Below are 59763 nucleotides of genomic sequence, written 5' to 3'. Positions count from 1 at the left end.
AATCTGCAGTCCAGACAAAAGGCGCATTCTTCTGAGTCATCTGGGTAATAGGCTTGGCAATAGACGAGAAACCCTCGATGAAACGACGGTAATAACCAGCTAAACCCATGAAGCTTCGGATCTCCGGCACTGAAGTAGGTCTAGGACAATTCATAACCGCTTCAATCTTGCTGGGATCGACAGAAATCCCATCTCCAGAAATGATATGACCGAGAAAGACAACTCGATCTAACCAGAATTCACACTTAGACAGCTTGGCAAACAACTGCTCAACTCGCAAAATCTGCAGTACGGTCCTCAAGTGCTCTGCATGGTCAGTACGATTCTTCGAGTAGATAAGAATATCATCGATAAAGATAATGAAGAATTCATCGAAATAACGCTGAAAGATACGGTTCATCAAACCCATAAAAACCGTTGGAGCATTAGTCAAACCGAACGGCATGACTATAAACTCAAAATGACCATACCTCGTTCTGAATGCGGTCTTAGGAACGTCTTCCTCTCGCACTCTCAACTGATGATAACCTGACCTCAGATCAATCTTAGAGTAGACAGAAGAACCCTGCAGTTGATCAAACAAGTCATCTATTCGGGGTAAAGGATACCTGTTCTTAACTGTAGCCTGATTCAATTGACGGTAGTTGATACAGAGCCGCATAGAACCATCCTTCTTCCGAACGAATAGAACAGGAGCACCCCAAGGCGATACACTAGGTCTGATGTATCCCTTGGCAATCAAATCCTCAAGCTGCTCCTTCAACTCTCTCAATTCAACAAGTGCCATACGATAAGGAGCTTTTGAAATAGGTTGAGTACCTGGCACTAAGTCAATGCTGAATTCAACCTCTCGAATGGGTGGCAATCCAGGAACATCTTCCGGAAACACATCAGCAAAATCTCTAACCACTGGTAAGTCAACCAAAGCTGGGCTAGATTTCAGTACATCAAACGCATAAACCAAAAATCCTTCTGCACCTCTCTGTAACAAACGAGTCATAGATAACACTGAAATCAAAGGAATTCTAGATCTAGAACCCTTACCAAAGAATTTCCACTCGTCTGCCATTTCAGGTCTGAACCTGACAACTTTCAGAAAACAATCAACTGTTGCCCTGTACTTGGTCAAAGAATCTATACCGACAATACAATCAAAATTTGACAACCCAAGCACAATACAGTCGAATTCTAACAAATTCCCCTCGAAACAAAGTTCACAGTTCCTGACTAGTCGGACAGAAACAATTCCTCCACCCAAAGGTGAAGTAACAGCTACTACTGTAGGCAACAATTCAGTTGGAAAAGCATGCAATAACACATATTTCTCAGAGATAAAGGAATGGGAAGCACCTGTATCTATCAAGACATGAGCAGAATGACCGAAAATCGAACAGTTACCTGCTATGACATCGTCAGGTGCTGCCTGAGCCTGATCCTCTGTCAATGCAAAGACTCGTGCTTGCTGTCTCGGAGGCTGATTTGCACTAGAGCTACCTCCCTGTCTGTTCTGCTGTTGCTGGGGTTGAAAAGAGTGCACTGCAGACGACTGCCTCTCCGGCTGAGCTGCAGGACTGGACGAACTCCCACTCTGAGCTCTATCTCTATTACGTTGAGGGCACACTTTAGAGAAGTGTCCCGGTTGCTGACATGTGTTACAATTGCCGAAGACTCCCACACACTGATCCGGTGAGTGTCTTCCTCCACACTTGCTGCAGCACAAGGATGATGACCCAGAACTCGGTCCTGAACCGAATTGCTTCGAACCACTGGAACTGGACGAACTGTTCCCCTGTCTCTTGAACTGTTTACCTCTTGCCTTGTACTGATCCTTTATGTTTCCCCCACTGTTTCCACCTTCATACCTCTGCTGCTGGTTCTGATGTTGAGGTGGCTGATTCTGGTACTGAGATGGTTGGTTCTGATACTGCCTCTGTTGCTGAGGTGCCCCCTGATTACCTCTTTGCCTCCACAAGCCTGCTTCTGCTCCCTTTGCGTAATTCATGGAATCCGCAAAGTTTCTAGGCCTGTTGGTGTTAACCAACGTGAAGACATCGGGGTTCAACCCGTTGATGAACTGATCTGCCTTAGCTTCTTCATCTCCGGCAATTAGCGGTGCAAAACGCAACAGACTATCGAACTTAGCCACGTACTCTTCAATGTTCAGATTCCCTTGCCTCAGATTTGCAAACTCTGCTCCCTTATCCTTACGATATGAGATAGGGAAAAACCACTTATAAAACTCAGATTTAAAAAGAGTCCAAGTAACCTCTGTACCTCTACTCTCAAATGCTTTCTTTGTCATGATCCACCAGCTCTTAGCACCACCACGCAGCTGATGAATTACTAACCTGATTCGGCGGTCATCTGTGTAGTCAATGAAATCAAACAACTGATCCATATCATCCAACCAACTCTCACAGTCAACTGGATTTTCTGAACCCATCAACAATGGCGGATTGAACGACTGAAACCTCTTCAGCAAGGTTTCCATAAGAGTCGCTGAAGCATCCAACTGATAAACCTCAGTGCTAGCTTGCTCAGTCGTAGGGATAACTGGTGGTGTGTTTCTGTTTATCACTCGACGAGGACCCATCTGATAATCAAAGGTTAGCACACGATTTATCTCAATCGCTACAATCAGTGCCCTTACAACCGCTTGGAATACCGGATACCAGTCGGTAACAGAAACAGTTATATATCAAGTAGATCATGCTTTATAAATTAAATCACATAACCATGTAATTCAATAATTCTCAATAATAAAGCATGCTCGCATGAAATTAAGTACATAGTTAAAATAATTCAAACACATGCGAGGAGCCAATACACGCAGACTCGATCTACCCGCTCACTCTAGTTCGACCAAGAATCTTAACTCTCTGATACCACTTAATGTGAGACCTCGTTTCTAAACAACTAATATCAGACAACAAGCGATAAGTAATCAAGAACCCAATATATATATATATATATTTTCTTAAAGGAGGCTCGCGCGCCCGCGCTGACATCAACGCGCCCGCGCCTACGCCCCGCAAAACCCAGCACGCCCGCGCCAAAGGAAGCGCGCCCGCGCTCTTACCTCGCAAAGAGGCCGTGCGCCCGAGCCAAAGGAAGCGCGCCCGCGCCGTCCCCTCGCCCAGAAAGGTTAAGGCACTGTAATATACTCAATCAAAACCTAAACACTTGCATTAAGAGTATTTGACATTTCAATAACAATACAAGAAAGGTTTAGGGAAGAGCAACTTTCAATTCAATAGCACCTACATCGTTTCTTGCTTACAAAACATATACGAGAAGTTCGAATGACTAAACATGATCGCAAAACATAACTAGGTTGACATGCTGATTCGACTTCTAAATGAGTCTCACTTCTATCTCTTGCTCTGGACGCTAACCAGGTCTATGTTGACTTGATCCTGCCCTTCCTATTGCCAAGTACACATACAAAACAAAGCAACAGCCGGATAACCGGTGAGAAAGATAATCCCAGTAAAAGCAACATATCAAGTAATGAATATACAACATGCTATCAAACCACATATTCAAGTCGAAGTTAATGATATGCATGTCTTTAAAACCAGGATATCGATTCTGATAAACACGGGAGTATTGCTCTGCTTTTGGGATCCCGAGGATGAGATCACGTAACGACTCACCGACTCTCCCAGTCGAGGTGGTGCCACGTATCCCACTCCTCTAGACTTTGAGCAACCATAATGAGTATGCTAGCACTAGGCGAAATACTACAACCTAGGCCACTCAATCATAGTTCCCAAACGTCTAACAAAAAGGGAGGTTCTGCCCGCTGAAATCAAAGTAGGCTCAAGATGAATGCATAACAGAAACATAAACATAAGACACATAACAAAAAACTCAATCAATCAACAATTACAAGTTCCACGTGCTAGAACAAGTATCAATGCAATATGTGATTTAAAAAAGGGGAAACTCGAGAACCAACAGTCCCGAGTATGCTATCCCGCTACGATGACTGCTTTTACCTTTCAATGCAGTAGTTCCAACTCTGGATAAGCTACAACAAAAGGTTTAATCAACAACTAAACAATCCAACAACAAAGGCAACGGTTCAAGGTAATCTCTTTACCATTCTTCATCCAATTCTCGACGACCAAATGCTGCTAACACAGGGCTTGACAACTCCAAAAGAATGATATAACGGAGCTCTCGCTGCAGTGATCGCTAAACTGCCTTCAGAAATAAATTCCAACGGCCGGATCGTTCTCGGACTGGAATCCCAAAGCTTGGAAAAGCTTGGAGGCGTGAGAATGGAGAGAGACGGCTTGGAGGGGATGAAGAAGACTTTGTCAACCAATTTCTAAGAGTAGATAATATATAAAATCCACAATTTGCGTTTTAGTCCCTGAAAAATCCAATTTTTGCAAAAAGGACCCTGATCAAAATCGAGTCGGCTCGTGAACTCTGTAATCTCCGATTAACTCAAATAAACTCATTTAAGATAAAAAAGGGGCGTTACAATTCTCCCCCACTAAGAAGAGATTTCGTCCTCGAAATTAACAAGAACCACAACTCATAAGCTAGAATAAAGAACTAAAGACAGTAAGAAGAACTCACGTCAACTGAATAACTCTGGAAAACGCTGTTTCATGTCAGATTCTGTCTCCCAAGTCGCTTCCTCAACTCCGTGACGGCTCCACTGCACTTTCACTAACGGGATCGACTTGGTTCTGAGTTGTTTCTCCTTCCGATCAAGGATCTGAATCGGTCGCTCAAAGTAGCTCAGAGTCTCGTCTAACTCGGCTTCGTCAGGCTAAAGGATATGAGAAATATCTGGTTGATACTTTCGCAGCATAGAGACGTGAAAAACGTCGTGAATACCAGATAAAGACGGAGGAAGTGCAAGTCTGTAGGCAAGATTTCCTATCTTCTCGAGAATCTCGTACGACCCGATGAATCTCGGAGATAACTTCCCTCTCTTACCGAATCTGACAGTGCCTCTGAAAGGTGAAATCTTCAGAAAGACTCGATCTCCCTGATCAAAACTCAGAGGTCTACGCCTGACATTCGCATACTTTGCCTGTCTATCTTGAGCTGTCTTCATTCTAGTCTGAATGATCTTAACCTGCTCTGCCATATCTCTAAGCATCTCCGGTCCCAAATCTGGTGACTCGGATAAATCATCCCAAAACAACGGAGATCGGCACTTCTTACCATACAAAGCCTCAAAAGGCGCCATACCGATACTCGCTTGGAAGCTGTTGTTGTAAGAAAACTCGACAAGAGGCAAAGAATCCTGCCAACTAGTGCCAAAGTCTAGCACTACCGCTCGCAGCATATCCTCTAACGTCTGGATAGTCCGCTCTGACTATCCATCGGTCTGAGGATGATAAGATGTACTCAGGTGCAATCGAGTACCAAGTGCCCCCTGAAGACTGTGCCAGAAGTGAGAAGTGAATCTAGGATCTCTATCTGAAACGATCGACTTCGGCACACCATGCAGTCTCACAACATTGCTAACATACAACTCAGCCATCTGATCATGACGATACATCATCCTGTACGGAATAAAACACGCAGACTTCGTCAATCGTTCGATCACTACCCAAATGGCATCGCATCCTCGAACGGATCGTGGTAGCTTCGTGACAAAATCCATGGAAATGTGATCCCACTTCCATTCAGGAACAGATAGACTGTGCAACAGACCTCCTGGTCGCTTCCGTTCTGCTTTCACCTGCTGACAATTCAAACACCGAGATACAAACCTCGCTACGTCGCTCTTCATTCTCTTCCACCAAAACTGAATCTTCAGATCGTTGTACATCTTACGACCTCCAGGATGAATACTAAACCGACTGCAATGAGCCTCTCGAAGAATACGCTGCCTCAAATCCGAAATATCAGGCACAACAATACGGTTAATCACATACAGTACATCATCTCTAACCTGGAATTCAGACTGATGCCCAGATCTGACTTTCTCTACTGAAACCTGAATGCTCGGCTCAGACTTCTGTGTTTCTCTGATTGCAACAAACAACTCCGGTTCGGCTTGAATAGCAAACACTCTGATAGTCTCCATATCTGTTTCAAACTCTAAACCAGAAGTGCAACAATCATCGATCAACTGAGAAACACCAATAGTAGTAAGAGATAAAGAACATAGCTTTCGGCTCAAGGCATCTGCAACTGCATTCGACTTCCCCGGATAATACTTGATTTCACAATCGAAATCCTTCAACAGATCTAACCATCTTCTCTGTCTCATATTCAGCTCTGCCTGAGAAAACAAGTACTTAAGACTCTTATGATCAGAAAAGATCTCGAAGGACTCACCATAAAGATAGTGACGCCAGATCTTCAGAGCAAAGACGATCGCAGCTAGTTCAAGATCATGAACCGGATAACGAGTCTCGTGCGGTTTCAGCTGCCTCGATGCATACGCTATCACATGCTTATGCTGCATCAGAACACAACCCAAGACTCGGTTAGAAGCATCACAATAGACTGTGAAACCTCCAGTACCCTTCGGAATAGAAAGAATTGGAGCACTGTTCAGTCTCCTCTTCAGATCAACAAAGCTAGCCTCACAATCTGCAGTCCAGACAAAAGGCGCATTCTTCTGAGTCAGCTGGGTAATAGGCTTGGCAATAGACGAGAAACCCTCGATGAAACGACGGTAATAACCAGCTAAACCCATGAAGCTTTGGATCTCCGGCACTGAAGTAGGTCTAGGCCAATTCATAACCGCTTCAATCTTGCTGGGATCGACAGAAATCCCATCTCCAGAAATGATATGACCGAGAAAGACAACTCGATCTAACCAGAATTCACACTTAGACAGCTTGGCAAACAACTGCTCAACTCGCAAAATCTGCAATACGGTCCTCAAGTGCTCTGCATGGTCAGTACGGTTCTTCAAGTAGATAAGAATATCATTGATAAAGATAATGAAGAATTCATCGAAATAACGCTGAAAGATACGGTTCATCAAACCCATAAAAACCGCTGGAGCGTTAGTCAAACCGAACGGCATGACTATAAACTCAAAATGACCATACCTCGTTCTGAATGCGGTCTTAGGAACGTCTTCCTCTCGCACTCTCAACTGATGATAACCTGACCTCAGATCAATCTTAGAGTAGACAGAAGAACCCTGCAGTTGATCAAACAAGTCATCTATTCGGGGTAAAGGATACCTGTTCTTAACTGTAGCCTGATTCAATTGATGGTAGTTGATACAGAGCCGCATAGAACCATCCTTCTTCCGAACGAATAGAACAGGAGCACCCCAAGGCGATACACTAGGTCTGATGTATCCCTTGGCAATCAAATCCTCAAGCTGCTCCTTCAACTCTCTCAATTCAACAAGTGCCATACGATAAGGAGCTTTTGAAATAGGTTGAGTACCTGGCACTAAGTCAATGCTGAATTCAACCTCTCGAATGGGTGGCAATCCAGGAACATCTTCCGGAAACACATCAGCAAAATCTCTAACCACTGGTAAGTCAACCAAAGCTGGGCTAGATTTCAGTACATCAACGCATAAACCAAAAATCCTTCTGCACCTCTCTGTAACAAACGAGTCATAGATAACACTGAAATCAAAGGAATTCTAGGTCTAGAACCCTTACCAAAGAATTTCCACTCGTCTGCCATTTCAGGTCTGAACCTGACAACTTTCAGAAAACAATCAACTGTTGCCCTGTACTTGGTCAAAGAATCTATACCGACAATACAATCAAAATTTGACAAGCCAAGCACAATACAGTCGAATTCTAACAAATTCCCCTCAAAACAAAGTTCACAGTTCCTGACTAGTCGGACAGAAACAATTCCTCCACCCAAAGGTGAAGTAACAGCTACTACTGTAGGCAACAATTCAGTTGGCAAAGAATGAAATAACACATATTTCTCAGAGATAAAGGAATGGGAAGCACCTGTATCTATCAAGACATGAGCAGAATGACCGAAAATCGAACAGTTACCTGCTATGACATCGTCAGGTGCTGCCTGAGCCCGATCCTCTGTCAATGCAAAGACTCGTGCTTGCTGTCTCGGAGGCTGATTTGCACTAGATCTACCTCTCTGTCTGTTCTGCTGTTGCTGGGGTTGGAAAGAGTGCACTGCAGACGACTGCCTCTCCGGCTGAGCTGCAGGTCTAGACGAACTCCCACTCTGAGCTCTATTTCTATTACGTTGAGGGCACACTTTAGAGAAGTGTCCCGGTTGCTGACATGTGTTACAATTGCCGAAGACTCCCACACACTGATCCGGTGAGTGTCTTCCTCCACACTTGCTGCAGTACAAGGATGATGACCCAGAACTCAGTCCTGAACCGAATTGCTTCGAACCACTGGAACTGGACGAACTGTTCCCCTGTCTCTTGAAATGTTTACCTCTTGCCTTGTACTGATCCTTTCTGTTTCCCCCACTGTTTCCACCTTCATACCTCTGCTGCTGGTTCTGATGTTGAGGTGGCTGATTCTGGTACTGAGATGGTTGGTTCTGATACTGCCTCTGTTGCTGAGGTGCCCCCTGATTACCTCTTTGCCTCCACAAGCCTGCTTCTGCTCCCTTTGCGTAATTCATGGCATCCGCAAAGTTGCTAGGCCTGTTGGTGTTAACCAACGTGAAGACATCGGGGTTCAACCCGTTGATGAACTGATCTGCCTTAGCTTCTTCATCTTGGGCAATTAGTGGTGCAAAACGCAACAGACTATCGAACTTAGCCACATACTCTTCAATGTTCAGATTCCCTTGCCTCAGATTTGCAAACTCTGCTCCCTTATCCTTACGATATGAGATAGGGAAAAAGCTCTTATAAAACTCAGATTTAAAAAGAGTCCAAGTAACCTCTGTACCTCTACTCTCAAATGCTTTCTTTGTCATGATCCACCAGCTCTTAGCACCACCACGCAGCTGATGAATTACTAACCTGATTCGGCGGTCATCTGTGTAGTCAATGGAATCAAACAACTGATCCATATCATCCAACCAACTCTCACAGTCAACTGGATTTTCTGAACCCATCAACAATGGCGGATTGAACGACTGAAACCTCTTCCGCAAGGTTTCCATAGGAGTCGCTGAAGCATCCAACTGATCAACCTCAGTGCTAGCTTGCTCAGTCGCAGGGATAACTGGTGGTGTGTTTCTGTTTATCACTCGACGAGGACCCATCTGATAATCAAAGGTTAGCACACGAGATATCTCAATCGCTACAATCAGTGCCCTTACAACCGCTTGGAATACCGGATACCAGTCGGTAACAGAAACAGTTATATCTCAAGTAGATCATGCTTTATAAATTAAATCACATAACCATGTAATTCAATAATTCTCAATAATAAAGCATGCTCGCATGGAATTAAGTACATAGTTAAAATAATTCAAACACATGCGAGGAGCCAGTACACGCAGACTCGATCTACCCGCTCACTCTAGTTCGACCAAGAATCTTAACTCTCTGATACCACTTAATGTGAGACCTCGTTTCTAAACAACTAATATCAGACAACAAGCGATAAGTAATCAAGAACCCAATATATATATATATATTTTTTTAAAGGAGGCTCGCGCACCCGCGCTGACATCAGCGCGCCCGCGCCTACGCCCCGCAAAACCCATTGCGCCCGCGCCAAAGGAAGCACGCCCGCGCTCATACCTTGCAAAGAGGCCGTGCGCCCGCGCCAAAGGAAGCGCGCCCGCGCCGTCCCCTCGCCCAGAAAGGTTAAGGCACTGTAATAAATTCAATCAAAACCTAAACACTTGCATTAAGAGTATTTGACATTCCAATAACAATACAAGAAAGGTTTTGGGAAGAGCAACATTCAATTCAATAGCACCTACATCGTTTCTTGCTTACAAAACATATACGAGAAGTTCGAATGACTAAACATGATCGCAAAACATAACTAGGTTGACATGCTGATTCGACTTCTAAACGAGTCTCACTTCTATCTCTTGCTCTGGACGCTAACCAGGTCTATGCTGACTTGATCCTGCCCTTCCTGTTGCCAAGTACACATACAAAACAAAGCAACAGCCGGATAACCGGTGAGAATGATAATCCCATTAAAAGCAACATATCAAGTAATGAATATACAACATGCTATCAAACCACATATTCAAGTCGAAGTTAATGATATGCATGTCTTTAAAACCAGGATATCGATTCTGATAAACACGGGAGTATTGCTCTGCTTTTGGGATCCCGAGGATGAGATCACGTAATGACTCACCGACTCTCCCAATCGAGGTGGTGCCACGTATCCCACTCCTCTAGACTTTGAGCAACCATAATGAGTATGCTAGCACTAGGCGAAATACTACAACCTAGGCCACTCAATCATAGTTCCCAAACGTCTAACAAAAAGGGCGGTTCTGCCCGCTGAAATCAAAGTAGGCTCAAGATGAATGCATAACAGAAACATAAACATAAGCCACATAACAAAAAACTCAATCAATAAACAATTACAAGTTCCACGTGCTAGAACAAGTATCAATGCAATATGTGATTTAAAAAAGGGGAAACTCGAGAACCAACAGTCCCGAGTATGCTATCCCGCTACGATGACTGCTTTTACCTTTCAATGCAGTAGTTCCAACTCTGGATAAGCTACAACAAAAGGTTTAATCAACAACTAAACAATCCAACAACAAAGGCAACGGTTCAAGGTAATCTCTTTACCGTTCTTCGTCCAATTCTCGACGACCAAATGATGCTAACACAGGGCTTGAAAACTCCAAACGAATGATATAACGGAGCTCTCGCTGCAGTGATCGCTAAACTGCCTTCAGAAATAAATTCCAACGGCCGGATCGTGCTCGGACTGGAATCCCAAAGCTTGGAAAAGCTTGGAGGCGTGAGAATGGAGGGAGACGGCTTGGAGGGGATGAAGAAAACTTTGTCAACCAATTTCTAAGAGTAGATAATATATAAAATCCACAATTTGCGTTTTAGTCCCTGAAAAATCCAATTATTGCAAAAAGGACCCTGATCAAAATCGAGTCGGCTCGTGAACTCTGTAATCTCCGATTAACTCAAATAAACTCATTTAAGATAAAAATGGGGCGTTACAATAATGAATGTTTGTTGTATTTATAATACAATTACAAAATAATAAAAGATATCGCGAAATAATTCAAAATATATCTAAAGACAAAAATGATATCTCCTAAAAGTTTCCTAATATAATTAAAAGAATCAAAATAGGAAAAATAAAGCCAAAATATCAAAAAGTTTCGCACACACACAAACATGCCGAACTGTGTGAAAAACGTAAAGGCGCGGGCGCGCAAGGATGATGCGCGGGCGCGCATGGCTCTCCGAAATCCTATCCTCAAAATTACTCAAACGGCGCGGGCGCTCGAAGTATATGGCGCGGGCTCTCATGGGCGTCTGTCTAACAACTTCAAAATTCACTCGGATGCGCGGGGGCTTGTTGGAAAAGGCAGGCGCGCGGGCTTCTCGGGCCATGTCACTTATTTTTGTGTCTGCTTTGATATTTTTCCCACTTTTTTGACTTCTTTGAACTTCAATAATATTGTAACATTCCCCAAAGTGATCTTCAAGCATTCCAACGCCTTCTTGACAATTTATCATCAACGATTGAAGTGCTTCTTTGAACTTTTTAGCTCGGACTCTAGTAACTGGTCCTCTTGGTATCTCCAACAGATCCTTAGCTACTTGATCAGCATGTGAGTCATCCATGATCGCATCATCCTCCCCTTATTGAAAATGATTTGTCCTCAAATCTTGATCTTCACCTACATCAAACGGAGACAAATCAGAAACATTGAAAGTAGCACTGAAATTATACTCACCTGGCAAGTCTAATTTGTAGGCATTGTCATATATCTGCTCCAAGAATTGGAAAGGTCCATCGCCTCTAGGTAACAACTTAGAATGCCGCTTCTCCGGAAAACGTTCCTTTCTCAAATGCAACCACACCCAACCACCCGGTTCAAATAAAACCTTTTTTTTTTTTGCTTTTATTTGATTGCTTTGTGTATTGCAAGTTCTTCTTTTCAATATTCGCCTTAACATTTTCATGCAAAGTTCGCACAAACTCCGCCTTTTTTCTTACGATCCATGTTAACCTGTTCACTCATAGGCAAAGACATCAAATCCAATGGGGTTAAAGGATTAAAACCATACACAATTTCAAATGGCAAAAAATTCGTAGTAGAATGAACACTACGATTATATGCAAACTCAAGAAATGGTACTTTTCAAGTTCTTTTTTATTATAGCACGCAACAAAGTCCCTAACGTTCTATTAACAACTTCAGTTTAGTACCAAGTTTGCACCATAATGTTTTTCAAAACTAGCTAAAGAAACGAGTATCTCTATCAGACACAATACTCCTATGCATGTCATGCAATCTCACAATTTCATTAAAGAATAAATCTGCAACATGAGAAGCATCATCAGATTTATGACAAGCAATAAAATGAGTCATCTTAAAAATCTATCAACCACCACAAACACAGAATCCCTCCCCTTCTTAGACCTTGGTAATCCCAAAACAAAATCCATAGAAATGTCTACCCATGGTTCACTAGGAACGGGAAGTGGAGTATACAATCCATGTGGTTGTGTCTTATTCTTAGCTTTCCTACAAGTCACACACCCCTCACAAATATTTTCAACATCATGCTTCATATGTGTCCAATAAAAATGTTCATGCAAAGTGTCATAAGTTTTTTCCATACCAAAATGTCCCATCAAACCACCCCATGTGATTTCCTAACAAGTAACTCACGAATGAACGATTTAGGCACACACAACTTATATTTCTTAAACAAATATCTATCATGCATGAAAAATTTATCCTTTGGACCATGCAAACATGACGCATAAACCTCACCAAAATCAAGATCATTGGCATACAACTCTTTCACATACTCAAATCCCAAAAACTTAGAATCTAGAGTAGATAGAAGCACATACCTTCGTGATAGAGCATCCGCTACAACGTTTTTCCTTCCCTTGCTTGTACTTGATAATGTAGGAAAAAGTCTCTACAAATTCCACCCACTTGGCATGTCTCTTGTTTAGATTTTGTTGTCCCTTGAGATGCTCTAAAGACTCTTGATCTGTATGGATCAAGAATTCTTTTGGCCTCAAATAATGCTGTCACGTTTCAAGCACTCAAACCAATGCTTAGAATTCCTTATCGTAAGTAGGTTAATTCAACGCTGCTCCACTTAGCTTCTCACTGAAGTTTGCAATTGGTCATTTACTTTGCATCAAAACACCGTCAATTCCCACACCTGACGCATCACATTCAATTTCAAAAGTATTAAAAATATCAGGTAATACAAGTAAAGGAGCATTAATAAATTTTTGCTTAATAATATCAAAAAACTTCTCTTGCTCCTCGCCCCAATGGAATGGAACGTTCTTCTTGATCCGCAGTCATAGGAGCCGCCAAAGTGCTTAAATCTTTAACAAATCTCCTATAAAAACTTGCAAGACCATGAAAACTTCGAACTTGACCAATAGAAGTAGGCGTTGGCCAATCTCGAATTGCACTTACCTTGTCTTCATCAACTCAAAACCAAGAAACACAAGCTCGTTTCTACAAAACACACACTTTTTCAAGTAAGCATACAAGTGTTCAGCTTTTAGTGTGATTAGCACAATTCTCAAATGTTCAACATGCTCATTCAAATTCTTACTATACACCAAAATATCATCAAAATATACCCCAACAAATTTTCCAATATAAGCACGCAAAACATGATTCATCAACCTCATAAAAGTACTAGGTGCATTTGTTAACCCAAATGGCGTAACCAACCACTCATACAACCCATACTTGGTTTTGAAAGCAGTTTTCCATTCATCACATTCTCTCATTCTAATTTGATGGTAACCACTTTTAAGATCAATTTTACTAAAAATGCTAGAACCATGCAATTCATCTAACATATCATCTAGTCTTGGAATAGGATGCCTATACTTGATGGTAATGTTATTAATGGCTCTACAATCCACACACATTCTCCATGAACCATCTTTCTTAGGAACCAACAAAACAGGTACAACACAAAGAGACATAGACTCACACACAAATCCCTTATCAAGAAGTTCACTTACGTGCCTTTGTAGCTCTTTTGTTTCCTCTTGGTTACTTCAATAAACTGGACGATTCGACAATGCACTTCCGGGCACAAGATAAATTTGATGCTCAATTCTCCTCAAAGGTGGTAATCCTTGAGGTAAATCCTCCGGAAATAATTCTTCAAATTTCTGCAAGAGAGAAATAACACTGCTTGGAAGATTTCCGGCTATATCACATGTGTTAAGGAGTATCTCCTTATAGAAAATCAACAAAAGTAGAGTATGCATATGAAAAAGCTCTCGCAACTCACTCGTTTGGGCCATAAATATTTTTTTTCGGCCTCTTTTCTTTCATTTTCTTCAAATTTTTCCCTTTCATTCTTTTTTCTAAGGCCACCTCAATTTTTTGTTCGCTCTTTTTTCGGCCTCTTCTCTCTTTTTTTTTTCAAATGGTCCTCCAACACTTTCTTTGGAGTCATATGTAACAATACAATAGGCTCCTTTTTTAAGATAAAATAATAATGATTTTTAAAACCATCATGAATCGCCCTCCTATCAAATTGCCACGGCCTACCCAACAAGATATGACAAACTTGCATAGGCACCACATCACACAATACTTCATCTACGTACTTACCAATGGAAAACGGTACCACCAATCGCTTATGCGCTCTCACCTCCGAACTATCATTAAGACATTGCAATTTATATGGTTGAAGATGCTTTATAGTAGGCAAACTCAACTTCTCCACAAGCTCATAACTCGCTACATTAGTGCAACTACCAGCATCAATAATAACACTACACACTTTATTATTCACAAAGCATCCAGTATGGAATAAATTTTCCCTTTGATTTTCTTCCTCCTCCTTTTGCTGCACATTTAACACTCTTCTAGTCACCAACAACTAACCAACCACCGCATCATATCCCTCATCATCAGGATCCTCCAACATAGGAATACCATCATAATTTTCCTCCTCACTCTCCAACTCAATCTCACCACCAGCATTCAAAATCATAATTTTTTTATTAGGACACTGACTATTAATATGACCAACACCTTGACATCTAAAGCATTTGATATCTCTAGAACGATTAATAGGAGTTTCAGATTTACCTTGCACTCCTTGCTTTGGTGTTTCTTGCTTGGTGTCGAAATTTGGTTTGGACGCAAAGGAGTAGAAGAACCTCCAATCATAGGATTTCGTCCCTTACCTCTCCTCTTGAGTTGTTATTCCACTTTCATGGCCAATTGCACCATCTCCTAAAGATCTACACAATGTAGAAGTTCAACTTGGTCTTGAATCTCCCTATTCAAACCGCATAAGAATCGAGCCACTGTTGCCTCACGATCCTCCTCAATATTATCTCGAATCATAGTAACTTCCAAATCCTTGAAATAGTCCTCGACACTCCTCGAACCTTGCTTCAAATTCTTCAATCTCCTGAACATATCACGATAATAATAATTAGGCACAAATATTTTTCTCATGATTTTTTTAATCAAATCCCACGTCTCAATAGGCCTCTCTCGATTCCTCCTCCTAGAGTTAACAAGTTGATCCCACCAAATAAGAGCGTAATCCACAAACTCAACTACCGCCAATTTTATTTTTTTTAAATCATTGTAATTGTGGCAATCAAACACAGACTCTACTCTCATATCCCACTCCAAATAAGCCTCCGGATCAGATTTCCTATGGAATGAAGGAATTTTCATTTTAATCCCACTAATATTTCCATCCTCCCGACCCCCCTTCAATGTATCTTCCACGCCTCGCTTCTCTTCTATTTCTTCCACCCTCTTGATCTCGCCTATTTCTACCACAATTCTCACCAAAACTCTCATCATCCTCACTAAAACCAACTTCAATTTTACTTATTCTCTCATGAACTGTCTCCAATTCGGCCCTCATTGCTTCACTCATCATCTTAGACAAATCATCTATTTGGGTCTTGAAAAACCCTTGGATAGAACTATCCTCTCCTTCTTTATTTGAACTCATTGTACCTGCAAGAAACGGTTAGTAATAAAATTATCTCACACAAATTCTCACAAATTACTCCAAAGAAAATTCACTCAATCACTCTTTTCTTTCCACTCAAAATTTATGGAGTAGGGCTTTTTGCTTTATGATTTTGAATATCAAATCCACAAGTTCAAAACTTGTAAACATTTGTCAATTGACTCACGTTGATTTCACAAAAACAAGAAATTGACTTTATGAATATTGAAATAACTTTTTACCCAAAACTCACAAGACACAAGAACTTTGCCACATGTTATTTTGATTTTCATTTTTTGAAACTTTTTCGGTCCTTAATTATTTTTTCTCTCTTTTGACCAATTTTTTTTTTAAATTTATAACTTGTAGCACAAGACACGAGACTTGGATAACAAGTTTGAAAGAAAGACACATAAGTTTGATATGAGATAGATGAAGAACGAAGAACAAGGAACGATGAACGAAGAACGGTTAAGAAGTACGAAAAATAGATAAGAAGAACAAATAAAAAGATACGACGACTTACTTGAATCAATGTAATCTCAAGCTTTGATACCAACTGATATGAATTCTTATGAATGAAAGGCAAGCACGATTATAGCGAATAGCACCCTCAATTCAAAAACAAAAGAAATCAAATATTTTGTCCCGAATTTTGAAACAAGTAACAGATTTGGATCTCCACCTCTAGTTGAACCCGTAAATAGAAACAAAGAATCACGATAGAAAACAATCAATAATTCAATTAGACCTTTAAATGAACCTCTCTTTGACAACCCAAGTGAAAATCGATTGAAAAACGCTATAAAGTTTTTACACTTTGGTAAGTTTGATTTGAATTAAAGATAAAAGTCTTAAGCAAAATTCTAGAGAAAATTTTATGTATTGAATAATCAATAATCTGAAATTTTAATTGTTATTAATAATGAATGTTTTTTGTATTTATATTACAACTACAAAATAATAAAATATATCGCAAAATAATTCAAAATATATCTAAAAATATCAAAGATATATCCTAAAAGTTTCCTAGTATAATTAATAGACTCAAAATAGGAAAAATAATGCCAAAATACCAAAAAGTCTCGCACACACACAAACACAACGAATTGTGTGAAAAACGTAAAGGCGTGGGTGCGCAGGGATGATGCGCGGGCACACATGGCTCTCGGAAATCCTATCTTCAAAATTCCTCAGACGGCGCCGATGCTCGATGTATATGGCGCGGGCGCGCATGGGCATCTGTCTAACAACTTCAAAATTCACTTGGATGCACGGGCGCTCGTTGGAGAAGGCGCGGGCGCACGGGCTTCTCGGGCCATGTCACTTATTTTTGTGTTTGTTTTTATATTTTCTCAACTTTCTTGACTTCTTTGAACTTCAATAATATTGTAACATTCCCTAAAGTGATCTTCACGCATTCCAATGCCTTCTTGAAAATTTATCATCAACGATTGAAGTGCTTCCTTGAACTTTTTAGCTCGGCCTCTCGTAACCAGTCCTCTTGGTATCACCAATGGATCCTTAGCCACTTGATCAGCATGCAAGCCATCCATGATCGCATCACACTCAAAAATGATCACCGTAACGTGAGTCTTAATAATCATGACATCTCCCGGTGTGAAACAGTAGAACAAGAATGTAGGGCTGAGCGACTCTACTCAAATGGCTATCTCGAAGGAGATTCAGCTCAACATGCATTTGAGGATGCAACAATATATATATAAAGCAGTAAAACATGGATCATGACACATAAAATGCAACATATAAGCATGCATACTCGCTGGCAATCTCAGTCTGTACTTACAATACTAGTCTAGAGTCCAAGCCTACAAGACAACAATTATCATATCACTAAAACTGGTCTAAAATCCTTAACTAAGCCAATAGATAATCTCTATTGCTAATAGGGATCTCGAACTATACATGCATCCATCGTCAGCCCTTTACTGTTGAAGACCCAAACTTCTGAGCATCGTTCTGCAGCTCCTCCGGTAGTGCCTCGCTACTTCCCGACCCTAGATCAAATAGTAGGAAACGCCCAAAAGAACTCAAGAAAAGAGAAGAAAGAAGTGTGAATGAGCATGAAATCTGATTCTAGGGTGCCCTATTTATAGACAAAGATCGGAAGCTCCAATCTCTGTATGCCTACCACATTTCCGAATTGATCTAATCGAAAGCTCCAATCCCATGCATGAATTTGCGTGTCCAAACATTGGTGACACACCACTAGTGCACATGACCTAACCTTTGGAAGCTTCGATCACTTGTTTGGAAGGTCCGAACGCTCTCTTTGCTTCCGATCTTCAGATGCTAGGAATCGATCGGAGGTTTCGAAGCCCTGATTCCACATTTCTGATCCGGTTAATCACTTGATTAAATTAGATTAGAATCCCTTAATCTTGTTTTATCATTTAATATTGTAAAATGAGGTACGGGTTACTACATATAGAGACAAATTAGTATCATTGTGAATTTTTCAACCCGCAAAATAACCTTTTCCTAGCATGAAAAATTTATTTCATTTTTAAAATAATTACGGAAATAATTATTAAAAATCAGTAAATTCTTAATTTTAAAATTTTAATATCTAATTTTTTTAAAAACATGATTACTAAAAAAATATGTTCTAAAAATAATTGGCAGGCAGCCTGTAGTATCCCAACTACTAATTTAACTAATCCATTTCCTAAAATATGATTAAGAAGTTCTTAAATGAGTTAAGGAGTGGAAAATCGGATTCAGGACGTTCGAAAATGGTCCAGGAAAGTTTCAAGTGTTCAGGAGTTTGGACGTTCCGAACTAAGCTACGTTAAGGGATCGGACAATCCGAATCGTTCAGAAGCTAGATTGGGAGTTCGGAAGTCCAAGAAGATCGGATGATCTAATCACGTTCAGATAAGAGGTATGGACTTTGATTTGACACGACCAGGATATCGGATGATTGGATCAGGTGTCAGCAGTTGTCAGGACATATGTTCAGAGGGGGTTGATTGGAAAGGATCGGACCATCCGATCACTGCCTATATATAGGGGCCGAGAGCTGCCATTTCATTTGCACTATTTCCTTTCCTCTCTTTTGTTTCTAGCTAGATTTAGGGTATTTTGGGCATCCTATTTGAGGGTCAGGAGGCGACAGAGCATTGTCGGCTTTGTAGCAGAGTTGTGTCTAAGTTTTGGAGCTATCGTCATCAGTGGGCTAACGACGGACGCATGTATACTACTAGACTCGGTTTAGCTTAAGTGAGTTTCTATTAATATAGTTAAGACTTTTAGAGGATATATAGTAATACAGTGATTGTCTGCTTATAGGCTTAGACTAGAGGACTTGTATATCTAGGTTGTTGCTTTGAGGTACAGACATACTATCTGAGATACCCTGGTTGAGTATGCTTGTTTCATGTTTGCATGTTTTATGTGGCATTTTGTGTATTTGCATGAATTATGTCTGGGATATTATGTTTCATGCATTATACGTTTATTTTTGTTATTACTAGTAGAGGGGTCGCTCAGCCCTGTTATATTTGTGGATGGATGCCATGGTTTTAGATCCGGATATCTCCAAGGTTTATGGTATGTGATGATATTGTGGACAGCTCGCATGCGGATTGTGTTGTGGGGAAGGCTCGAGATCCGTTGGAGTTTCCAATAGGACCAGTGACGAGGAGTCGAGCTAAAAAGTTAAAGGATGCACTTCAAAAGTTGATGCTAAGTTACCAAGTGGGTGTTGGAACAGTTGAAGATCATTATAGAGGAAGTCTATGCGTCATTGAAGAGTTAAAAAGAGATGGGAAGGAATAATTAAAAATTCAGACAGAACACTTCTCGCCTGAGCAGTCAAATATCCCACTCGAGCGAGCAAAGTATGAAAGTTTGGGCCAGAAAGTTTCTCGCCCGAGCGACCAATTTGTACCGCTTGAGCGAGACCAAATTAATTTTTTGGGCAGAGTGTTTTTTCGCTCGAGTGGACAATTCCTACCACTCGAGCGAGCTTGATTTTTCGAGAAAAACAAACACTTCGGCGTGTTTGTGTGTGTGCGTGGTTTAAGTATTATTGTTGATATTTTTGCCTATTGTAAGTGTTTTAGACCTTCTAGGAAACTTTCTAGTTGATATCTTTGATATCTTTAGGCAATAGTTTTTGCTATATCTTTTATTTTTGATTGTAAACTATAAATACATTGTTTATTTCATTAATAATAGTTCAGTTTTTCAGTTTTATGCATATTTTTGCTTGAAATTCTCTCATGAATTTTATTGAAGTTTTGGCATTGTTCAAAATCAAACTTATCAAAGTTCTAAACTTTTTGGCGTTTATCAATTGATATTCATTGAAGATTTTCAGATACAAGTTATCTGAAGGTCTCCTTGAATTCGATTGTTTCGTAATTTTTGTTGTTAATCGTTTAACGATTAAAGGTGAAAATTTAATTTTATCTTTTGTTAATTTTTTCGAAAGTTTACACTTGTCTTAAAAAGATCGTAAACATCAATTGAGTCTTGTTTTAATTGATCCGAGGGCACGAATTGGATTATTTTCGTGTTTGCTTTTCATTAATCAACTAGATTCATATAATTTAGTATCAGATAACAGTTTTCTTATCTGTTCTTTGTTCTTCATCTTCGTTTTTCGTTCTTCATCTAAAATCTATTCTTCATCTAGTCTTTGTTATTTTCTATCTTGTTGCGCAAGTTTCATGTCTTGTGCTACAAGTTATTATATTTGAAAATTTTAATAAAAGAGGAAATTCCATCGGTCAAAAAAATTAAAAAAAAAATAAAAGGCCGAAAATTTTGATTAAAAAAATTTATAAGGAAGCAATAACTTGTGGAAATTTTTCCAGTCTTGTATCTTAATTCATCCTTGGGTACCAGTTAATCGATTATCCATAGAATTTTGTTCACTTGTGACTGTTCGATCTTTCGTGAATTCAATGTTCCGCCGTCTACAAGTTTTTAACTTGAGAGTTTGATCTATTCCACAAAGCAAAGCCTACCACATATTTTGATTGAAAAAAAGGAGTGTTGAGTGATTCGTTTGGAGTGACTTTTGAGAATTTGTTTGAGGATATTTTATTAATAACCTATTCTTGCAGTTACAACGAACCCTAATAAATAAGTAGGGGATAATTCGAGCCAAGGAATTTCCAAAGTTCAAATGAAGGCGTTGTTGGGTCATATGACTAGGATGATGAGGTCGGAGTTGGAGCTACTACATGAACGAATGATTAAGTTGGAGGAGGGAAGTAGTAGTGTGGTAGAGAGTAAAAATAAACATCGGATGGATGATTTTGATGGTGAGGGTGATGAGAGTCATGATGATGATTGGGAAAGGGAGAGACAAGAGCGTGGGGTTGGTAGAAATAGGCGGGAGGCGGTGCGAGGAAGACATACTGAAGGGGGTAGAGAAGATGGGAATATTAGCAGTATCAAAATGAGAATTCCGTTGTTTAATGGGAAGTCTGATCTTGAGGCATATTTAGTGTGAGAAACACAGGTAGAGTTTGTGTTTGACTGTCATCGCTATTCTGATCTTAAGAAAGTGAAGTTGGCAGTGGTGGAATTTGTGGATTACACATTAATCTGGTGGGATCAACTTAGTACCACTAGGAGGCGAAGTGGTGAAAAACCTATTGAGACATAGGATGAAATGAAGCAAGTCATGAGGAAGCGATTTGTGTCTGCTCACTATTATCGTGAGATGTTTAGGCAACTGCAGACTTTGAAGCAAGGGTCTAGGAGTGTGGAGGATTACTTCAAATAGTTGGATACCACAATGATCCGGACTAATATTGAGGAGCACAGTGAGGCTACAATGGCACGTTTCTTGTGTGGGTTGAATAGGGAGATCCAAGATCAAGAGGAGCTTCGTCATTGCTTTGATCTGGATGAGATGGTACAAATGGACATGAAAGTGGAGCAACAGCTCAAGCGGCGGGGAGCTGGTCGAGTTACATCCGGTGGAGGGTCGTCGACTTCTTGGCGTCCAAATGTTGCAAAACGGGAGGATATCAAACCGGTGTCCTAACCAAAATGTGACACCAAACCAGAGGCGCCAAAGCAAGGTAAATTTGAAAACTTCTTCTAATCGTACTATAGATATCAAGTGTTTTAGATGTCAAGGTCTTGGTCACATTGGTAGCCAATGCCCAAATAAAAATTTAATGATTATTAATGCTTGTGGTGATATTGAATCTGAGAGAGAGACAGAACAGGATATTGAAAATTATGATGATATGGCTACCTTGAAGGATCCCGATGATGAAGGATCTGGTGCGGTGATTGGTGAACTGTTGGTGACTAGGAGATTTTTAAATGCCCAACCTAAGGAGGAGGAAGAGAGTCAGCAAGAAAATATTTTTCAAACTCGTTGTTTTGTGAATGGCAAAATGTGCAGTCTCATTATTGATGGTGGGAGTTGTACAAATGTAGCTAGTTGTGAGTTGGTGGAGAAAATTGGGGTTGCCTACTTTAAAGAATCCTCAACCATATCGTTTGCAGTAGTTTAATGACTGTGCAGAGGTGAAGGTTACCAAACAATTAGCGGTTCCATTTTCTATTGTTAAGTATGTTGATGAGGTAGTGTGATGTGGTACCTATGCATTCTTGTTATATCTTGTTGGGTAGACCGTAACATTTTGATAGGAGGGTAATACATGATGGGTTTAAAAATAAGCATTCTTTTACTATGAAAAAAGAGTCCATTGTATTATTACCCGTGTCTCCAAATTAAGTGTTGGAGGATCAAAGAAAAAGAAAAAGAAAGATGAGGCCGAAAAAAGAGTGATAAAAAAGTGAGATGGTCTTAGAAAAGAAAAGTGAGACAAAAAAAGAAGAAAATAATGGTGAAATAAAAGAGGTTGAAAAAAATATGTACATAGCCCAAACGAGTGAGTTAAGAGATGTTTTGCATTCTCATATTCCACTTGTGTTGATATTTTATAAGGAGTTTCACCTAAACACAAGTGATATAACCAGATATCTTCCGAGCGTTGTTACATCTCTTTTGCAGGAGTTCAAGGAGTTGTTTCCACAAGAGTTACCTCAAGGGTTACAACCTTTGAGAGAGATTGAGCATCAAATAGACTTCGTACCCGGGAGTGCGTTGCCGAACCGTCCAGCTTATAGGAGCAATCCAGAGGAGACAAAGGAACTGCAAAAACAGGTAAGCGAACTTCTAGATAAAGGTTTTGTGCATAAGTCGATGTCACCATGTGCGGTGCTTGTATTGTTAGTCCCTAAGAAATATGGATCTTGACGCATGTGTGTGGATTGTAGGGCTATAAATAACATTAGTATCAAGTATAGGCATCCCATTCCTAGACTAGATTATATTTTAGATGATTTGCATGGCTCTAGAAATTTTAGCAAGATTGATCTTAAGAGTGGTTATCATCAAATTAGTATAAGAGATGGAGATGAGTGGAAAACTGCGTTCAAAATGAAGTATGGGTTGTATGAATGGATGGTTATGACTTTTGGTTTGACTAATGCAACTAGTACTTTTATGCGTCTAATGAATCATGTTTTGCGTGCATATATTAGGAAATTCGTGGTTGTCTACTTTAATGACATTTTGTTGTATAGCAAGAACTTACTTGATCATGTGGAACATTTGAGGTTTGTACTAATCACTTTGAAAGTTGAACATTTATATGCTAATCTGAAAAAGTGTGTGTTTTGTACAAAAGAACTCGTGTTTTTTGGGTTTGTTGGGAGTGCACAAGGTGTAAGATTTGATGAAGAAAAGGTGAGTGCCATTAGAGATTGGCCGACTCCTACGTCTATTGGACAATTTCGAAGTTTCATGGGCTTGCAGGATTCTACAGGAGGTTTGTGAAAGACTTTAGCACGTTGGAAGCATCTATGACTGCAGTGATAAAGAAAAATGTCCCGTTTCATTGGGGAGATGAACATGAGAAGTCTTTCAATTTAATCAAGAAAAAATTAACTAATGCTCCTTTATTGGTTTTGCCTGATTTTTCAAACACCTTTGAAATTGAATGTGATGCTTAAGGTGTAAGAAATGGAGGAGTGTTGATGAAAGGAGGGAAGCTAGTGGCATATTTCAGTGAAAAGTTGAATGGGGCAGCGTTGAATTATCCAACGTATGATAAAGAGTTTTATGCTTTAGTGCGAGTGCTCGAGACATGGTAGCATTATTTGAGGCCAAAGGAGATCATGATTCATAGGGATCATGAATCATTGAAACATCTCAAAGGACAACAAAAGTTGAAAAAGATACATGCAAAGTGGGTAGCATTTTTGGAAACTCTTCCTTACGACATCAAGTACAAGCAAGACAAGGAAAACGTGGTAGCGGATGCGTTGTCACAAATGTACGTTCTCTTAACTACTTTAGATGCTAATTTTTTGGATTTTGAGCATGTGAAAGAATTGTATGCTAGTGATAGTGAATTTGGTGAAGTGTATAAGTCATGTATGCATAGTCCTCAAGGGAAATTTTATTTGCATGATGGCTATGTGTATAAGGAAAATAGATTTTGTATTCCTAGAACTTCAATTAGGGAGTTTCTTGTTAGGGAATCACATGATGGTGGTTTAATGGGTCATTTTTGTGTGGATAAAAAATATCAAGTTTTGCATGAGCATTTTTATTGGCCACAAATGAAGCATGATGTAGAGAAAGTTTGTGAGCGGTGTGAGACATGTAAGAGGGCAAAGTCTAGGTCACAACTGCATGATTTGTATACGGTATACCCCACTTCCAGTACCTAGTGAACCTTGGGTGGACATTTCTATGGATTGTTTTCTTGGGTTACCGAGGTCTAAGAAGGGGAGGGATTCTATTTATGTTGTGGTAGATAGATTTTCTAAAATGTTACATTTTATTGCTTGTAAAAAATCAGACGATGCTTCTCATGTTGCAGATTTGTTCTTTAATGAGATTGTTAGATTGCATGGCATGCCTAGGAGTATTGTTTTATCTTATTTTGTTTCTTTTCTTTTCGTCTAGTACTTCTCTGGTCGTTCATGTCCGCAGGAGAATCTTCTGAAGAAGAATTTCCTTACGATTCTGAGATTGATAGAACTTTTCACCGACGACAAAGAGAAGTTCGAAGGAGATTAGAAGAGGACGAACATCAAACTGAAAATCCTGAGGAAGAGATGACTGCCAACGCAAATCTTAGCCTCAGACAACTTGGCACTCCTGATCTCAACCATCAGCCTTTATGCATTACTTTTACTACTCTAGAAGATAATGCTATGTTTGAGTTAAAATCCGAACTAATTCACTTATTGCCTTCTTTTCATGGTCTCCCAGGTGAGGATCCTCACAAGCACTTGCTGGAATTCTATGTGGTATGAACGAGTATGAAACCACATGGAGTAACAAAGGAGAAAATCCAACTAAGAGCCTTTCCTTTTTCTTTGAAGAATGCTGCCAAGGATTGGTTGTACTATTTACCTCTTGGATCCATCACAACCTGGACTGAAATGAAGAGAATCTTTCTGGAGAAATATTTCCCTGCTTCTAGAGCAGCGATATCAGGAAGAAAATTTACGGCATCAAGCAATATACGGGGGATTTACTTCATGAATACTGGGAGCGATTCAAAAAGCTTTGTGCTAGCTGTCCTCAACATTAGATAAGTGAGAACCTTTTAATTCAATATTGCTATGAAGGTTTGTTACCTCATGACATGAGCATGGTAGGTGCAGCCAGTGGAGGAGTTTTTTTGGACAAAACTCCACGAGAGGCAAGGAACTTAATCGAGAATATGACTGCCAATTCTCAGCAATTTGGCACCAACAGAAGTGATCATGCACCCAAAAAGAATAATGAGGTAAATGTGTCTTATCTTGAGCAAAAATTGATTGAACTGACATCTCTTGTGCGTCAAATGGCTGTAGGAAATGTACAGACTGCAAAGATAAGTGGAATTTGCGTTGCAGTAGGACATGTGACTGATATGTGTCCCGCACTTCAAGAGGAATCGGTCGAAAAAGTGAATGCCACTGGAGGATTTCTTGGGCCACCACAGCGGAAGTATGATCCATACTCCAACACTTATAATCCAGGTTGGAAGGATCATCCAAGTCATAGATACGGAAACCCGTCGGTGAATCAACATGGACCTCAGGCACAATCGCATAATCAAACTTACAGGCCACCATATCGTCCACAAAAGCAGCGTCCTCAAAATCCAGCTCCAGGTGAGTTTGTTGAAAATATTGTTAAGGATCTTGCAACTAATACTCTGAATTCCCAACAGGAAACTCGAGCAAGTATCCAAAACCTGAATACCCAGATGGGACAGCTCGCCACTGCAATCAACAAGCTGGAAGCTCAACATTCCAACACTCTACCATCTCAAACGGTCCCTAACCCAAGGGAGAATGCTAGTGCGATCACTCTCAGTAATGGGAAGGAGTTAAATGTCAAGGAGAAGGTAGTAGATGTTTCATCCAAGAAGGAACAAAGTGAAGAGCTGAAGATGGATGATAAAAAAGCAACTCAAGGAGAAGCGCAAAAAGGTAAGTTCCCTCATCTCTCTGAGTATAAACCCGTATCCCCTTTCCCTTAGCACTTAAGGAATCTATTGTTGGAACACGGTCTCGGATTTGTCAAATCTGATGCCCAAAGCAACGAAAGTTTTAAAAAAAAATTTAGATCTAGAACGATTCCAGATCATTGGGTATCAAATCCGTACGATTAAAATTATTGCGTAAAATAAAACAAAGTTAAATTTTACCTCTCAAGCCTCGGCTTGAGGTTATGGACACCAACAGATAAATCTGCTCTTCTTGTATATCCCAGGAACCGATGCCTCGATCAACTCCTGAATCAAGTCCACGAAGAGAATCCCAATCCCTCTGATAGACTGCACTAAAATTCTATCAGAAGTTTATACGAAGAGATTAATAGATTTTATCCATTAAACCAGACTGCAATTTCGATAATTGCAGCCTGGAATTTTCGAGAATGGGAGAGGTGATTTTTGGCGAACCCTAGAGATGAGCTCTCTAGGTTTTGGAAAATTATGAAGTGTTGTGTGTAATTTCTGTACTGAAAGAACTTATTTATAACATGGGCTGCTAACAGCTTAGGGCCCGTTAGTCATAAGTTCAAGTTTGACAAGCAAAGCCCATATGTTCAGAAATTAATATAAAATTCATCGTGACTCCAATTGATAAGTCAATTTCACCAATGTGTACAGAAACCTTTTCTGCATACATTAAAGTCAAGATAAATTTTCTGAATCCGAATTAAGTGGTTTCCAAAAATAGCATCTCCTTGTCACTCGAAATAACATTTTTCGACTATCCCATCGAATCATGGTATGAGCGCCTAGCAACATCGCCCCATGATTCCCTAGGTATCACTGATAGTGCCTGCAAGAATCAGTGGGTTTCGGTTAGCGTACAGTACGGTCCCTTCATCCATATATCTCAATCAAATCAACAATCATTGGTATATCGAGAGTCGTTCGAGATTCGATAACTATGCAATACATCTTGAAGATCAAATAGTGACATCGCATGTGCAACAAGGAAACCATGTAACCTAAAACACATCATGTACTCTGGCCAGAGATTTGTCACACTAATATCTCCTCAGATCGCATAGGATATCCACGCCTGCAAGCGTGTGGTGAATTCTTGACAACAAAACATTGTCTCCTATATGTTTCGTAACTGTACCCAATCTTGACACATGATGAACCTCATGGAGCCGGTAAACGAGTCAAAGTACAGTACTAGCATATAGAGTCTCCATGATGTTTCAAGTAGTAAGGACTAATGGCGTACAACCAAAACCACGGACTCATCCACTCGACAAGTGAGAACCACTTGGAAAGTCCGAATAGGGTAATTCGATCATCCATCCAATGAATATCCATTTGCATGCTTTTAACATCTCCATGTTCCATACCAATGAAACGTGTTAATCAGCATCGAAAATGCTATTCTCAATCTTGAGCGATCTTTATCCTCATTATAGACGGCTCAATTGACTAGAAACAATTTGGAATATACAGTGATTATAAGATGTGTTTCATGATAGTCATCCATATCCACTATCACATCTTACACGCACTCTAGTATATTCAAGGTCTTTATCTAAACTTCGTATAGTATGTCACAACATAGAAATATGAGAAAAGATAAAGTAAATGTCAATAAAGAGTGTTAATTATATTTAACAAAGATTGTTTACAATAAAAGTCATCAAAGCCCTCAGCCATAAGTTGGCTTAGCAGGGCACCCACTCTTTCAATCTCCCACTTTCCCTAAAGCCAACTAGTCATACTACGTAGTCCCATTGCTTCATGATGTTTGTAAAACAAGGGTCCTGGCAAGGGATTAGTAAGTGGATCAGCGATATTGTCTGCAGAGGCCACTCTCTGGACAGTGATGTCTCCACTTTCCATGATCTCCCGGATGATGTGGTATTTCCTCAGTATGTTTGGATATTTGATGAGATCTTGGTTCCTTTGCCTTAGTAATGGCACCAGTGTTGTCACAGTAAACCGGGACTGGACCAACAGCTTCAGGAATGACACCCAACTCTTGGACGAAATTCTTCATCCAAACGGCATCTTTAGCAGCAGCTGATGCTACAATGTATTCTGCCTCAGCGGTGGAATCCATTGTGGTGTCCTGCTTGGAACACTTCCAAGATACAGCACCGCCATTGAGCATGAATACAAATCCAGAGGTTGATTTCGAGTCACCCACATCGTTTTGGAAGCTAGTGTCGGTATAGCCTTCCAATTTCAATTCTCCTCCCCCATAAACTATGAATATATTCTTAGTCCTTCTCAAGTACTAAAGAATATCCTTCACAGCTTTCCAATGCATTTGTCCGGGGTTAGCCTGATATCTGCTCGTGACACTCAGAGCATATGCTACATCAGGCCCGGTAGATATCATCCCATACATGATACTACCTATAGCTGACGCATATGGTACGTGTGTCATTTTCTCTATCTCTTCGTCATTCTTGGGAGACATAGACTTGGATAGAGAAACCCCATGACACATAGGTAGATGTCCTATCTTGGACTCATCCATAGAGAATCTCTTCAATATAGTATCGATGTAGGTTGCTTGAGTGAGTCCTATCATTCTCTTAGACCTATCTCTATAGATCTGTATTCCAAGAATATAGGATGCCTCACTCATGTTCATCGAAAATGTAGTGACCCTTACTCGGATCACCTACTAAACAGAACTTAGGCATGCAATTAACTTAATAAAACAAATATCTGAATAAACTGGCAGAAACCATAAATAAATACAATCCAAAGGAAAGGAATCTGTAATTTATCCAAATATTATACAACCAAATCGAATAGCTGTATCAACCCAAAACAACAGAAATAAAACCTAGACGAAGCTCCAGCTGGCCAACCACTGCCTAGCCCCTCTTTGATCTACCCGCCTCGTCCAATCGCAAACATGCCCCATGAAATAGGGTGTCCAGAAACACAGAGTACGAGACGTGAGCATAAAACGCTCAGTACGAGAGTATGAGTATGCATGCATGCAAAGTGAACTCCCTATAAACTCGAGGTCAAGGATCAGATAACAGAGACAGACCGGGCCCTGCTATGTAGCACGCTGTGCCGTCGCTTCAGGAGGTGGCTCCCATACCATAATACCAGTGGATATGCCGGACCCAAATCGATGGAAGTCCAACCACTAACAGGATAGGGAAAAACCCTACTAACAGACATCTCGAAGGAGATAGCTCAGTATGCAAATGAATGCAGCATAAATCAATGACATATAAATCATGCAGTCACATAATACATGCATACTCAGTCATGATATCTCGAACATTACTTTCATACCTCAAATACTAGGCAAGTGCTATCAGCCCCAGATCCACGCCTATAATCTGCTCTACACTGCCAAATGATACTACTATCATTATAGCGCTCTAAAATCCTTAACTAAGCTAAAGCATACTCCTAAATATTTTTAGGAAGCAAAAGCTATACCTTCGTCCGTCGTTAGCCCTTTGCTGTCGAGTGCCTCAAAACTAGGTCACAGCTCCGCTACGACGCCTGGATTGCTATGCCACTACCGGATTCCCGATGGGATGCCTGGAATTCTCTAGATTGGAGTTAGAAGGCTAAGGAATCGAGAGAGAAGAGGTGATTGGTGCGTATAAATCTGAATCTCGGCCCTCCTATTTATAGACGGAGTTCGGATCGTCCGAACTAGACTTCGGGTCGTCCGAACACGTTCGGGTCCTCCGAACTGAGCTTCGGGTCGTCCGAACCCGATATTACGTCATTGCTTACGTCAGCATGATGACATCATCCATGACGACTATCGACAGGACGTTCGGAGCGTCCAAACCAGTCTTCGGATCGTCCGAACCCTGACTTCGGACCGTCCGAACCTTGACTTCGGAGCCTCCGAACTCGATGACCCTCAAACCATTTTCAAGTGTTCTGAATCCAATTCCGGACTCCGTTAACCCATTAAGAGTTCCCTTAATCATGTTTACTCTTAATTAGTAGGATTAATGAATTGATTAACCCTTAATCACTAATTTCGGGTACGGGCTACTACATTCTCCCCCACTTAAGATGTTTCATCCTCGAAAACAGATCTTAAGTACTGAATGTAAAACAGAAATCAGAAACATTCTTTATTCAAATCAAACGTTTACAGATTTTTCAACTGAAAAAAACTAAAAGAATGAAATCAAAACAACTCAGGATGGTCTTCACGCATCCTGTCTTCAAGCTCCCAAGTAGCTTCCTCAGTGCCTCGGCGCTGCCACTGAACTAAAACCAAAGGAATGACTTTTTTCCGCAAAACCTTATCCTTATAATCCAGGATATGAATAGGTTTCTCAACATAGGTCAAATCCTTGTTCACCTGAACCTCAGACCGCTGCAGAATATGAGATTCATCCTCCACATACCGTCGCAATAGAAATACGTGGAACACATCATGAATACTGGATAGATGTGGTGGCAAAGCTAGTCGATAAGCCAAATCGCCGAAGCTCTCCAAGATCTCAAACGGACTGATAAATCTGGGAGACAACTTGCCCTTAAGGCCAAATCTGAGAATCTTACGGAAAGGTGACACTCTCAGAAACACTTTCTCCCCGACATCGAACTGTAAAGGCCTATTCTTGGTATTAGCATAGCTGGCCTGACGATCCTATGCAGTCTTAATCCGTTTCTTGATCTGATCAACAATGTCTATTGCCTGCTGGATAAACTCTGGTCCCTCAGCCTGTCTCTCCCCCACTTCTTCCCAGAAGAGTGGAGTACGACAACGTCGCCCGTACAACGCCTCAAAAGGTGCCATCCCAATACTAGTATGATAGCTGTTGTTATACGCGAACTCGATCAATGGCAAATGATCCTGCCAGGCTGAACCAAAATCCATGACGCACGCTCTAAGCATATCCTCCAAAGTACGGATAGTGTACTCTGACTGACCATCAGTCTCCGGATGATAGGCAGTACTCAAACTGAGAGTAGTACCCATCGCACGATGAACACTCCCTCAGAATCTAGAAGTGAACCTGGGGTCATGATCACTGACAATGCTCACAGGCACTCCATGAAGTCGAACAATCTCCTGAAATTACAACCGAGCCATACGATCCACATTGTACTCCCACCTATAGGCAATGAAATGCGCTGAATTGGTGAGTCGGTCCACCACAACCCAGATAGCATCACAGTTCCTCGGGGATAACGGCAAATGAGTCACAAAGTCCATTATGATAAACTCCCATTTCCATTCAGGAATAGGCAGACTGTGAAACAATCCTCCAGGTCGTCGGTGCTCTGCCTTGACCTGTTGACACACCAAACATCTCGAAACAAACAGATAAACACTGCGTTTCATTCCCTTCCACCAGAAACGAGTACATAGATCCTTGTACATCTTGTTTCTCCCAGGATGAATACTCAACTTAGTGCGATGTGCCTGAGACAAAATCTCCTCTTGCAACTCTTCATCCTGCGGAATCACAAGCCTACCAGACAAACACAGAAAGCCATCTGACTGATAATGAAATCCAGACGAGCTACCCTCGTTAGCTAGATGAGCTAAATGCTGGGTCTTCGAATCAGACATCTGAGCATCTCGAATCCGCGAATACAAAGTTGGCTCAGATAATATCGCAAACATCTGGATACTCTGCATACCTTTCTTATGCTTGATGGTATAACCTGAAGTACAACAGTCACTGATCGCACTAGACATCGAACAAGTTTGAAGTGCGGATAGTCGCACCTTGTGACTCAAAGCATCAACAGTGAGATTAGCAGCTTCCAGATGGTACTTAATCTCGCAATAATAGACCTTAAGCAAGTCCATCCAACGTCTCTACCTCATGTTCAACTCCGCCTGAGTGAAAAAATACTTGAGACTCTTATGGTCGGTAAAGATCTCAAATTTCTTGCCATACAGATAATGACGCCAGATCTTCAAAGCGAACACAATGGCTGCTAACTCCAAATCATGGACTGGGTAGTTGTCCTCGTGAAGCTTCAACTGTCTAGAAGCGTATGCGATCACATGCCCATTCTGAGTCAGGACACAACCTAACCCTTGAAGAGAAGCATCAGTGTACACCACATATCCTCCAGATCCTGAAGATAATGCCAACACCGGCGCAGAAGTCAACCGTCGTCGAAGCTCACAGAAATTCTCCTCACACTCGGAGGACCACTCGAAATCCACACCCTTGCGGGTAAGCTGCGTCAAAGGTCGAGCTAACTGAGAGAAGTTCAGAATGAAGCGACGATAATAACCTGCTAGACCCAGAAAACTACGGATCTCAGCAACTGTCGTCGGACGCGACCAATTAAGCACCGCCTCAATCTTGCTTGGATCAACAGAAATCCCCTCCCTAGATATGATATGGCCAAGAAATACCACTCGATCCATCCAGAACTCACACTTGCTCAGCTTGGCGTACAACTGCTCATCTCGAAGAGTCTGTAGTACCAACCGCAAGTGAGAAATATGCTCTTCCGTATTACGCGAATACACCAAGATGTTGTCAATGAAGACCACGACAAACTTGTCCAAATACTCCCTGAAGACACGGTTCATCAGATCCATGAACATAGCCGGCGCATTAGTCAAACCAAATGGCATCACTAGGAACTCGTAATGCCCATAGCGAGTACGGAATGCATTCTTGGCTACGTCCTGATCACGGACTCTCAACTGATGATACCCAGATCTCAAGTCAATCTTGGAGTGAACTGACGTGCCCTGCAGCTGATCAAACAAGTCATCAATACGAGGCAACAGATACTTGTTCTTCACAGTGACTCGATTTAGCTGCTGATAGTCAATGCACAGCCGCATCGACCCATCCTTCTTCTTTACAAAAAGAACAGGAGCTCCCCAAGGAGATACACTAGGATGAATGTACCCCTTGTGCAAAAGATCATGTAGTTGATTCTTCAATTCACGCATCTCTGACGGAGCCAGACGATACGGTGCTCGAGAAATAGGTGAAGTACCCGGCATCAACTCTATGCCAAACTCGACTTCCCTAGCAGGAGGAAAACCCGGAATCTCATCAGGAAATACATCTGGGAATTCATCCACAACAGGAATGCTCTCTATCCCAATACTCTCAGTGGACAAATCAACTGCATAGATAAGGTAGCCTTCCCCGCCAGACTCTAGAGCTCGACAGGCTCTCAAAGCTGATACCAAAGGCATCGGGGGTCGCGCTCCCTCACCATAGAAAAACCAGCTCTCACTCCCTTTCGGATGAAAGCGTACTAATCTCAAATAGCAGTCCACTGAAGCTCGATAGGTAGTCAACATATCTATTCCCAGAATGCAATCAAAGTCGTCCATCGCCAGGACCATGAGATTCGCTAACAGAATGTTCCCTTCGAACTCTAAAGGGCAACCCATCACTAGACGCTTAGCCAAAGCAGATTGGCCCGTCGGAGTAGAAATAGACATCACTACGTCTAGTTCAATGCATGGTAACTTATGCCTCTTAACAAAACGTGCAGAAATGAAGGAATGAGATGCACCAGTGTCAATAAGTACAAGAGCAGGTATACCATAAAGCAGAATTGTACCTGCGATGAATTTCTCATTCTCCTCCACTGCCTGATCATGTCTCAGGGCAAACACCTGGCCAAAAGCTCGTGGCCTCAAATGAGAACTCCCAGCAGGCTGTCCCTGCGACCTCCGCTGAACGGTGGCCTGAGAACTAGATCCTGAGCTAGAACCAAAACTGCCTCCCCCAGATAGTGGACAATCCCTCCGGATATGACCAGTCTCTCCACAACGGAAACAAGCTCCAGAAGCTCTACGGCACTTGTCGGATGGATGGTTCTTCCCACAATGATCACAATTGTCCTTCTTACCGAAACGGACAACACCAGCAGAGCCAGAGGAAGAAGAAGTAGATCCAGACTTCATGAAAGATTGGGCACGGGGACCCAAAGAACTAACAGGTCTCGACTGAGAGAAAGACCTGTTCCGCCGAATGCTGTCCTCCGCCTGGTGACAACGGCTCACCAAACCCTCATAGGACATGTCGTCGCCAACCGCCACACGGTCATGGATCTCAGGGTTAAGGCCCTGAAGGAACATATTATACTTTATCTTGGAGCTGTCGGCAATCTCGGGGCAATAGGATAGCATATCAAAGAACTTCTGCTGATACTCATCGATAGACATAGCTCCCTGTCGTAGACTCAGTAGCTCGCCTGCCTTCGACTGACGGAGTGCAGGAGGAAAATACAGCTTCTGAAAAGCTGTGCGGAACTCGGCCCAGGTGGCCACTCCTCTCGCCGCAACAAAAGGTGCAGAAGTAAACCTCCACCACCTGCGCGCACGTCCATCCAGAAGATAACCTAGGGTCTCCATCTTCTGCTCCTCGGTGCAGTGGAAAGTCTGAAAAGTCATCTCCATGCGGTCTAACAAGTTCTCCGCATCCTACGGAGACTTACCTCCAACTAAGGTCTTAGGACTCGTAGCTAAGAATAGACGCACAGTGAAATGCTCGTCGTCATGATGACGATGACGCCGTTCTCGACGACGCTCTCGGTCGGCATCACCCCAACGACCGCCTCCACTTCCGTGGCTACTCTCATCATCGTAGTTTGCCATCTACAAAAATACCTCATGATGAGACTAAATTCCAGGAATACTTTTGCATGCTCTGGTACCATAAATGTAGTGACCCTTACTCGGATCACCTACTAAACAGAACTTAGGCATGCAATTAACTTAATAAAACATATATCAGAATAAACTGGCGGAAACCATAAATAAATACAATCCCAAGGAAAGGAATCTGTAATTTATCCAAATATTATACAACCAAATCGAATAGTTGTATCAACCCAAAACAACAGAAATAAAACCTAGACGAAGCTCCAGCTGGCCAACCACTGCCTAGCCCCTCTTGGATCCACCCGCCTCGTCCAATCGCAAACCTGCCCCATGGCATAGGGTGTCCAGAAACACAGAATACGAGACATGAGCATAAAACGCTCAGTATGAGAGTATGAGTATACATGCATGCAAAGTGAACTCCCTATAAACTTGAGGTCAAGGATCAGATAACAGAGACAGACCAGTCTCTGGTATGTAGCACGCTGTGCCATGACTCAGGAGGTGGCTCCCATACCATAATACCAGTGGATATGCCGGACCCAAATCGATGGAAGTCCAACCACTAACAGGATAGGAAAAAACCCTACTAACAGACATCTCGAAGGAGATAGCTCAGTATGCAAATGAATGCAGCATAAATCAATGACATATAAATCATGCAGTCACATAATACATGCATACTCAGTCAGGATATCTCGAATAGTACTTTCATACCTCAAATACTAGGCAAGTGCTATCAGCCCTAGATCCACGCCTATAATCTGCTCTACACTGCCAAATGATACTACTATCATTATAGCGCTCTAAAAGCCTTAACTAAGCTAAAGCATACTCCTAAATATTTTTAGGAAGCAAAAGCTATACCTTCGTCCGTCGTTAGCCCTTTGCTGTCGAGTGCCTCAAAACTAGGTCACAGCTCCGCTACGACGCCTGGATCGCTATGCCACTACCGGATTCCCGATGGGACGCCTGGAATTCCCTAGATCGGAGTTAGAAGGCTAAGGAATCGAGAGAGAAGTGGTGATTGGTGCGTCTAAATCTGAATCTTGTCCCTTCTATTTATAGACGGAGTTCGGATTTTCCGAACTGGACTTTGGGTCGTCTGAACACGTTCGGGTCGTTCGAACTAAGCTTTGGGTCGTCCGAACCCGATATTACGTCATTTCTTACGTCAGCATGATGACATCATCCATGACGACTGTCGGCAGGACGTTCGGAGCGTCCGAACCACTCTTTGGATCGTCCTAACCCTGACTTCGGACCGTCCGAACCTTGACTTCGGAGCCTCCGAACTCGATGACCCTCAAACCATTTTCAAGTGTTCTGAATCTAATTCCGGACTCCGTTAACCAATTAAGAGTCCCCTTAATCACGTTTACTCTTAATTAGTAGGATTAATGAATTGATTAACACTTAATCACTGATTTCGGGTACGGGCTACTACAAAAAATCTACCTGATAACCATATCTTTGTTGACTGCAGCATCCCTACATCAATCACAATGAGTAGGATGTTGTCAACATAAAGTACTAAGAATGTCACTGCATCCTTAACTACTTTCTTGTACATGCACGGTTCCTTCGGGTTCTTGATGAAACCAAAGTCTTTTATTTTTTCATCTAATTTATGGTTCCAACTTCTTGACGCATGTTTGAGACCATAGATCAATATCTGAATCTTGCATACCTTATGCTCGCTTTCCATGGATGTGAATCCTTCGGGCTGCATCATATAGATCTCTTCCTTAATGTTTCCATTAAGGAATGCCGTTTTCACATCCATTTGCTATATCTCATAGTCATACCAAGCTGCTATGGCAATTAGGATTCTTATAGACTTGAACATTGTGACTGGTGAAAAAGTTTCATCATAGTCAACACCTTGTCTTTGAGTATAACGTTTTGCGACCAATCGTGCCTTGTAAGTTAGTACCTTACCGTCAGGCCCAAGTTTTCTCTTGTAGATCTATTTACACCCTATAGGAATAATTCCTTCGGGAGGATCTATCAAAGACCAAACTTGGTTTGCATGCATGTAGTCTATTTCAAACTGCATGGATTCAAGCCATAAATTCGAATTGGCATCAGAAATTGCCTCCTTGAAGTTTCTTGGATCACATCCAATGTCAGGCTCATTTTGATCCCTTTCAAGGAGGAGACCATATTGAATAGGAGGTCTAGAAGCCCTTTCGGACTTTCTAGGATGTGACGTGTCTTTTATTGGTTCCTGAGGTGTGGGATCGTCATTTTGTATCTCAAGTTCTTCTCGAACTTCTTTGAGTTCCATCATCTTGCCTTTTCTATCAAGTAAGAACTCCTTCTCTAGGAAGGTGGCATTCCTAGAAACAAACACTTTTGTTTCAGTAGGATGATAGAAGTAATATTCGATTGAATTCTTCAGATACTTTACAAAATAACATAAGGTGGATCGACTATCCAACTTATCTTCCACTGTCTGCTTCACGTAAGTAGGACATCCCCAAATCCTAAAGTATGAATACTTAGTAGCTTTGCCAGTCCATAGCTCGTATGGAGTTTTATTCACTGCTTTAGTGTGGACATTGTTTAACAACAATACCGCCGTTTCAAAGGCATAGCCCCAAAACGAAGGTAGGAGCTCAGTGAAGCTCATCATAGATCAAACCATGTCCAACTGAGTTCGATTACGATGCTCTGCTACACCATTAAGCTGAGGTGTGGCAGGAGGAGTCCACTGAGAAAGAATTCCATTTTTTTTAGATAGTCCAAAAACTCGGTACTCAAGTATTCACCACCTCCATCAGATCAAAGCTCTTTAATACTTTTACCTAGCTGTTTTTCTACTTCAGTCTTGAATTCTTTGAACTTTTCAAATGATTCAGACTTATATTTCATTAAATATAAATACCCATACCTAGAATAATCATCAGTAAAGGTAATAAAGTAGGTATGAACAAATTTTGTACCAATACTAAATGGGCCACAAATATCTGTATGGATCAGATCCAACAGATTTTGACTACGCTCAGGCTTTCCCTTAAAAGGTGTTTTAGTAATTTTTCCTTTCAGGAAAGACTCACAAGTAAGTAGAGAGTTTATATCTTACATATCAAACATACCCTCTCCCACTAACTTGTTCATCATCCGTGAGAAAATATGACCTAGCCTAGCGTGCCAAAGGTTTGCCGGGTTTTCACTATCGTTTTTCCTTTTTATTGATGTTGCCGGTTTACCAACATAATTAACTAGAACATCTTTCAATTTTAAGTTATACATATCATTTTCAAGTTGTCCACATCCAATCAAATATTCAATCTTGTAAATATTGCAAATCTCATTCACAAAATTGCAAGAAAAATCATCTCTATCAATCATAGAAACAGAAATAATGTTTTTAAACAAATATGGCACAAATAAAACGTCTCTCAAAAATAACTTAAAATTGATCTGCAAAATTAAACAAACATCCCCCACAACTTTTGCTTTAACTCTGGAACCATTCCCGAGCCTCAACTGGGTCTCACCCATCCTCAGCCTATGACTTCTTGACATCACATGCAAATCATTCCAAATGTGAGATCCACATCCGGTATCCAATACCCAAGAATTAGTATTAAGTGAAACATTTATTTTAATATAAAACATACCCTTTACAGTTCATAACTGCTCGAGATATTCCTTGCAGTTATGCTTCCAGTGACCGGGTTTCTTGCAGTGATGGCAAACATCTTCAGACTTGTCCATGTTTGAAGCTTTGGTATTGTGCTAATTTTTGGGCCCAGTTTTCTTGGGTGGGGCAGAATGCTTCTTACCCTTTGTATTTGGCCCCTTCTTAGTAGAAGAAGAGGAGCCCACCAATAAAACCGGTTTATCCTTCTTAATTGTGGCCTCATAATTGACAAGCATATTGACCATCTCTTCAAGGGTGGCCTCTAGCTTGTTCATATTGAAGTTCACCACAAAACCTTCAAACGATGAAGGAAGAAAAAGAAGCAGTAAGTCCACACATAGTTCGTGCTCCAACACTAACTTGAGGGTCACCAATTTTTCAACGAGCCAAATCATGTGTACCCCATGCTCACGGACCAAAGTCCCCTCTCGCATACGGCACGTCATCAATTTTTGACAGTGGAGTACCTCTCAGCTCTTGATTGAGCCCCAAAAAGTTTCTTGAGGTGCATGTGTATGTAAGCAGCATTCACGGCATCCTCAAATCGCCTATGGAGTTCATCAGACATCGAAGCTTTCATGTAGCATTTGGTCTTGATATCATGGTCCCACCATTTATCAAGTTTGGCCAACTCATCTGGACTCACATCAGCCGGTGCTTCCTTCGGAGGAGACTTTTCTAGCACGCAGAAAATATTCTCCGAGCACAGGACAATATTCAACCTACGGAACCATTCCATATAGTTTGCGCCAGCCAGTTTGTTTTGTTCGAGAATAGAAAATAGTGGATTACGCGAGCTCGTCATAATGATATACTGAAATGATAACAAACAATAATCAGTGATTGTTTAATTAATTTACTAAGACATAAAATAAGGCGAGTTTAATTTTATGAATTGCACTCCCAATATTTTAACGATTTCACTACCCTCTAGTGAAAACGAGAAAACCATTTTCGTTAGCGGAAACATGGAGCCCAATTTACAAATTATAGTCCCGAATAATATCAGCCAATTATAATTTTCAAAAGGTAGAGTCCAATTGCTGCCAGATCAACCCCATGTTTTTTTACCTCATATCCAATAAGGGCCAAATAATATGACGCTGTTTATTGTGACATGTCAAGTTGACCCATCAATATTAAGTTGTGATGGACGGTCGCCATGTAGACCCCCAATAATATAAGTTGATCCCATGGAAGTTCCACCCAATAATATTAAGCTTTCTGGCGAACGGGCCCTCCAATAATATGAGCCGAACCACGCCCGTGGGTAGCATCCATCATGCATTGATAGTTGATGGAAGGTAGGAAAATATAAACTATATTTAATTTTCCTTTTTGTTAAACTTGATATAAATTTTAAATCATATTTAAAATGAGTGATTTTAATTTTATTGAAAAACTGTCTCATCATTTAATTAGTTTGTATGCTTGCAGGATTAATGAAATTTAGTTTAAACATGCATACAACAATAATATCAAATATTAAATAAAGGATGATCAATGCCTAGATCTAGTCGACCCGTGGTTGCCAATCACGAGTCTAAGTCCAATCCTAGGTTATATGCAAGTATGCAATGCAATCCTATTACATTGAGCTTCCAATTTACATTTCTTCGGTCTTTATCATCGTCTGCTGGGCCCACCCCCATTTTAAAATCTTTATCTCCCACTAATTCTAATAAATTTACAATAAATTTCGATGCCAAGTAGGGGATACATAATTTAAGGGTGGGAACGGATCATAAACCAGGCCCATTTTTATTACAAATGACAAATCAAATTTGGGCCATAATACAAGCCCACTAATAAAAACCCAACATCAATAATAAAAACAAATGTAAACAACCTAGCATACACCTAAAAAATTGGTCATGACAAACAATCATCCTTTTATCCAATTATTTAATTCAATTAAATGATTGGATAACATGCAATTCAAAATGACAATATATTTAAAATAGATAAAATCATATTTTATACATAAAATCTAATTTTATATATAAAATCATATTTTATCATCAATTGTACCAAAATAATTATTTTTTCATAAAATTTATTTAATTGGATTAAATTTATAAATTTTCCAAAAATTCAAATTTATCCAAAAAAATTAATTTTCTTAAAAATTTCGGGTTCAAACAATTTTTACCCAATGCCTCATGGACCAACCGAAACAATTTTTGATCAGGCCAAAAACTGGGCCGAATAACCGTTACCAGGCCGAATATCATAATTTCCAAAAAAAAATTAAATTTTAAAAAAATATTTTTTCTGGGGCTGCCCTGGATGATCCTGGGCAGCGCACCCCCCCCCCCCCCCCCCAAAACCTAGCGTGGCTGCTGGGCCGCCGCGCGCGGTTCAGCTTTGCGCTGGGCTAGGGAAACGTTTGGCCCAGCCCAGCTGCTGGGCTGACGTACGCGGCCCAGCTGCGCGCAGCCCTGCGTGCAGGGCAGCGCAGCACTGCCCTGGGCACCGACTATCTGCTGCCCTTTCAGGCAGCGGGCAGTCCCTCAAAATTTTTTTTTGTTTTGTTTTCTTAAAACCGAGGCTTTGTACAATCGATAAAAATTTTAATCCTATGATCGGAGAACAACCTGGATCTGATACCACTGTTGGAACACGGTCTCGGATCTGTCAGATCTTATACCCATGGCAGCAAAAGTTTTAAATTTTTTTTACAGATCTAGAACAATTTCAGATCATTGGGTATCAAATCCGTACGATAAAAATTATTGCATAAAATAAAACAAAGTTAAATTTTACCTCTCAAGCCTCGGCTTGAGGTTATGGACGCCAACACATAAATCTGCTCTTCTTGTATATCCCAGGAACCGATGCCTTGATCAACTCCTGAATCAAGTCCACGAATAGAATCCCAAACCTTCTGACAGACTCACTAGAAATTCTATCAGAAGTTTATACGAAGAGATTAATAGATTTGATCTGTTAAACCAGACTGCAATTTCAAAAATTGTAGCCTGGAATTTTCGAGAATAGGAGAGGGGATTTTCGGCCAACCCTAGAGATGAGATCTCTAAGTTTTTGAAAATTATGAAGTGTTGTGTGTAATTTCTGTACTGGAAAAACTTATTTATAACATGGGCTACTAACAGCTTAGGGCCCGTTAGTCATAAGTTCAAGCCTGACAAACAAATCCCGTATGTTCAGAAATTAATATAAAATTCACCGTGACTCCAATTGATAAACCAATTTCACCAATATGTACAGAAACCTTTTCTGCATACATTAAAGTCAAGATAAATTTTTTGAATCGGAATTCAGTGGTTTCCAAAAATAGCATCTCCATGTTATTTTAGGAAACCTCACTCTCTCTATTCAACAATAAGAAGTCCTACTTCTCGTTGGCTAAATTTAACTTATTAAATTTAACTATCTCAAAAGGGATTAGAAATCCATTACTTGTGTGACCCTCAATGGTTCAGGGATACTAGTAGCCGTGGGCTCACAACTCCTTGTCACTCGAAATAACATTTTCCAACTATCCCATCGAATCATGGTAAGAGCGCCTATCAACATTGCCCCATGATTCCCTAGGTATCACTGATAGTTCCTGCAAGAACCAGTGGGTTTCGGTTAGCCTACAGTACGGTCCCTTCATCCATATATCCCGATCGAATCAACAACTATTGTATATCGAGAGTCGTTCGAGATTTGATAACTATGCAATACATCTTGAAGATTAAATAGTGACATCGCATGTGCAACAAGGAAACCATGTAACCTAAAACACATCATGTACTCTGGCCAGAGATTTGTCACAATAATATCTCCTCAGTTCACATAGGATATCATGCTTGCAAGCGTGTGGTATATTCTTGACAACAAAACATTGAATCCTATATGTTTCGTAACTGTACCTAATCTCGATACATGATGACCCTCATGGAGCCGGTAAACGAGTCAAAGTACAGTACTAGCACATAGAGTCTTCATGATGTTTCAAGTAGTAAGAACTAATGGTGTACAACCAAAACCACGGACTCATCCATTTGACAAGTGAGAACCACTTGGAAAGTCTGAATAGTTTATTTCAATCATCTATCCAATGAATATCCATTTGCATGCTTTTAACATCTCCATGTTCCATACCAATGAAACGTGGTACTCGGCATCGCAAATGCTAGTCTCAATCTCGAGCAATCTTTATCCTCATTGCAAACGGCTCAATTGACTAGGAACAGTTTGAAATATACAGTGATTATAAGATGTGTTTCATGATTGTCATCCATATCAACTATCACATCTTACATGCACTCTAGTATATTCAAGGTCTTTATCTAAACTTCGTATAGTATGTCACAACATAGCAATATGACAAAATATAAAGTAAATGCCAATAAAGAGTGTAAATTATATTAAACAAAGATTGTTTACAATAAGAGTCATCAAAGCCCTCAGCCATAAGTTGGCTTAGCAGGGCACCGACTCTTTCATCTAGGAAAGATGAAGGGATTAAGGAACTCTATGAAACTTTTCGTAGATGTGAAGTAAACATTTCATTGCTAGATGATATTAAGCAGGTACCTCATTATGCGAAGTTTTTAAAGAAATTTTGCGCTGCAAAAAGGAAGCAGACGTTGAAAGGGTGTCAAAAGATATAGTTGGGAGAAAATGTATCTGTTGTGATCCAAAGGAAATTGCCTGCAAAATGCAAAGATCCAGGTATGTTCTCTATCCCATGTATCATAGGGAATGTTAGACTAGAAAAACCATGTTAGATCTAAGAGCATCAATCAATGTCATGCCATATTTTATCATGCATCCTTGAATCTTGGTCCTTTGAATAAAACTGGAATTTTCATACAACTGGCTAATAGGTCTAATGCATATCCTAGGAGAGTAGTAGAGGATGTGTTAGTGCAAGTAAAGAAATTTGTTGTTTCCTGCTGATTTTTATGTACTTGACATGGAAAATGGTGATCACAATAGTCCAATTCTATTAGGCAGACCATTTTTGAAAACATCGATGACAAAAATTGATGTTCACAGTGGCACACTTAATATGGAATTTTATGGTGAGGTCATTAAATTTAATATTTATGATGCCATGAAATTTCCTAATAGTGATGATTGTGTATATTCTGTTGACATTGCGGATTACTTGGCACAAGAGTGTTTTGAGCTTGCAAAAAAATAAGAGCTAGAGGTGGATACTATAGCACCCATTCACAATGACAACCAGGGAATTTGTTTCAATTAAGAAGTGAAAGAGATTATGACAATTCTGAACCGTGCCCCTGAGTTACTTCATTCAGGTCCAATGCCTAATACTCGGCGTCTTCCATCTGTTTTGAAGGCACTAGTCATTGAGCTGAAAACGTTGCCCAAACATCTCAAATATGTTTTCCTTGGAGAAGGAAAAGCATTGCCAGTTATCAAGTCTAGCAGTTTAGAAGTCGAACAAGAGGAGCAACTCGTCAAGGTTTTAAGGGAACAGAAAACTGCTATAGGATGGACAATTGCAGAAATCAAGGGAATCAACCCTTATACATGCATGCATAGGATTATGATGGAAGAAGGAGAAAGCCCCTTGCGTCAGCCGCAAAGGAAATTGAACCCACCTATGATGGAGGTGGTTAAGGCCGAAATTCTCAAAATCCTTGAAGTAGAAGTTATTTATCCAATTTCTGACAGCCAGTAGGTTAGCCTTGTCTAAGTGGTTCCCAAAAAAATTGGAATTACCGTGGTGAAGAACAAGGATGACGAATTGGTTTCCACCCATATTCAAAATGGGTGGAGGGTTTGTATAGACTATAGGAAGTTGAATGCTGGAACCCGAAAGGACCATTTCCCTTTGCATTTTATTGACCAAATGATTGAAAGATTAGCGTGTCATTCTTACTATTGGACTCTGCAACGCACCAGCCACATTCCAACGGTGTATGATTAGTATTTTCTCTGAATTTATTGAGCACATTTTAGAGGTCTTCATGGACGATTTTACTGTATATGGTGATACGTTTGAGAAATGCTTGTCTAATCTTACTCTTGTCCTTAAGCAGTGTGTCGAAACTAATTTGGTTTTAAATTCTGAAAAATGTCATTTTATGGTTGGTCAACGTATCGTTTTAGGTCATGTAAACTCATCTAAGGGAATTGAGGTAGATAAAGCAAAAATTGATATCATTCAGTCTTTAACTTATCCCACTTGTGTGCGGAAGTGCGCTCTTTTCTTCGCCATGCAGGTTTTTATAGGAGATATATTCAGGACTTCGCCAAGATCGCATTCCCTATGTGCAAGCTGTTGCAAAAAGATGTCTCTTTTGAGATTGATGAATCGTGCAAAACTTCTTTTGATAAACTCAAATACTCATTGACTTTGGCACCTATCATCCAACCACGTGACTGGAGTAAACCATTCGAAATGATATGTGATGCCAGCGATTATGCGGTAGGAGAGGTATTGGGACAAATAGTTGGGAAAGCATCGCATGCCATCTACTATGCCTCACGTATCTTAAACGATGCCCAACGGAATTATTCCACCACAAAAAAAGAGCTTTTGGCTGCAGTTTTTGCTTTAGAAATATTTCGTTCTTATTTACTTGGTGCTAAGGTTATTGTTTATTCTGATCATGCAGCTCTTCGGTTACTAATGGCGAAGAAGGAGGCCAAGCCAAGGTTAATAATATGGATATTGCTCCTAAGCGAATTTGATGTGGAAATCAAGGATAAGAGGGGAACAGAGAATAGAGTGGCTGATCACTTGAGCCGTGTGGTTCACATTGTTGAGTAGCTATGCTTACAAGAAGAATTTCCTGACGAGCAACTATTTTCAGCAAGCACAGTATTACAATGGTACGCACATATCGTAAATTACTTAGTTACTAATGGGTTTCCCTCTGGTTTTTCAAAGTAACAAAAAGATAAAATTAGAAGTTATGCTAAGTACTACGTGTGGGATGGCCCTTACCTGTGGAAACATTGCGCTGACCAAGTTATAAGAAGATGTATATCTGAAGGCGAGGTAATCCATATCCTCACGTTTTGTCATTCGTACGCTTGTGGCGGTCACTTTGGCGCAAAAAGAACGGCAAGGAAGGTGTTAGACGGTGGATTTTACAAGCCATCCATATTTTGAGACGCTTACTTTTTTCTGTAAGTCGTGCGCTCAATGTCAAAAGACATGTAATATATCCCAGCGAAAGGAGATGCCTCAGCCACCCATTTTAGTTTGCAAAATTTTTGATGTGTGGGGCAATGACTTCATGGGGCCTTTTTCTAGTTCCTTTGGATTTATTTATATATTACTTTCTATGGACCATGTTTCGAAATGGGTGGAAGCTAAGGACATCCGTACTAACGATTCAAAAGTGGTTGCAGATTTTATCAAGCATAAAATTTTTTCTAGGTTCGGGATTCCACGAGCCCTTATAAGTGATAGAGGAACGCATTTTTGCAACAGGACTGTGGCTAGTTTGTTGAAAAATTACCATGTCACTCACAAGATCTCCACTGTATACCATCCGCAATCCAATGGCCAAGCTGAAGTTTTGAATAGAGATATCAAATCTATCCTAGAGAAAACAGTGAATCAGACGAGGAAAAATTGGAGCTTGGGACTAGATGATGCTCTCTGGGCCTACAGAACTGCGTACAAGACGCCGATTGGCATGTCCCCGTACCGACTGATTTTTGTGAAACCGTGTGTACTAACCCGTTTCCATTTTACAAGATTAAGTGATTTTAAACATATTAGAAAATGACATACAATTTTAAAAGTTTCAAAACATTTTTAAGGAGTCCTTATTTGGTGACAATAAGTGGAAAATCAGATCCGGAACGTCGGAAAATGGTAGGGTAGGTCGCGGGGGTCAAAAATGAGTTTGGAAGGACCAAAACAGTTCGGAGCATACGGACCAGTTCGAGCCATCCGGACCAGTTCAGGCCATCCGAACCATTTTGGGCCGTCCAAAACAAGTTCGGACCGTCCAAACTCAGCAGAGCCCAGGTGTCAAAATGGCTCGGACAAGTGGCAGTTCGGACCGACCAAACCCAGTTCGGACCGTCCAAACTCCGCCTATAAATAGGGGGTCCGAACCCCTCATTTTTGAGGTGCAAATTCCTCCTCTCCCTGTAATGGCTCTATTTTAAGGGCTTCGGGACTCTTTCTTTAAGAGTTGGAGTAGGAAATAGTATTTTTTTTATATAGTGGACAGTGCCCGTAGTATCAGCCAGGCGGCGGAGCTCTGGCGTGGCGTCCAAGGGTCATATCTAGGCTATGCCCAGGCTCTGGGGCATGCGACATCAGCGGGCTGATGACGGACGAAGGTATGGCTTTGGTTCCCTATAAAAAATAGGGAGTAGGCTATAGTTCAATTAAGGCTTTTAGAGCCTAGTAGATGATGTTTGGCATGCTAGGTAATGCATGGTTATTTATGTTGTAGTGTTGCATGGTAGGCTTGGACCTAGATGGGAGCTTCTAGGATCTGCCTTAGTAAGGTACGGAAGTATTATTCGAGATATCCAAATTGATTATGCATGTATTATGTGTTTGCATGGATTATGTGATTGCATGTTTTATATGCCTGTATATACAACATGTCATGCGTGTATGTTGCATACATGGGCATATCGAGCCTTTACCTTAGAGGTATCGTGTAGTAGGGCGCTCACCCTACGAGTTTGTGGATGGTTGGATACGTAAGTCTTGTGTCAGGTCACCGTGATGGTTGGACACATGTACTAGTATCTGGTCACTTTTATCCACTGGGTATATGAGCCACCTCCTGAGGCGATGGCGCAACATGCTATATACCCTGGGCCCGGTCTATGAGCTAGTTACTTGACCTGAGTGTCTTGGTACCCAGTTCATTTGCATTCATGCGCATATAATACTGTATACTCATACTCTCGTACTGAGCATGTTAGGCTCACTTACGGTTATTTTTTGTTGGCTAGATGCCTATTCCAAAGGGCAGCTGCAGGTAGTTCTCCCGGAGACAGGGAAGTTAGGTGGTGACAAAGGCTGGATAGAGGGTTGACCACTAGGTTTTGCTTACCTGGTATTTGACTTACTTTAATTCAGCAGTTTCTATGATTAAGATTATTTGATTAATTGCATGCTTAAGTTTTGATTAGTAGGTGACCACGGCGTGGGTCACTACACCGTGTCATTTTCCAGAAGAATTGGAGCACATAGCGTACTGGTCTATCAAGAAATTTAATATGCAGATGGTGTTAGTGGGGAGCACAGAAAGCTGCAGTTGCAGGCGTTGGAAGAGATCCGCAATGAAGCGTATGCCAATTCTAATATTTACAAGGAAAAGACATAGGCCTTCCATGACAAGATGATTTCCAGAAGGGAATTCGAATTTTTATAGAAAGTCGTTCTCAATCACTCACGACTTCGATTATTCCCAGGTAAGTTGTGTTCCAGATGGATTGGTCCTTTTATTATTACTAATGTTTTTCCCAATGGTGCAGTTGAAATTCAGAGCTTGGAGACCTCAAAGATATTCAAGGTGAATGAACAAATATTGAAACACTATTTTGAAAGAGTCCAAGCGAACGAAGTGGAGGATGCGCATGACCTTACACTCGAGGATCCAAATGACGTTGTGTAAACAGATGCATACAATCGAGCTATATAATGTCAATTTACCACTGACTGGAAGGCAACTCAGTGTTCTTCTTCTTAATTTTATATTTTTGAGTATTATTGTTCATTTTGAATTTTTTTATTTCAAAAAATTTTGAAAAATTAAAAAATATGTATATTTTTTGTTCGCTCGATCTGTCAAATTTCACCGATCGAGCGAAAAACTCTCTGGCATTTGGATACCATTAGGTTCGCTGGATCAGATAATTCTTACCGATCGAGCGAGAAATTATCTGGCCCGATCTACCTACGCCCCTCTTCTTTTCCCTCTCACTTCTCCTTTCTTTTTTTTTCGTGAATCCCTAATCCCCAATCGCTAAATTCATCATGTTCACCAAATTTTCTTTATAAATCGCATGTAATCTCAACGTCACTTGGTCACGAATCTTCACCATATTCTCCGCCGATTTCCTCGCTTCCGCCATCTCTATCTCCACCCCTATTTATGTGCGACCGAGCAACCATGCAAGCGGTTCTTGTAGTGACCCTTACCGAGATCACCTACTAAATAGAACTTAGGCATGCAATTAACTTAATAAAACAGTAATCGGAATTAAACTGCGGAAACCATAAACAAAAATACAGTCCCAAGGAAAGGAATCTGTAAATACCCAAATAGTTATATAACCAAATCGAATGCTGTATCAACCCAATACAAAGAATAAACCTAGACAAAGCTCCAGCTGGCCAACCACTGACTAGCCCCTCTTGGATCCTCCCGCCTCGTCCAATCACAAATCGGCCCCATGGAATAGGGTGTCCAGAAACACAGAGTACGAGACGTGAGCATAAAATGCTCAGTACGAGAGTATGAGTATACATGCATGCAAGTGTACCATCTACTGATTGGAGGTCAAGAATCAGATAACAAAGACAGACCGGACCCTGGTATGTAGCACGCTATTCCGTCTCTTCAAGAGGTGGCTCACATACCAAAATACCAGTGGATACGCGGGACCCAAATCGATGGAAGTCCATCCACTAACAGGATAGGGTAAACCTTACTAACAGACATCTCAAAGGAGATCGCAGCAAGATGCAAATGTATGCAACATAAAATCATGGCATAAAAATCATGCAGTCACATAATACATGCATACTCAGTCAGGATATCTCGAACAGTACTTTCGTACCTCAAATACTAGGCGCGCTCTACCAGCTCTAGGTCTACGCCTATAATCCGAACTACACTGCTAAATGATACTAATATCATTATAGAGCTCTAAAAGCCTTAACTAGGCTATTGCATACTCCTAAATATTTTTAGGAAGCAAAAGCTATACCTTCGTCCGTCGTTAGCCCTTTGCTATCGATTGCCTCAAAACAAGGCCACAGCTCCGCTACGACGCCTGGATCGCTATGCCACTTCCGGATTCCCAATGGGACACCTAGAATTCCCTAGATCTAAGTTAGAAGGCTAAGGAATCAAGAGAGAAGAGGTGAATGGTGTGCTTTGAAATGAATCTCGGCACCTCTATTTATAGACCACGAACGGAACGTCCATTCCTCATCGTTGCGTCCGTTCTGCCTGACGAACATTGCTTCCATTCACCATCGTTGCTTCCGATGGTGCCAATGTCACATCAAGTACGTAAGCAGTGACACATTTCTGATGGCACGAACGTTGCATCCGTTCCTAGAACGTTGCTTCCATTTTTCCTGACCTTCCGGACCATTTCCGATCATTCTGGGTCTAATCAAGGGCTCCGCTAATCCATTAGAAGTCTTCTTAATCATGTTTATCGGTTTAATTAGAAATTACTTACTAAAACTGGGTACGGGCTACTACATTCTCCCCCACTTAAGATATTTCGTCCTCGAAATCAGATCTTAAGTACTGAATGTAAAACAAGATACAAAAACATTCTTTTATTCAAATCAAACGTTTACAGAGTTTACAATTGAATAAAACTCGAAAATGAAATCAAAATAGCTCAGGATGTTCTGTACGCATTCTGCTCTCAAGCTCCCAAGTAGCTTCTTCAGTGCCTCGGCGCTGCCACTGAACTAAAACCAGAGGAATGACTTTATTCCGCAAGACCTTATCTTTATGATCTAGGATACGAATAGGTTTTTCAATATAAGCCAAATTCTTATCCACCTGAACCTCAAACCACTGCAGAATATTGTTGGAACACGGTCGTTCTCCGGATCGAAAAAGAAAGTGATACCCGGTGCAGCGGAAGTTTTAAAATTTTTATATGGAACGATTCCATATGGGTATCAAATTCCTACGATTAAAATTGATAATATAAAATTTAAACAATATAAATTTTACCTTAAAATCTCGAAACGAGATTATGGACACCAACAGATTAAACTGCTCTTGTTGTATATCCCAGGAACTGATAAACGAACAATTCTTCAATCAGGTCCACGAACAGAAGTTTAATCCCTCTGATAGACTGTACTAGAAAGTCTATCAGAAGTTTTTACGAAGAGATAGAACAGATATGATCTGCTAATTCAGACTGCAAATTCGAAATTTGCAGACTGAAAATTCTCTAAGACAGAGAGAGGGGGGGCGGCCGAAATTCCTAGACTGGAGGCTAGGGTTTTCGAAAATTTGAGTGTAAGTTATGTGTGTAATTTCTGTACTGCAATAACTTATTTATAATTTGGGCTGCTAACAGCTTAGGGCCCATTAGTCCTAAGTTCAAGCCTGACAAGCAAAGCCCGCATGTTCAGAAATTAATATAAAATTCATCGTGACTCAGATTGATAAACCAATTTCACCAATGTGTACAGAAACCATTTCTGCATCTTTTAAAGTCAAGATAAATTTTCTGAATCCGAATTCAGTGGTTTCCAAAAATGTCCATCACTATGTCATTTTAGGAAATCTTACTCCCTCTACTCTTAAATAAGAAGTCCCACTTCTTTATTCACTAAATTTAACTCTTTAAATTTAATTATCTCAACGGGGATTAAAAATCCATTACTTGTGTGACCCTCAATGGTTCAGGGATACAGCTAGCCGTGGGCTCACAACTCCTTGTGACTCGGAACAACAATTACCAACTTGCCCATCGAATCATGGTAAGAGCGCCTAGCAACATCGCCCCATGATTCCCTAGGTATCACTGATAGTGCCTGCAAGAACCAATAGATTTTGGTTAGCATACAGTACGGTCCCTTCATCCATATATCCCGATCGAATCAACAACCATTGGTAAATCGAGAGTCGTTCGAGATTCGATAACTATGCAATGCATCTTGAAGATCAAATAGTGACATCACATGTGCTACTAAGAAACCATTTCTTAAAACACATCATGTACTCTGGCCAGAGATTCGTCACACTAATATCTCCTCAGATTGCATTGGATATCCATACTCGCAAGTATGTGGTGAATCCTTGACAACAAAGCATCGACTCCTATATGTGTCGTAACTGTACCCAATCCCGACACCTGATGACCCCAATAGAGTCGGTAAATGAGTCAAAGTACATTACTAGCATATAGAGTCTCAATGATGTTTCAAGTAGTAAGGACTAATGGTGTACAACCAAAACCGCGGACTTTATCCACTCGATAAGTGATAACCACTTGGAAAGTCCGGATAGGGTAGTTCGATCATTCATCGTATGAATATCCATTTGCATGCTTTGAACATCTCTATGTTCCATACCAATGAAACGTGGTACTCGGCATCGCAAATGCTAGTCTCAATCTCGAGCGATCCTTATCCTTATTAACGGACGGCTCAATTGACTAGAAACTGTTTAGAATATACAGTGACTTTGAGATGTGTTTCATGATAGCCATCCCCATGTGCTACCACATCTTACATACACTATAGTATATTCAAGGTCTTCATCTAAACATCTTATAGTATGTCACAACATAATAATATGATAAAAGATAAAGTTAATGCCATTATAAAAGTGTAAATTATATTAAACAAAGGATTGTTTATACATAGAGTCATAAAAGCCCTTAGCCACAATTTGGCTCACCGGGCACCCACTCTTTCAATCTCCCACTTGCCCTAAAGCCAACTAGTCATACTACGTAGTCCCATTGCTTCGTGATGTTTGTCAAATAATGGTCCTGGCAAGGGCTTAGTAAGTGGATCAGCGATATTATCTGCAGAGGCCACTCTCTCGACAGTGATGTCTCCTCTTTCCACGATCTCCCGGATGATATGGTATTTCCTCAGTACGTGTTTGGATCTTTGATGAGACCTTGGTTCCTTTGCCTGAGCAACGGCACCCATGTTGTCACAGTACACCGGGACTGGACCAACAGCTTCAGGAATAACGCCCAACTCTTGGACGAAATTTCTCATCCAAACGGCCTCTTTAGCAGCAGCTGATGCCGTAATGTATTTTGCCTCAGTGGTGGAATCCACTGTGGTGTCCTGCTTGGAACTCTTCCAAGAGACAGCACCGCCATTGAGCATGAACACAAATCCAGAGGTTGACTTCGAGTCATCCACGTCACTTTGGAAGCTAGAGTCGGTATAGCCTTCCAATTTCAGTTCTCTTCCTCCATAAACCATGAATACATTCTTAGTTCTTCTCAAGTACTTAAGAATATCCTTCACGGCTTTCCAATGCATTTGACCGGAATTGGCTTGATATCTGCTCATGACACTCAGAGCAAATGCCACATCCGGTCTGGTGGATATCATCCCATACATGATACTCCCTATGGCTGACGCATATGGTATGTGTGTCATTTTCTCTATCTCTTCGTCAGTATTGGGACACATAGACTTGGATAGAGAGACTCCATGAAACATAGGTAGATGTCCTCTCTTGGACTCATCCATTGAAAACCTTTTCAATATAGTGTCGATGTAGGTAGCTTGAGTAAGTCCTATCATTCTCTTAGATCTATCTCTATAGATCTGTATCCCTAGAATATAGGACGCCTCACCCAAATCCTTCATCGAGAATCTACCTGATAACCATATCTTTGTTGACTGCAACATCCCTACATCATTCCCAATGAGTAAGATGTCATCAACATAAAGTACTAAGAATGTCACAACATCCTTAACTACTTTCTTGTACACGCACGGTTCCTCCGGGTTCTTGATGAAACCAAAATCCTTTATTGTTTCATCAAATTTCTGGTTCCAACTTCTTGATGTTTGTTTGAGACCATAGATCGATCGTTGAAGCTTGCATACCTTATGCTCGCTTCCCATGGATGTGAATCCCTCGGGCTGCATCATATAGATTTCTTCCTTAATGTTTCCATTAAGAAATGCAGTCTTCACATCCATTTGCCATATCTCATAGTCATACCATGCTGCTATGACAATAAGAATTCTTATGGACTTGAACATTGCGACTGGTGAAAAAGTTTCATCATAGTCAACTACTTGTCTTTGAGTATAACCTTTTGCCACCAATCGTGCCTTGTAGGTCAGTACCTTTCCATCAGGCCCAAGTTTTCTCTTATAGATCCATTTACACCTTATTGGAACAATTCCATCGGGAGGATCTACTAAAGTCCAAACTTGGTTTGTATGCATCGAATCTATTTCCAACTGCATAGCTTCAAGCCATAAATTCGAATCTGCATCAGAAATTGCTTCCTTGAAGTTTCTTGGATCACATCCAATGTCGGGTTCACTTTGATCCTCTTCAAGAAGAAAACCATATCTAATAGGAGGCCTAGAAGTCCTCTCGGATCTTCTTGTAAGAGTGGGTGCCCAGTGAGCCAACTGTGTGGCTATGGGCTTTGTTGACTCTTTGTATAAACAATCTTTTGTTTAATATTATTTACACTTTTATGGCAATGACTTTATATTACTTCATATTGTTATATTGTGATATACTATTGTTGTTTTGATAAAGACCTTGAATATACTATAGTGTATGTAAGATGTGGTAGAACATGGAGATGTCTATCATGAAATACATCTTATAGTCACTGTATATTCTAAAACCGTTCCTAGTCGATTGAGCCGTCCGATAATAAGGATAAGGATCGCTCGAGTTTGAGACTAGCATTTGCGATGCGGAGTACCACGTTTCATTGGTAGGGAACATGGAGATGTTCGAAGCATGCAAATGGATATTCATAGGATGAATAGTCGAACTACCCTATCCGGACTTTCCAAGTGGTTATCACTTATCGAGTGGATAAAGTCCGCGGTTTTGGTTGTACACCATTAGTCCTTACGACTTGAAACATCATGGAGACTCTATATGCTAGTACTGTGCTTTGACTCGTTTACCGACTCTGAGGGGGTCATCAGGTGTCGAGATTGGGTACAGTTACGACACATATAGGAGTCAATGCATTGTTGTCAAGGATTCACCACATACTTGCGAGTGTGGATATCCTATGCGATCTGAGGAGATATTAGTGTGACAAATCTCTGGCCAGAGTACTTGATGTGATTTAAGAAATGGTTTCTTAGTAGCACATGCGATGTCACTAATTTGATCTTCAAGATGCATTGCATAGTTATCGAATCTTGAGCGACTCTCGATATACCAATGGTTGTTGATTCGATCGGGATATATGGATGAAGGGACCGTACTGTACGCTAACCAAAATCTACTGGTTCTTGTAGGCACTATCAGTGATACCTAGGGAATCATGGGGCGATGTTGCTAGGCGCTTTACCATGATTCGTTGGGCAAGTCGGAAAGTGTTGTTCCGAGTCACAAGGAGTTGTGAGCCCACGGCTAGCTGTATCCCTGAACCATTGAGGGTCACACAGTGTAATGGAGTTTTAATCCCCGTTGAGATAGTTAAATTTAAAGAGTTAAATTTAATGAACTAAGGAGTTGGACTTCTTAATTAAGAGTAAGGGAGTAGGGTTTCCTAAAATGACATAGGGATGGACATTTTTGGAAACCACTGAATTCGGATTCAGGAAAATTTATTTTGACTTTAAAACGTGCAGAAATGGTTTCTGTGCACATTGGTGAAATCGTTTCATCAATCGGAGTCACGATGAATTTTATATTAATTTCTGAACGAGCGGGCTTTGCTTGTCGGGCCCCAGCTTATGACTAATGGGCCCTAAGGTGTTAGTGGCCTGCATTATAAATAAGTTATTTCAGTACAGAAATTACACACAACAGGTCATAAATTTTGAGAGCAAATTTCGAAAACCCTAGACCCTCTCAAAACCGATCGGCCGTCCCCTCCCTTTGCTCTGCCCGAGAAAATTCCGGTCTGTGATTTTGAATCGCGGTCAGGAATAACGAATCAGATTCGTGTAATCTCTTCGCAGAAAACTTCTGATAGATTTTCTAGTGCAATCTATCAGAGGGATTAAACCTCTGTTCGTGGACCTGATTGAAGGCGTTCATCGGTTCCAGGGAGAGACAACAAGAGCAGAATTGTTCTGTTGGTGTCCATTAATCTCGTTGCGAGATTTGAGGTAAAATTTATTTAATTGTTATTTAAATTTTACACACAAATAATTCAATCGTTGTATGGTTGATACCCACACCATGGAATCGTTCCATGAGAAAATTTTAAACTTCCGCTGCACCGGGTATCAATCGTAATTGGTCTGGGAACTCGCCAGTTTTTTCCAACAGTGGTATCAGAGCCAGGTTGCTCAGATCAATCGATTGAATAATCAATTGTACAAAATTTTTGAGTCTCGGTTTATGAAACAAAATAAATATTTTTAATAAAAAAAATTTTTCGGGGCAAAACCCGGACAGCGATTGGATCGCTGCCCGGTGGGGCAGCAATTGTTGCTGCCCCGGGCGGCGCACGGCGCCGCCCAAAGGGGGCGCACAGCGCCGCCCAAGGCGGCGACCGTCGCCGCCCAAAGGGGGCGCACAGCGCCGCCCAAGGCGGCGACCGTCGCCGCCCAGGGCGGCGCACGGCGCCGCCCAGGGCAGCGCTGTGCGCTGCCCAGCGCAGCGCTGGGCGCTGCGCAGGGCAGCGCTCGGCGCTGCCCAGGGGCGGCGCTCGGCGCCGCCCAGGGCAGCGCACGGCGCCGCCCAGGGGCGGCGCCAGGCGCTGCCCTAAGGGGGCAGCCGGGCTGCCCCCGGCCCGCGCCCCGGGTGCGGGCCAACCCGGGAGTGTCCCGGATGGCCCGCGGGAAAAATTAATTTTTAATTTTTTATTAATTTTAATATTTAAAATTTTATTTTTGGTCCGGTCAAAAATTGTTTTTGATTGGTTCACGAGATTTCGGATCGAATTGTTCGAGTCCGTAAATTTTAAAATTGATTTTGGATAAATTTGAATTTTTGGAAAATTTTAATATTTTATCCGTAAATTGAATTTTGAAATCAATTATTTTGGTACAATTGATGATAAGATATGATCTTATGATATATTAGATAAAATATGATTTTATTTGTAAAATTGGATTTTATAGATAAAATATGATTTTATTTGATATGGAGATAAAATATGATTTTATATGTGAAATGTGATTTTATATATAAAATATGATTTTATCTTGTTTAAATTTGAATTGCCACAGCATGTTATCCAATAAATTAATTTTGAATTAAATGTTATTGGATAAGGATGATCGATTGCCATGACCAATTTTGTAGGTGTATGTTAGGAATTTACATTTTGTCTTTATTGTTGTTGGTTTTATTAATGGGCCTGGTTTATGGCCCGATATGAATGTCATATGTAATAAAAGTGGGCTTGGTTTATAGCCCGTTCCCACCCCCTAAAAATGTATCCCCTACTTGTCATTGTTATTTAATTGTAAATACATTAGATTTAGTGGGAGATCAAGATTTGAAGATGGTGGGCCCAGCAGACAATGAAGACTGAAGAAATGTAAATTGGAAGCATATGTAATAGGATTGCATTTGCATACTGCATATTACCTAGGATTGGACTAAGACCCGTGATTGGCAACCACGGGTCAATTAGAAATGGAATCGATCATCCTATATAATATGTGATATTATGATTGTATGCATGTTTAGACATAAATTGCGTGAATCCGGCAATGCATGCAATAAATTAAAAATGATGAGACAAATATTTTTATAAATAAAATCCCTCATTTTAAATATGATTTAAAATTTATATCAAGATAAATAAAGGAAATTTAAATATTGTTTAAATGTTCCTACCTTCCATCAACGGTCAATGTATGTGATGCTACCCGCGGATACGGTCCGGCTCATATTATTGGGGGGGCCCGTTCGTCGGAAAGCTGTACATTGGATCGACAAATGTTGTAAGTTGGGTGGAACTCCCATGGGATCGGCTCATATTATTGGGGGATCCACATGGCGACCGTCCATCACAACTTAATATTGATGGGTCATCTTGACATGTCACTTTAAACGGCGTCATATTATTGGGCCCTTATTGGACATGAGGTAAATACATGGGGGTTGCTTTGGAAGCAATTGGGCTCTACCTTTTGAGAATTATGGTTGGCTGATATTATTCGGGACCATAAGTTTGTCAATTGGACTCCATGTTCTCACTAAGGAAAAAGTTTCCCGTTTTCACTAGAGGGTGGTGAAATCGTTAAAATAGTGGGAGTGAGATTCATAAAATTAAATTCGCCTATTTTATGTCTTAGTAAATTGTTAAACAATCATTGATATATGTCTGTTTTTCCTTTTCAGTATTTCACACAATGAATTCGCGAAATCCTTTATTCTCGATCCTCGAACAAAACAAGCTGACTGGCGCCAACTATACGGAATGGTTCCGGAAGTTGAAGATTGTCTTAACTTCGGAGAAAATGCTCTACGTGTTAGAGAAAGCACCTCCGAAGGAAGCACCAGCTGACATAAGTCCGGAGGAATTGGCCAAACTTGATGCATGGTGTGACCATGACATCAAGACCAAATGCTATATGCAAGCCTCGATGTCTGATGAACTCCAGAGGCGATTTGAGGACACGGTGAATGCTGCTGACATTCACACGCAACTCAAGGAACTTTTTGGGGCTCAGTCGAGGGCTGAAAGGTTCTCTACTGTTAAGGAGTTGATGACGTGCCGCATGCGTGAAGGGACTTCGGTCCGTGATCATGGGGTACGAGTGATTTGGCTCATACAGAAGTTAGCGACCCTTGATTTGGTGTTGGAGCATGAACTCAATGTGGACTTGCTGCTTCTATCTCTTCCTTCTTCATTTGATGGATTCGTGATAAATTTTAATATGAACAAGATAGAGGCCACCCTTGAAGAGATGGTCAATATGCTCGTTACATATGAATCCACACTTAAGAAGGATAAGCCAGCTTTCTTGGTGGGCTCCTCATCTTCTGCTAAGAAGGGGCCAAGTATGAAGGGCAAGAAACGTTCTGCCCCACCCAAGAAAGTGGAACCCGAGAAGAAGCAAAAGACAAAGGCTTCAAACGATGGAAAATCCAAGGATGTTTGCCATTACTGCAAGAAGCCGGGTCATTGGAAGCGCAACTGCAAGGAGTATCTTGAGCAGTTGGGAACTGCAAAGGGTATGTTCTATATCGAAATAAACATGTCACTTAATACAACTTCTTGGGTATTGGATACCGGATGTGGTTCTCACATTTGCAATGATTTGCAGGTGATGACAAGAAGTCGCAGGCTTAGAATGGGTGAGACCCAGCTGAGGCTCGGGAATGGTTCCAGAGTTGAAGCTACGGCCATTGGAGATGTTTGTTTGATTTTGCAGAATGGTTTTAAATTATTGTTGAGAGATGTTTTATTTGTGCCAGATTTAATTAAAAACATTATTTCTATTTCTATGCTTGATAGAGATGGTTATTCTTGTAATTTTGTGAATGGGATTTGCAGTATTTACAAGAATGAATGTTTAATTGGAAATGGACAACTTGAAAACGATCTATACAATTTAAAACTAAAAGACGTTCCAGTGAATTGTATTGACAAACCGGCAACAACAAACAAAAGGAAAATCGATAGTCAAAACCCGGCAAACCTTTGGCACGCTAGACTAGGTCATATTTCCTCAAGGAGGATGAACAAGCTAGTGGGAGAGGGCATGTTTGATATGTCTGATATTAACTCTCTACCTACTTGTGAATCCTGCCTAAAAGGGAAAATGACTAAATCTCCTTTTAAGGGGAAGCCTGAACGTAGTCAAAATCTATTGGATTTGATCCATACAGATGTTTGTGGTCCATTTAGAGTAGGGACTCAACATGGCCACACCTACTTCATTACCTTTACTGATGATTATTCAAGGTATGGGTATTTATATTTAATGAAATATAAGTCTGAAGCATTTGAAAAGTTCAAAGAATTCAGGGCTGAAGTAGAAAACAAGCTAGGTAAAAGTATTAAAGCACTTCGATCGGATCGAGGTGGAGAATACTTGAGTACCGAGTTTTTGGACTATCTGAAAGAGAATGGGATTCTCTCTCAGTGGACTCCT

The 59763-nt window shown here is 40.8% G+C and overlaps 1 protein-coding gene and 1 long non-coding RNA gene across 2 annotated transcripts; one reads left to right on the top strand and one right to left on the bottom strand.

The window, feature by feature from the left end:
* Positions 1-9837: 9837 nt before the first annotated feature.
* Positions 9838-10932, bottom strand: LOC140887385 (uncharacterized). Its single transcript, XR_012151819.1, has 3 exons — positions 10673-10932; positions 10569-10600; positions 9838-9992 (listed from the first exon to the last, which is right to left on the bottom strand). It is a non-coding gene; the product is annotated as an uncharacterized lncRNA (long non-coding RNA).
* A 10946-nt stretch (positions 10933-21878) lies between these two features.
* Positions 21879-24220, top strand: LOC140861469 (uncharacterized). Its single transcript, XM_073264496.1, has 5 exons — positions 21879-22084; positions 22179-22563; positions 23076-23293; positions 23432-23895; positions 24081-24220. Exons 1-5 carry the CDS (start codon positions 21879-21881, stop codon positions 24218-24220), a joined length of 1413 nt encoding a protein of 470 aa, XP_073120597.1.
* Positions 24221-59763: the final 35543 nt, after the last annotated feature.

Source organism: Henckelia pumila, chromosome 1 (assembly GCF_033568475.1).
Source record: "Henckelia pumila isolate YLH828 chromosome 1, ASM3356847v2, whole genome shotgun sequence".
NCBI classification, from domain to species: domain Eukaryota; kingdom Viridiplantae; phylum Streptophyta; class Magnoliopsida; order Lamiales; family Gesneriaceae; genus Henckelia; species Henckelia pumila.
The sequence above is the reverse complement of the archived record's forward strand: the minus strand, read 5'-3'. Positions and strand labels throughout refer to the sequence as shown.

Excerpts from the sequence above, each read along its gene's own strand:
- LOC140861469 (XM_073264496.1), top strand. The coding sequence starts at position 21,879 with ATGGCACGTTTCTTGTGTGGGTTGAATAGGGAGATCCAAGATCAAGAG. Across the intron at positions 22,085-22,178 it reads CGGGAGGATATCAAACCGGT|ATGTCAAGGTCTTGGTCACA; the intron begins GTCCTAACCAAA and ends CAAGTGTTTTAG. Across the intron at positions 23,294-23,431 it reads CCATGTGCGGTGCTTGTATT|CAAGATTGATCTTAAGAGTG; the intron begins GTTAGTCCCTAA and ends TAGAAATTTTAG.